This window comes from Bufo bufo, chromosome 3 (assembly GCF_905171765.1).
Source record: "Bufo bufo chromosome 3, aBufBuf1.1, whole genome shotgun sequence".
Taxonomy (NCBI): domain Eukaryota; kingdom Metazoa; phylum Chordata; class Amphibia; order Anura; family Bufonidae; genus Bufo; species Bufo bufo.
In genome coordinates, this window is record NC_053391.1 from 594,665,893 (window position 1) to 594,737,981 (window position 72,089).

Sequence of the window (72,089 nt, forward strand, 5' to 3'; positions counted from 1 at the left end):
GCTGTCCACCTTCCCCCCCTTATGTTGGCTATCCAGGGGTTAGGACTTTAATATAAAAGTCTTGGAAAACCCCTTTAAGAGAGCTAGCCCAAAGGCAATCATTGGTGTTTGAGCAAGGGGGACTCTCTTTGTAAGAACATTTTTTAGTCTGGAGCAAAATGGGTTTTAAAAAATGAAGAATTGAGAAGATGTATACCTACCTTGACACAAGGATGGTAAGAATTCAAAAAAAGTTAATAAAAGCCGAAGTCATTTATTCCTATTATTGCCCTCTACTTATCATTGATTTTTTCCCCCTGTTGGAGATTAATTAAAGCAACAGTTATAATCAAATTGTGAAACAGAACCAGCAAATTGCAATTAGCAGTCACATGCTGCAAAGCTTAATGCCAATTTTGAAAACCATATTAAAATAGCTTTATGTTGACTTCCTTTTAAAATGTGTATTGGAACTAAGGGGATGTACCATCAGGGTAATATACTCTGTTAGGGTGTATGGAGGTTGTAGAGGGTGGCACCCCTCCACTGTAAGCCAGGATGGAAAGGATCTCCCTAAGGGCATCCCCAGCTCTGGCAGACCTGGTTCGTCCATGCATTACATGGTTAGCCATATGTTAATGGCTGCAGAAGGAAAAGTATAAACCCAGAAATGGCTTTCTCTGCCCATAAAAGCTGATTATTGGACTTAGAAAAGCTGGACCCACGGTGATCAGCTAGGTGCTAAACCAGAAGCCTTAAGGAAAGTAAGTAGTATTTGGGTTAAATGAGCTGATTTGTATAATATGAAGATTAGGATACAGGGGGCATAGTCCTGTAGTAAACATATTCAGGAGATTATACATTGAATACGTTTGCAGATCTCTTAACATAATGGGTGATCTGGCAGAAGAAAAAAAAATAAACTAAAAAATAAAAAGCCTTGTGAGTTATTTTTTTAATTAAAATTTTTATTTGTGTTGTTTCGTTCTGTCATGAAATATCCCAGATAAGATTAACATCATTCAACAAAGATTACATCATAGGATGGAATTTAATACAAATTAAAAAAAATCAAACAAAACGGGTTTTATTTTTTTTTTTATAGAAAAAGCTTTCTATCTTTATTGCGGAAGAGTAGAAAGGGTTGGAAAATGAGAAAAAGGGTACAGTAAGACAATTATTTCACAAGAAAGATTAGTGTTGATGTTGGACATGTCTACTAGCCTACCATGCTGAAAATCAGTATTGCAAAATAAAAAAAAATATCTATTTTACATATACAAAATAGTACATATTCTTATTTTAATCCGTTTCGGTCTTGCTCTTCCTCCCCCTCCCCCAAACCCATCTGGCCAAAAATGTCTACCTGTTTGTCCCTTAAATTCTGAAATACTTTTTTAGGATACAAATTCAGGAATCAACAATGTACATACATAATTGGGAAACAACAAAGATATAATTTTGAATGGCTTTGACCTAAATAGTATAAATCATCCACTTGCCCACTACAATACTGATTTTATTGACTAGCTGCTAAACTTTGGCATTGTCCACATTTCACCATAAAATAGCAACATTTAAGTCACTATTTTCTATTCCACTGATTCCTCATGATTCGTGATCTTTGATCCATCTCTTAGTCTTCTACTAAATAGTGAACCCCCGAAGCATAAGGGAAGCACCTTATCTTGCTGTAACAAGCCATGATCTCTCCATCCATGCCTGTAGCATCTACTGTGTGTTTAGTTCAGCTTCAAGATTAAACTTGTGTCTTTATAGTTGTTTAGTTAGTGTGAGGTAGCTTAAACCTGGGAAGTTTTAGATTTTGACCTAAACTTCCTTCATTTCATATTGGAAACAAAGGGCAGGCGAACTTCAAATCCTGGAACTTTTTTTGTTTTGCTATCTACAGTATAATAAAAAAAAAAGTAAAAAGAACAAAGCTCAGATCAACTTGTACTTTCCAAAAAAGTTATTTTTATATCAGTTGATGTTACAAAATACAAACTTTTTTACAACAATAGCACCATTTCATTCAATGACACACAGTACTTCTGCTGGAATACACTGTGAGGGGGGAGGGTTGCTTTAAACTGCACTTTGTACATCGTTTAGGAGGGGGCCTTCAATCATGCCAGTTAGTGTCACACCTTCACCTGACCCATAGGTCTTACAGGAAGACAATAAATAAATAATACCATGATTTTATTCCGCAGTCTGCCCAGTTCTGGCCTTGCAATAGAAGATAAAATGTCCAAAATGTAAGCGCGTGGATGAATGGAAATTTGGGGTCGGTTCAGCCATTCAGTGCAGAAGTCCTAAAAGTGATTGGAAAGTACTCAGGTCCTTAGGGTTTTTATTTATTTTTTTATTTACTTTTTTGGTTTTTACAAGAAGCAAACTGGCCCAATGTCAACGCCAAATTCCTGATCAGCTCCACCAATATCCATAGGTGCAATGTCTACGATGGGCAGGCGGGAAGTTTTCTGTGTCCTGTATTCTATAACTGTCTTGCTCCATTTGCCAGTGTGTTTCTGAAATAAAATAAAAAGTTTAGGTTATTGAATGAGGAAATATATATCAATTTAAACAATTTACATAATATTCTAAAAGACTCAATCTACTCAGATGCTGAAAGGTACTCCAGCAATTTCTTTGACATTACTCCAAGAGGAGGTCCCTACCTCTACCAAATATATCATATATTCTATAATAAAGAGAAATATAGCTTCTATTTTCTATGGCTAGAAGATATATTTTGGTTTTGCTTATTATACATTTATATCAATTTTAGGGTTTATACTAGATTTGAAGTGATTCTAAATGTTTTATTTACCTTGCAGCCATCTTCCAAGGCACTGTATGTAAATCTGCTGTTGCCCTCAGCCCTGATCTCAACGTCATTGGATCCCTGGAGAAGGAGAGCCTTTTTCAGGTTGCCTGAAGCCTCATCCATGAAAGCAATGCTGTTCTTGCAGTGGTAGGTTATATTCTGTGATGCATCAGTGGAGAGCAGGCGCAGGAAGGTCATCTGAATGCTGGCAGTATTGGGTGCAGAGCTGTCATCACCATAGCTGAACTGCAGTTGCAAACACAAAATAAATGTAAGTTGGTGGGCAATCGAATTATAAGAACTAAGGTAGAACTTAACATTAATATAGTGAAAACAACTATTGCAGCTGACATGTTGCACATAAGAAAACATTTAGATAATACATTTTTTTGTGAATTTGGTATGTTTATGATGATATGATTATGCAAAAAGTACTTACTTGGAAGCCACCATTGACGGTCTCTCCAAACCAGATGTGCTTCTTGTCCTTGCTCTTGCTTGTCCACCAGTTCTTCTTGGGAATCCTGCTTGGGTTGGGGTATACACATGTTTCTCCAGTTTCCATGTTACAGAAGACTTTAATGGCATCTACAGTGCAACCCTGGTTGGGGTCAATCCAGTAGTCACCTGAAAAGAATGATCATGATATTTAAAGAGAGGTTTCTCTTTTGTGGCTTTTGACAATATTTTGGCAGCAATTATTTCTCACTGAGTTTGATCTAAGTTAACAACCCAGCTGAATTTACCTTAAGGGTACAACAGGCAACTGCCCAAGTCATTACATCCTTCTCAATTTTATAGTATACTCTGTTTGGGGCATAATATAATGAAGGCAGGTGAAAGGGATTTTGTAATGTCACAGAACACTATGAACCTGATTGCTCCCTTGTGTCTTGGGTAGTATCAAATCTTATCTCTTGCCAGAAACCTAACTGAACAGCCTCTGAAAAGCAAATAAGTCCCTTAAGGTGCCCATACACTTTCAATAGCTGTCAGGGGAAATTCTGATTTCTGCTGACATTCACATACACATACATATTTGAGCATTGAAATTCAACATGCCAGATCATTTTCTCCCCAATATCATCTTCAGAAAAGAGAGAGACTTTAGATTGTCAGCCACTCTAGCCCAAAACAGCAAGTTTGGCCAATATAATAATTTAATGTGTATGGGGACCTCTAGAAAGGAATGTTTTATATGTGTGCGGGTGGAAGTGTTACAAAAAGAATTAGAAAAGACTGGTTAGAATGCATCATCAACATACAAAGAGAAGGGATATATAATAAAACTAAACTTGAAGAGTCAGAAGAGATTATTTTTATACATACCGCTCTTCCAGTCAGGGTGGCACAGTTTCAGGTCACGGCAAGTACGAGCTGGGTTCTTCTTGCTTCCATCTGGGCTACGAATGCTCTCGATTTGGTTGTTCAATGATTTAAGAGTGGCATCGACCTCAACATCATGTTGGCGGAGATTGCTAGAGGCCTGGTCAGCACGCATGTAACGCATAGGATCAGGTCCCTTCTCAGGTTGAGATAGGCCAGCAAATGCTGACATGTCAATGCCAGGGCCGGGAGGACCAGGAGGACCAGGTGGACCAGGTTGACCAGGAGGACCCTATGAACATCAGCACAAGAGAGGGGAAATTATCACTATCAAACTTAAAACAACTACAGGTAGTTGTATATAGTTCACAAAAACATAAAATTCTATATATGCTTACAGCAGGACCAGTTTCACCACCACGACCACGTGGACCAGGAGGACCAATTGGACCAGGGATACCATTAGAGCCATCTTTTCCAGAAGGACCAACAGGGCCAGGAGGACCCTAAATAGGTTAAAAATAAAACAAATTAAGTGATATTCACTTGGACCATTCCCCTAATATATATTTTTTAATATACATTCAAAACTTACTCTTGGACCACCGGGGCCAGCAGGACCAGTAGCACCTTGATCACCAGAAGTACCCTAAAAGTAAAGAAAGGAAAGAAAAATGTAATATTAAATATCATATTGATAGTCATAATTATGATCCCAGTTCAAGATATGCCCATGCATCAGATATTCATTACCAAAGATCTGCTATCTGTCAAAGATTAGTAACAGCATATACTGTACTTACCAATGGGGTGCTTTGTAGTCTGTTACTAATCAGTATTTCAATGTGTTTTATTTAAATTTTGAGGCAAATTTTAGTTCAATTATTACTACATTATAGAAGTGTGACATTGCATGTATTACATTAATATGGGTATTGTTAGTTTTCTATGGCATGACAATATATTTGTAATGGGGTTTTGTCATTCCAGATATCTTCAGCAGTCTAAAGACTTACTGAACTGATATCCTAGTTTGTGTAAGCACATATGTGACTACCACTGACATGTAAATATTTCTCTCTGTCCTACTTACTGGAGGTCCGGGCAGACCCTGAAGACCAGTGAATCCTCTGTGTCCCTTCTGTCCTCTCTCTCCAGATTCACCAGCCTCTCCCTTGTCACCACGTGGCCCTTGAGGACCCTACAATAGAGAACAGTGTTAGAAAATCATCAATAAAAGTAACTTAACAAAAGGGGTCCAAAATTGTAATGTATTCATATTTAGGAAAACACCTTTTGCTATTTTTGCTCAAAATGTTAGATATTTTATTTTCTTGCTGTGCTTATAATACATGTAATTTCCTATATGATTTTTGACAAATAATTGTACTTACAGCTAGACCGCGAGCACCTGCAGGACCAGATGGACCCAAAGGACCTTGAGGACCCTAGAAATCAAAACACATATATGTATATAAATAAAAGGTATTCTAATGATAACTCATCCTATGTGGAGGATGTATATAATTATTGAAATCTTCATTGATTTTAGTCAAAGTAGCTATGGTTTTGTGTGGTTTGGCAGAAGTATATGAAGTATATGAGATTTGGATTATATTATTCATTTTGTTTCTCTTGCATTATTCATTTTTGCCTTATATATTTTCTCAACAGAAATAATAGAGGAGGTAGTGTTGAGTAATGGACCATAATGATGGTAGCATGTACATTTCAGTATTAATTTAGGAAAAAGTGCATGACCACCCTTCTATTAACAGTGCAATATGAGTTTAAGGTGGACTAACTAAATTGGAAGTAGGTGTAAAAATACTCTCCAAAGTGTTCTGCACATCATTCAATCATTAAAGCAACCCACCATTCAGGGGGGGGGGGGGGGAGAATAACATTAACTAGAGGACAAACGCAACACATGGCCCTCCTATTTATCTTTTCAATTGCAGATCTACAAATTCCCTAGTTTCTCTTCTGACAATCAAGATGGTCACAGTGCTTTTCAGCCCTGCTTGCTAATCTGAGGGCAGAATAAATTGTCTTGGACTACCAAATGCACACTGTGCAGATTGGATGGCAGAAGAGTAGCTTGCTAATTGGCGAATCTGCAGCAAAAAAAGGTCACTAGGTAAGTGTTCTGTTTCTTCCTCAGTCAGTGTGAATTTATTTTTTTGAACTGGAAGGTAGCTTTAAAGGATCTACAGTTTATCTATCCTATCCCTAACTCAATATGTGCAATTGACTAGCACTGCTGTACTCCTGATATGATCTGCTAAGTATATAACATGTTATTCTGAGAAAGAAAACCCATATTCATTTTGCCATTTGAAATCAATACTTACAGATTCTCCTCTGTCTCCTTGTTTTCCTGTTGGGCCGACTGGGCCAGGAGCACCAGGGGAACCAGGAGCACCAGGAGCACCAAGAGGGCCAGTCTCACCACGGTCACCCTGTAGGGATAATGAAAATGGTTTCGCATTATAGAACATTATATTAGATTACTACGGTAAGAGCAGTGAGACTATGGAGCTCTCTGCCTGAGGAGGTGGTGATGGGGAGTTCACTAAGAGAGTTCAAAATGGGCCTGGATGTATTTATTGAGTGTAATAATATTACAGGATATAGCTACTAGAGTTGTTGATCCAGGGAGTTATTCTGATTGCCTGATTGGAGTCGGGAAGGAATTTTTTCCCCTAAAGTGAGGAAAATTGGCTTCTACCTCACAGGGTTTTTTTGCCTTCCTCTGGATCAACTGGCAGGATAACAGGCTGAACTGGATGGATGGATGTCTTTTTTCAGCCTTATAAACTGTTACTATGTTACTACATTATGTGATGAATACTAATGTGTAGAAATATTTACTAGGTATGAAAATGTTGCTAAAGTTTAAAGTTTGGAATACTATCATTTTAAAACCAATGCAAATATACAAAATGTGAGATACAAAGTGGTCTATTGGGAACATAGTATGTATGTATAGTATACAGCAGCATTTATCATAAATGTCAACTAAATCAGAGTGGAAAGTAAGTGATGCAAGTTGAACCATACTGGCTATAATCTTACAATGAAGGAACTGCTGTGTAATAAAGCCGAAGACTTCTAAATCTTACCTTCACGCCAGCAGCACCATCACGGCCAGGAGGACCATCAGATCCAGGGTTACCCTAAAGAAAAATGATAGTTTTGCGTTCAGTGTTTTTTATTTTTATGTATATCAGTTTTATAGGTTTCCAAACTATTATGTTATTTTAATTTACTCCCGCTTAAGGCCAGCCTACTATTTAAAGTGTATGGAGGCATCCCGCCTATCCCCCAACAAAGGATGTTGGGGGAAAGAAGGAGCAGATAAGCAAAATTTCAACACCTGATCCTTTTGTCCTGGCTGGAGATAAGTCACCTCTATATGTGTCTGGCAGTTCTTCTCTCTTGCCACTGAGAAGAAATGCACGCTTGTCTAAATTGATCATCTATGTGTATGGCGGAGTCAGGAAGAGAAGCTGTTGGCCAAACAGCTATTGAAAATGTATTGGCAGGTTTAGTCCAAATGACTAGATCTCCACGTCACAGTGTTAGGTAGGCAGATGAAGAGATGTACTTGAATATATGTTCAGTTAGCCAGAATTATTTAGAATTTGTATGTATGTTTGCCAGCCTGAGCAGGTAAACCTGCCAATCATTTAGATTCCACACCAAGTGAAAAAAGTGGTTGTGGTTTTTGTGCATCACTTATCCAAAAATGATCAAACCATATATCTGTTACAGAATTGTATATCAATTGTATATCATTGCTGAATTTATATTATCAGCCTAACCCCCTACTATTTGTCATAATAGATTTATAACTGTTATTTAGAGTCAAAATTACGGTCATACTTCACGTCCAGGCTCTCCAGAAGGTCCAGTCAAACCAGGTGGGCCAACAGGGCCAGGGGGTCCACGGTCACCAGAACCTCCAGCGTTTCCTTGTTTTCCAGGCTCACCCTAAAGAACATTTAATGAACTACGTGAGCTTATGCAGAATAGAAGCCAACACAAGCCTATATAGTAAATTTACTACTTAACATGTGTCAATATTTTACAAAGTTGCCATTTGATGTTGGGTGAAAGCTATCCATTGTCAAAATAATGTATGTGTTCTGCGAATCTATGAATGTCTAATAAGCCATTCATATTAATGTTATGCATCTTCACATGTATAGTAATATGTCAAACACTTAAGTTAATAACAGTAGATTTTATCAGTTTAGATTAGGAACAGTGTTTCAGTTGACTATGGTTGGCCTTATTCCAGTGACTCCATGAAATCTATAAAGGTTTGGTTATGAATAACCTTAACTGAGACAGCAGGGCTATACTGTTCAAAGTTTTTAGCACATCATATAGGTTAGTATTTTATAATGTGCACATAAATGAAGAATAGTTAATATAGAATTGTGGATTTCCTAATAAAAATTTGTCAAAATTCTGGCGCAAGTTGCACCCAAAAAGTTCGACATGCCTCGCACCATTTTTTGCCTCATCTGATAAAAGGTGTAACTTATTGGGAAAGGGGCATGGCTTGTCAGAAAGGACATGGTTCATGATGTGCCAATGCATACCAAAATTGTGATTCAAAATTTTGGCGCAAAGTAACCCAACAAATATGAGGTATACACCTAAACTTGACAATCTAAAGATGTGCCAGATTGAAACTGTCTCAGTGAGTGAATAATGATACAGCAATATGAAATTATATAGTATAAACCAACAGCAAATGTCTCGGATAGCAATGTTTGGAAGTTTGTGTGATTTTGCTAATTTTCTTTTATTCCTATATTATATTCTTATGTAAAGGGAACCTATTGTCTTTCTTGATATGTCTTTTCTAAAAAGATAATTCTATTTTTTCATGGCATAACAATTCTGGAGCATCTTTTCAACTCAATGTTGTGCCATTCCTCTGTTATTCTAGCAATGAATGATTAAATTGACACCTAGGTGTTACAAATTGGGGATGTGTTCCCGCACAGTCAGACACTGTCCTATCAGTGCGGCCAATATTAGACTGTATGGGACACACCCTCTTGACAAGAGAAATTGTAAGACCCAGTTGTCATAGTATGTAGTCATATCTTTCTAGTAGGAATAAAGCGAAACAGCAAAAAGCAGAACTACAAGAAAAGATGTTTCCAAATTGTTACTTCATGGATAATACAATTATTTGCCAAAGCAGACATGTGAGGGGAGCTGAGGTGGCAAATAAGTGACAGTATATAGTCCTATATAATGCAGTATTTTTATACTACACGGTAAAAAGAAGCTAGACTGGCAGTATAAAGAAAAGTTGTATAACACTCTGAAGTGTCTTTACCGGGTACAGTAGAATACATTAGTCCTACAATATATTGCAGCACTTCGTAAAATGTATACTTACAGAGGGTCCAGGAAGACCAGGGAATCCTCTCTCACCACGCTGACCAGGCAATCCAACAATACCACGCTGTCCAGCCAAACCATTAGGACCTGGAGGACCATCAGGACCCTAAAAAGAAGAATAATTTTTATAACTACATTTTTAAAAAAAATAAAATTTTATTAATTCAGTTAGCTACCGGCACCTCACTAACACAATTTACACTGGTAAAAAACAGCACATTTGACAATACAGGGTTGTTTGATCTTCAAGAGACCCCATCACATTAAAAAACATAGTCCAATCTGCCAGCAGCATGTTATAGAGCAGGAGGAGCATTTTTGAAATATTCTGTATAACTTATAACTAATATTTTATTTATTCAAATATCTGCTTATTCTGGGCTTAGCAGTCCGGTGGGTGGTCGTAGGCAGGAAATCACAGCTTTCTATATGCATGCTCATACAAGTAAGGCTTCAAATTATGGATGAGTGAATCAATTAGTTAATCTGATTGAAGTCTCTTTGTTTGAAGAACTGTCCCTCTACAGACGATTCTACCCTGTGCCTGCAGATTCACATGGCTTTACATCTTGCACGGCCTTGATAATCTTGCGCATGCTCCGTTACTGTGAGTATCGTCGCAGGTGCAGATGATGTGCCTGCAAAAACGACTCAGCAATTGTGCATGTACTGCTAACATTCACTTAGCGGCACATGGAAATTCGTTGATGAGGATTTATAAGCATATCATCATCATCATGTGCCGATACTTGCTGTAACAGTGCATGTGGAAGATTTTCAAGGCAGTGGGAGATAAAGGGCCATCTTATGCTGCCGGCAGAAGGAGTGTGTAGAGCTATGGGGATGCTCCCTCACTAGTTTAAAGCCTATATTATACAGGCACATAGTCTGCCAGATCATCAGCGCTCGTTAACGATGATCTGACAGTGTAATACTGCCGCTCGTAGATTCTTTCAACAGGTTTAAAAATTATTGTTTGCCAGCAGCAGATCGTGCTGTCTAATCATGATCTGCTGCCGGCATACTAGTGATCGCTCCTCCCTATACTGTGAAGGAGATCGCTGCATGTGATAACAGCTTCTCCATTAATGAGCAGGCAATTGCCGGGAAGGAACTCTTCTCTCCCCAACAATCGCCTGCTAATCTGCAGGTCTAATACAACCTTACATTAGTTTGATCAAATTGATTTGTACAAATCGATTTGCTCATCCCTACTCCAAATCATTAACTGAGGGAGTTCTATTAAATTTTTTCTCATAAACTGTATATCAACCTGCACTGCTTATTTTAATATGGTGCTTGCAGATTTGACTGCATTTTCAACCTCATGGGTTCCTTTCAAGGTTTGGATAAGAGCATTACTAGGCCCACTACTTCTGATCATCATTGATATCACTAATTATAATAACAGAATTGTGTTCATAGATTCTGCCTGTATAAGTCCTGTTTCACACTGCTGGCTGGAGTTCTAGCAGGCTGTTCTGGCAGAGAACAGCCTGCCCAAGCTCTTCCAGATCATATGTACATAGGTATTTGTCCAGTCGAATCGCAGCTTATTTGCTGAGTAGCTGCCGGATCTCTGCCAGACCTCATTATAGTCAATGGGGCCACTGGGCATTCCGATAACATCCAGCAATGCCAGATCCAGAGAGATCCAGCAGGCTGCTCTCTGCCGGAACAGCCTGCCAGAACTCCTGCTGGCAATGTGAAAGAAGCCTAACTTCCCTAAACATATTAGACATCAGAACAATAATTGGCTTCACATAAGACCAAATGCTCAGTTTGACCTAACATTTAATTGACTTATTTTCAAATATATATGTATATACTCACAGAAGGACCATCTTCACCAGGCTCTCCCTTCTCACCAGGAGGACCAGCAGGACCCTGAAGACCTGGATCACCAGAACGGCCAGGAGGACCACCATCCCCACGAGTTCCCTTGGGTCCATCTTTTCCAGAAGCTCCAGGTGGACCAGGTGGACCAGGGTTTCCCTATGAAATATATTTAGCTGTTAGAAAATAGATCTACATATTTCTAGCACTAGAATGTCTTTTGGATACATAGCCAGTGTTTCAGTAAGTTAAAGGGGTTGTCCCATGAAAAACATTCTACATTAAAACCAGCAACTGGCTCTGAATACTGTTGTGATTGCATGTAATTAAAAAATTACTATAGCCACTGAGTTATTCAGTAACATCCATCTGTATAACGCCACCTGCTGTTTGTTCTTTTTCTTGTTCCTCTGTCCACCTCACTGGGGTTGACACACAAGCTCAGTTCCATTTTTCAACTGCCACCAGCCATATCTACTTTTAGAAGCTGTGACAGTTACATGGAGAGCAGCAGCAAAAATTACACGCCCCCAGAGCTGTCCTCCTGAGGAAAATCAGGCAGAGCAATGAATTGGGGGATCTCTAGAGCCATGTGAGGTACAGGGCTGGTTTTAGCTTTGTTAGAAAGAGATTGTCATGTACTATATGATGACTGGTTTTCATTTTTTATACCTATTAATCATGGGATAACCGCTTTAACTAAATGGTATCTTTTTAGAAAACTATATGATTATACCACCCAATTACATATAGGAGTTGAGACTGAAGTGATTTAGAGAACAAAAGAAACAATTATTTTATTCAAATTCAATAGTGGTAGGTTTAAAACAAAGTCAGTGTATATGTCACGCAACAAACCTGTATTATGTTTGGAGTACATCATCTATATACATACTGTTGTATAAGTCATAAGACAAGTAACTAAATGCAAGTTTCTTACATTGCCGCCAGGGGGACCAACTCTGCCTGCAGCACCTGGGAATCCAGTAGCACCCTAAAAAGAAGAAAACATGATTCAAAATTACAACCAATCTCTACAGCCTTACTTGTATTCACTTGGATTATATGATACCAGGAAATTCTGTTCATCCCAGCCCTGAAGAATATCTATCTTATCCATTACCTTGTCCCATTTACCCAACATGTGACATCATAACTATTATTATTTTCATTATTATGTAACTATGGTAGTCTTAAGTCACACTACCATATCATCTCTTTTGCAAATTTACAGCAATAAAACATAAAGCCATAGATCAACAAAATCTAGCTCACTGAACTATTGCACTATTGCTTTGAAGGTACTTTGTTGGTGTTCCTCAAGTATAACCTTGTGGAGCACCATATCTAACCTTCCCTGCAATACTCACTATTAGGAATGTATACTACAGCATTTCTTATTGCAGTGATGTTAAAAAAGGTGACTCCTGGTCTGGACTATAAATAGTTTAGTATAGTCATTAGAGAGATGAAATGTACTTACAGCGGGACCTTGGGCACCACGTGCTCCTTTAGGACCATTTACACCAGTTGGACCCTAGAATGACAAAAATATTGGCCATGTTACAATGTATTATTGTATTATATTGGTTCCATCAATCTTCTACCTAGTATAATTCAATAGATAAGAATGCTTGTAGATGCATATAAAGCCCAGTCTATATAAGAATGGATGTGAAATTTTTACTTCTAGTAATTGGACATGAGTATCCAAATCGTTAAAACTTGTGGTATGTTTTTAAGGATATGTATGCGTGTAATAGTGATTACTTTTCATTCACAGATACAATATGCCTATATGTAGCATGTTTTTGATATTAATGATTTATTTTCTCTTATCACAAACCTGTGGACCAGGAGCACCAGATGAACCTTGTGGACCAGGAGCACCAGCATCACCCTTCTGGCCAGATGTTCCCTGCTCACCCTTGATACCAGGTTGGCCATCAGCACCCTGCAACACAAAGGAGAAAGCATCTCAGAATATACAGTAGAAAGACAAAAGATGTCAGATTATCCTTCAAAACCTACAACTAATCATTAAAAATATGAATACAATGTGTAGATATCCCAAGGGGACCATCTTGAATTTTACACCAAGCGATTTAATTATATTAATTATATTAGTTAGGTCACTGTACTCCATAATCAATACATTTCCCACGCCATCTTATTATGTGAATATACCGATGGTCACAAAGGCTACTTATGCCATCCAAACAAATCCAACATCCAAATCCAATAAATCTACTAGAATTAATAGATAAGGATACTGGCTTGACTTTCCCCAATAACGGTCACTAGTACTGAATTTCCAAATGGATTTATAATTTCTTGCATATAGAATTGGTCAAAATATATGTAATAAATGTTTTTAAGTATTGTACTTACAGGTGGGCCAGCGAAACCAGCAGGACCAGGTGGACCAGTCTCACCACGATCACCCTATATAAGAGACAAATGTGTTATGAGTCTTTCAGTCTTTCAAATGCAGAAAATACAAGTAACGTATTAGAGTAATAATTCCACACTAAACCATTTTATAGTTAGCCTGTTTTCTAATACAAATGACTAATCATATGAGATAACTGGGCAAATGCTAATTGTTAATAAAGCCCAAAAATCTGACCCCAATCTAATAATAATAATCAATCGATGTTTTGTGAGGTCAACTGATGTGTGATAGATTATATTTACTGTGTAGATGAAACATACTACTATTCTATTCTTGCCAACAGTCCCAATTTTGTTCAACCACAAAAGAGACATACTTGTGTAAACACCTCCCAGTGATAGACATTTTGGGGGCTTTCCCAGGCATTTTAAGTACTCACAATGCCAATCTTAAAGGGTTTCTGTCATGAGAAATAACGTTATGTAGCTGACTGACATTAGCGATGTAACTAGGGTGTTGCTTCAGCGCCTAGAGGCTCGGTCAACTCACCCTTTGGCACGCCCATGTACACTTGATTGACTTTCGAGTTCCCCTCATAGTCCCGTAAATCCTGCACCGCCCGTTTAGTATTCGGCGCAGTGAGTGAAGGACGCAACCCTGCTGCTGGCTGCACTCACTGCGCCGAATACATAACGTTATTTCTTATGACAGAAACCCTTTAAATGTCCTGATTTTGACTTTTTAAATATTGGTAAGTATGCTACTCTATTACACATTTGTGCGTATGGATAAACTTTGACATCTTTTAAGGCATGCAATAAAGAAAGCATCAGAATACTAATGATGCAATATACAAAATGTACTTACAGGAGCACCACGGGCACCAACAACCCCAGATTGACCTGGAGGACCAGATTCTCCCTAAAGAAAAAGAAAAAAACAATTCATTTCTTCAGCCGGCCAAGTCTACAACAAAAGTAATAAATGCAAATAACTAATAACATAGGTTGTTTGACTTTGTTCTGTTTTTGGGTGCTTTGATATTATGTATGATAAGCTCATATTTAATAGAAGGATAGGATATTTTGAACCATATTGGGAAAAGAGACTCAAACTGCACTTCTAGTGATAAGATACATATACTTTTATATTACATAGTTACTTAGGTTGAAATAAGACAAATGTCCATCAATTTCAATCTTTAATGAATTGGGTGTATTGTGATGGGATACAAAATTCCATACCTAAGTCATCCACATGGATAGACATAGAAAAAAGATTACTAGACAAAAAGTCACACCAACTTGAACGTGCAACTTTTTGTGTAGCCCTCTTTTTTCTATGTCTATTAATGTTGATCATATGGACTACTATTTAGGTACTCCTTTATTATTGGTCTGTGTGCCCTCCTTTTTGCTTGCAGTAAATCAACTACATGGATCTTCAAGGGTCTTCAACTTTACCTGTTTTATATAGTACATAGCCCTTACAATTTAAGGGGTTGTGCCAAGTTTGCAAGTTATCCCCTATCCATGGATCGCTGGGGGTCTGACTGCTTTGACCCCCACTGATCCCTTCTGATGGAGCGGCAGGTAGAGCATGTGCTCTGCTATTCTATTCATTTTCTATGAAGCCACTGGAAATAGCTGAGCTCTGTCCTCAGCTATCTCTGGCAGTCCCTTAGAGAATGAATGGAGCAGCAGGGTGCATACTCGACCTGCCACTCCATCAGATTGGAGAAATGGAATCCTAGTTCTTTGGATTGTGGGGGTCCCAGCAGTTGGACCCCGAGTGATCAGTTAGTTATCCCATAGCTTGTGGATAGGGGATAACTTGCAAACTTGGCACAACCCCTTGAAATGGAAAGATGTATGTATGTATGTGATGCTAGCAATAGAATAAATTATTCCTTCTGAGCAGTTTTGGTCTTTTACTTTGAAGACATTAGAATGGTTTGCAAGAAGTTAGTTTTGAGAATACAGAATACAAATTAGTCAAAACTGATATTGTTGTTGCCAACCAATTTTTACATATTTTAATAAGGAATTCTGAATAAATGTAGGTGTCTCCCAAAAATGTAACACTCTCTCTGTCTCTCTATGTCTCTCTCTCTCTCTCTGGAGGACCTGGCACTGTGTAATGCATCATTTCGACTGTGGACTGCACGAGCTGCACTGAACACTTGCTCATGGATTCTCACACAGATTATAGCTGATTAGTGGGGATCCCAGCATTGGGACACCCTTTGGTCATCTTATCATTGAACATCTATCAAAAAGAAATTGTCCAACACAGGCAATACCTTTAAAAAAAAAATCTAATTTTGTGTCATTTTAATATTGTTTAGTTAAAATAGTATGAACGTTATTAACGTGTACCTTACTTTATAAGATGAAAAACTGGAAATGCACAGATAAAATAGCACATACCTTCTCGCCATTAGGACCAGAAGGACCAGGTGGACCAATTGGACCAGTCAAACCCTGCAAATAAAGCAAAATAAAACATTAGAGTTGTTCATGTGTAAAGTTCTAACCTTTCTTCCAACACTAGCACCAATGCAGAACCTCCCAATGAGACTTATGACTGCTATTTATAGTCATAAAAAAATCCATGTGTATTATATATAAAGAGGTCATCCTAGTTTTGTCAACTATAACCCAACATAATGATCTATAGTATATTTATCCAATAGACCCTAATATTGTGATGTTTTCTGTAATATTTCATTATTTTATACATAACATAGTAATAGCATACTATATCAACCCAGAGCCGAGCACAAAAACTTCATTGAAGCTCTACAGTACATAGCTGTAGGGCGCTGTCCCTCTCAACATTATCTGACCGCTGAGCTTAAGCAGAATAGAATTCTTTTGTACAATGCACTGTTCAGACTTGGACCCTACACTTACTTAACATGCCATTACCTCTTAATAAGTTGTCCTCTACAGTTTAGATACATAGAATACTCTTGAGACATGAGAATGATATAGTCCATTAGCTCTGTACAGTATACAGTGCTGAGGTAGGTGCGCTTTTATAATAAACAGATTGTAGTGATACTTTATACTTACTCTACCACCATCTTTTCCAGAAGCACCTTCTGGACCCTTCTCACCAGTGTCACCCTATTAGTAAAGATTAAGAATAGTTTAGTCATAAACCTAACATCATATATGACGATTAAACATTCACTAAGCACATGGCTGTATGAACCTATTTTGTCATTAAACAGGTTGTATCATGAAGCATATTCTACATTTTTAAAACCAGAACCTGGATCTAAATACTTTTGTAATTGCATGTAATTAAACATTTTGTAAAGCCAGTGAGCTATTCAATAGAAATTATCTGTATAGCGCCACCTGCTGTTTTTTTTTTCTTTTTTTATGTCCTGCTCACTGAGCTGGTCGAACGTGCTCAGCTTAAATCTTCATCTGCCACCAGCCATATGTTCCGTTAGAAGCTGTGGCTTTTTTACAGGTAGAATGTTGGCCTGAAAGTTTGATCCTTGTGAATGTATAAGTATTAACATATTAACAGTATTTGTTTAATATTGGTTTATAACTGGGCAGGTTCACATATGTGAATATTGCTGAATTATGTTAGTCAGATGTCTTCGAATGAAACTATATGGAGGGTAAAATTTATTTACTTACTCTGTCACCTTTAGGTCCAGGAATACCAGAAGTTCCTCTTTCACCGGGCATACCTTGAAGACCAGGTGGACCTTGAGCACCATTTGGACCTGTTGGGCCACCAGCACCCTACAAGGCATATAGGTGACACTTAACCAAATAGCTCAAACATGTTGAGTTGGACATACCCACTGCCATAAATGTGTAAATAGTATAGAAGTAGATCTTAAACTCATCCTACCTTAGGACCATCAGTACCAGGAGTACCGGGAAGACCACGAGGACCTTGGAGACCTTGAGGACCTGAAGAGCCACGTTCTCCTGGGAAACCACGTTCACCCTACAATGAAATGATAGCAATGATCAACTGATTTAATTCTAAAATAAAATCATCATCATTTTAGTTATTATTGGAAATGGTTGTAATTATAAATGAGATGTGGTTATGGAAATGTGTTGCCATCAAATCTATGTACTTGTTCATATACACTGTGTGTGTATATATATATACTGTATGCAGATGTGTTGTATGTCTATGTTAATTCTTAAGTCATTATAATGTGCTGAAGTAGAATGAACATAACATTAATGCAAATAATTAGTAATATGTCTTACTCTTGGACCAACAAGACCGGGAGTACCAGCTTCTCCTGGAACACCCTAGAAAATGGAAAAACAGAGGGTAAAAAGGATTTTTGCAAAGTACAAAATGAAGCTGCATTGGTAAATGGTAAACATGGTAAAGACTGGAAAAATCTCTTCATTATAGCTGAGCAAAACTAAACTGTGATTTGGAGTATTTAGGCCAGAAGATTGTTTTCAACAATTTACACATGCACTATCCTGCATCCACACATGTAATATCCTGCATCCACACATGTAATATCCTGCATCCACACATGTACTATCATGCATCCAGGATAGTACATGTTTTTTTTTTTTTTTCACTTTCAGTTATATTTGGCGATAATAGTTTTCATATAGATTTCATAGGTCATCTAGAAACTCATTTTACTCATACATATAAATTTTGGGTCAAACTTTCTTAGGGGCCAGTCATCACATATTGATGGTGGAATAGTGCTTTACATATGAAAGGGATAAGGACATCAGGGTTAATATGGGTGAAAACTATACTTTTGCACTTAGTGATATTTTGTTGAGGAACACGGTCATAATATTGCACTTGCTGTTATTTTCAACTCTCCTGGCATGTATATATTAGTAGGTACTTATATGAAATAAGAATTCTAGTGCATCTTTTCTGTTGGAAGTTAGAAGTGGGCCTCTGCACAGTCTGACATTGTCCAACCAGTGCTGACTGTATAGGGGCCGAAGCCTTCTACAAGGGAAATGCTAAAATCCAGATGTTAATTTATTCATATTTTGTAGGAGGAATAACAGAGAAACATCAAAATGCAGAGTTTAAAAAACAAACCAGAATAGTTTTTTTGTTGGGGAATACAAGTTTTAACTAAAGCGGACATTAACCAAGCATAGTACAAAGAGTATTACATGACTTTCAATTGTGAACACAGGATCAGCTGCTGGAATTTAAGACCAATTTATGACTTGGTTCTTATAGATACATTATGACTTGGTTCTTATAATAACCATCAATAAAAGTTGTCAGATTTTAATACTTCACTTTATGGACATTATATTTTATTTTATATTTAGTTTCCATTGCAATGTTAACAGTTTGGAACTACAATTAGGCTTCTTTAAAGGGATTGTCCTATCTGGGACAATTTTAGGCATATCGCTATCCCACCTCTGGGACCCGCTCTTTTCGCAAGGTCGGGCACCTAAGTAAATGAACAGCACACAGAGCAGGCATGGTGTTCTACCTATTCACTGCTATGGGACTATCAAAAATAACCAACCAAGTGCACTTTGCTACTTTTAGTAGTTCCATATGAGTGAACGAAGAGTAAGCCATGCAAACATGGCCATCCCTCCATTCACCACTTTGAGTCTTCCAATAATAACCAAGCCAGAGATCGGCTTTTTTTGGGAGTCCCATAGCAATGAGTAGAGGGTGCTGTGCATGCGTGGCTTGCTCTTCCTTGACTTCGGGACGTTCTTGAGAAAGGATTTGGTCCTGCACCTATCAGACATTAAAGGTGTATCCTAGTGATATTAGTGTCCAAGTTAGGAATACCTCTTTAGTAAAATACAGATTTCTGTAGAAATGCAAATTTTGCTCACCTGATCACCTGGTTTGCCACCTTCACCAGGAGGACCTGGAGAACCTGGAAGACCCTGGTAAATTAAAAAGTAACATTCATTGAGCATTAAAATAAATCTGTTAATGTTTATTGGAAAGCATGCATTAATTTCAAACCATAGAATATTTAGTAATGTATGCATCATACCTGGAAGCCAGATGGACCAGGAGGACCTTGTTCACCTCTCTCACCAGCAGGTCCCTACAATAGAAACAATATCATTAGTATCATGTGATTGAATCAAGTGTACACTAAGTATACTGTAGGCAATATATATGTAGTTCTTGATTGTCTTATGTTTTTATTGTGGACTATGGTACCCAATGTTTAATAATGATATATAGTGCTATGTTTTTTTTTAACATTTGCAATAATCCAGTCATAGACCAGCAAATTCAAAATTAATTTCTAGAAAGTGTAATCTCAGGTAATATCTGTGCAATCTCTGAATATTGTGAGACACATGCTCCTTCATCTTGCATATAGTCATATTTCTCACAATATATGAAATATGTGGATTCGGCATTCATATTCTGTGATTTTAGCTCCCTATTAAAAGTATAGCATGAGCACAATGTGAGTACCCTATAGAGGGAGGCTATGTGTCCACTATACATATATCACAGTTTGACAACCTGAGGTCAAGAAGAAAATCATGTCTTTTAAGACTATGCTAGACTGAAATGTTTACTTACAGCTGGACCACCTGGACCCTGAGCACCAGTTTCACCATCTTTTCCGGGCAGACCCTAAAACAAAGGATTTTTTTCAGATTAGCATTAATGGTTTATGAATATTAAAATATATTTTATAAAGTACTAAAAACTTCTGCCAGCTTACATTTTTACAGATTCTCTATTGATATACTGTATGAGGTTATGCCTAAATGTGCATGTGTTTGAATCATTGATATACTATAACATAATTATAATTACACATAATGGTTTACATTATAATATTTTGTGCAATCTGAAGATCATAGCTTTGTGTAATGCTACTTAAATACTGACAGCTGCCCACCCTTTCTAATGAGGTAAAAGATATGTGATTAGATATGCAGTCCTCTTAAAGGAGTTTTCCAACATTTTAATATTCATGGTCTATCTTCAGGAGAGGTCATCAATATCTGATCAGTGTTCAATTCCCAGCACCCCCACTGATCAACTGTTTGAAGAGGCCATGGTACTCCGGTGGGCGTTGAGGCCTCCTCACAGCATATCAAGCACAGAGCTGTACATTGTACAGCAGCTGTGCTTGGTATTGAAGCCCTGGCCCATTCACTTAAATGGGACTGAACTGCACCTAGGCCATGTGACCGGTAAATATGTGATTTCACTGGCCTAGGAAAAGGCTGCAGCACCCACTGGAGTACTGCGTCCTCTTCAAACAGCTGATCGGCGGGGGTCCTGGGAGTTCGACCCCACGGAACAGATATTGATGACCTATCCTGAGGACAGGCAATCAATATTAAAATCTCAGTCAACACCTTTAAGTAAGCATAAATACATACAATTATAGAACTAAATGAAAAATTATATATTCAAGATGTTTACATAGAACAGACGGCAAAATACTTACTCTTAGACCAGGAGCACCAAACAGTCCTTTCTCACCAGGCTTGCCAGCTTCACCCTATAATGAATGAAACAGGTGTAATTAATGGATAGCTGTACAGTGTAAAAAGCAAGTTAATATAATTCATACAACCATACATTGGGTAACCAAAAGTCCTCCTATTATGCAAAATCTAACTGAATGGTGTATGTGGCATGGGCACAATCTGAGAAGATTAGTACTGGCAGAATTTGGAAGAATACATAGTATTTTGGGTGGCAAAGATTTGTAAGGTGTGCACAGTTCAGTGTCTTGAATAAAGCGGAGAAGGTGCCACAGATATAATGTTTATGGGCATTGTTCCTGGCATTGTCTCCAAGGTTGCAACCTTCCAGAAACACCTGGACAGTCCATAAATATAGGAGACTTTTTTTTCCAGTGTCAGTGAAAAAAAAAAGATGTGTTCATAATTTGTTTTGTGGCTGGTGGATCTTGAGCAGGTTATTCTTTTGGGAATCATTATTTCACAATTCCCAGTTAATACTAGCAATCGGTTCTTATCAGTGTATTAAGCTATGGACATGTATTGCTTATAATCCTTTTCATTCATTATGGTTTTCCAGTTTGTCCACAAAAAATGTTGGTTCTCTGATTTTTGGATATTGTCACAAAAAAAGAAAATTCCCGGCTTATGCCATCATATCTGCCATTACCCTCTGGCCATTTCTTTCACTTGTTTCCTAATTTTGCAGTAACTCTGGAGAGGTGGATTTGTATAGAGGTCCACATAATGTAAAGGGAATAGGACCAGCATCTTCTCTTACAGTTTTTGATCATTTTCTTCTTTTAAAACCTAAGTTCCCCTTGGCACAACTATTGAATAGATTTATCCATATTTTATCCATTCTTCTAGATAGAGTATCTGTGATTTCTTCCATTGCTAGCCAGATTCACTGCAAAATTGGCAGGTAAATAGTAACTTACATTGGCACCCTTAGGTCCAGGGAAACCCATAACTCCAGGCTGACCACGGGTACCCTGAGGACCAGGAGGTCCGGGGCGACCATCTTCACCAGAAGCACCCTAAAAGAGATAAAAACAAGTGTTTATGATTGTACTATAATATACTGAATGTTTCATTTATTATAATAAATTACAAGTGGTCCCTCAAGTTACAAATGGCCTCAGAGTTCAATATTTTGATCTTACAATGGTCTGTCCTGGGCCACTGCATATAGAAACTAGACTCAACATACAATGCCTGAGACTCAGATCTGGCCAACAAACGTGGCTCCTTCACTAGTAAAACACCTCTATTGACTGTCTAGTAGCCCCTCTTTACAGAACAGTGTGGTACTACATGCCCTCTACTGCCCTCTGTGTTAGGATGAGCTGCTTCTTTGGATGTCAGGTGAGAGCGGCTCCGTATTATTTTTCTGGTACATTGTGTGCTATACAGGACATAGCAGCTACTCCTGGCTGTTTATATATAAGGACTTGTTTTATCTGTCTTAGATATCTGTCTGTTTCTCTTAAATCTTCATTTTCTTTTATTATTTGATGACCTTTTGGCATCTTGGAACCAATTACTGGTTTTCCAATATGGACCCAGGTTACAATTATTTCAACATAAAATGGTTTTCCGGGAACCAAATAATATTGTAACTTGAGGGACCACTATACTACTTTTGTCTCTTTCTCTATATGTACATAGCCTCAAAATTATCTAATATTTTTTATATATGAACAATGGACCACTGATACACACGTGAATCTTAATAACAAATATGAATGTTAAAGAAACTTACAGTTGCACCAACTTTTCCTTGAGGACCAGCATCACCAGGGCGACCAGTGAGACCCTGGGGGGAAAAAAATACTTGTTGAGAAACTTGAAGAACTCATTTTGAATTGAATCATTGACATCCTGTAGGTGGTCCTATCAGTGGTTGACAGCTCTCTATGTATGCACAGTGATACAGGGAAGGCAGTCAATTACTGAACAGGACCACCCACTGGACTCCTGAGTTCAGAAAGAGTGGTGGTTTACATGAATAAAATACAAGTTATGTTCAAAGGTTACAGGTTCCCTTTAATAAAGTTGGGCTTGTTCAGACATGGTTGGAAGAATAAAAGGTAATTTGGATACATATAAATTAGATTTATGTTTGGATTCCAGGTATTTTGCCAAGTATTAAATTCTTAGCAATACAAATCAAAATAAACTGACTGGGGCAGTTCCAGTCGTGGTCAGACTATGTAGTGTTTTGACCCATACCTGGAAAGTCCAAGCTCTATTAGAAGACTTTTTTATAATCCCCAGAGACCTAATGTTCTACTTTATCTCACTTACTCTAGCACCAGGGAGACCAGGTTCACCAGGACGGCCAGGATCTCCATTACCTCCCTTAGGACCACCAAGACCAGGGACACCACGATCACCAGGAGCACCCTAAAGGAAATAAATGCAATGATATTAATTTATGTAGTAAATACTATAGGCATTCTTAATATATTCAATATTTAGCTACAACTGTATTCATTAATTCTTTGCATTATTACTAACAAAAATTTATACATATTTTCCAATGAAATCACAAGTATAATACTGGTATGGCCACAACAAATTAATGTCTTTAATGTTTTTATTTAATGGGATCTTAAATAATAAGATATCAATGCCACTCACCTTTGGTCCAGCAAGACCATCTTGACCGGGGAAACCACGATTACCAGGAGCGCCCTGATGAAAAAAAAACATTGATATGGTCACCAATATCACTTATTAGTTATGAACAGCACCATGATATACCCATGTATCTTATGTAATCATGATGTGCAGTGTGTACAGGTTAAAGTATGTACAGAAATGATCCAATAATTAGGAGGATTTATATGGGTAAAGGAAGAAAGAAGGATGTATGGTATTTGTAAAGCACATACAGCAGAATGGCCCATAAGATTGCTGGAAAACTCGGCTTACAGTTATGCCTTTCACAGATACGTAAATGATTAGAGGTGTGGTCAGATTAGACACTGGGTCTTGCAACAAGAGGGTGTAAAAGTGCTTCCCCTGTAGCCCTATAAAAAGACTCTTAGATGCTACTTTTGGAAAGTGTACCTCTTGTTAAGAGATCACTGACACGCCTCTGCAATGCATTAGAAGACATTTTGCCCAGTTGACAGACTTTGAGTGGAGGACCATCACTAAACTGAGCGAAGCAGGATGGTTGTTTTGACAATTTTTCCATCATCTAGACTGTTCTGACCTAACTGTTAGGAGGTGTCGGGAGCAGTGGTTACGTGAGGGAACAAAGACATGGCAAACAGGCTCTGGATGGCCCAGACAGACCATGAGTAGAGAGGATCATTTGACCAGCCACACTCACAGCTCCCAAAGTTTTGTTGTCCACCATCCAGACACAGGTGGCACCTTCTTTACACACCCATGTTTCTGCCTGGACTATTTCAGGGTGTTTTATGATGCTCATTACAAGTTTCGCCATTAACGGCCAGCCACCTTTGCCTTTGTTTGCAGTGGTGTCATGAACGAAAAATCTGGACTGCTACAGTCTGGAAACGCATCATATTTAGAGACAAATATGGGATCTGCCGAGGTTTGGGTTACAATACGATATGTGTAAGACATCCTGCGGCCTAGGAATGTCTCTGCCAGATTGCAACAATTGCTTGGCCTGCCTGGTCACCAGATTTATCGCCAATCTAGCATTTATTGGAACCAGCTGGGGCACCTATTTCTGCAACCTACTAGTGTGCAGGATCTACAGGACCAGCTGCAACATCTGTTGGAATATGTGCCACAGGATACTATACGGAACCTGCATGCCTCCATGCCTAACTATAACTGTATGTTGTATCCAGGCTAGAGACGGGGGCGGCCCAACAGAGTCCAAGGGCCCCCTTACAAATGTACAGTATTTGCCAGTACATTCACACACATAAAGTTTCCTTTGATTCCAACATCTCCTTCTTGGTGCATTATTTTTTGTCAATGAGTACACTTGTCAGTCAAAACATTAAAACCCATTAAAATATTGTGTCGGTACCCCTTGTGTCACCAAAGCAGTTCTTCTCCATTGAGGCATGGACTGCACAAGAGCTCTGTAGGTGTAGTGTATGCACTGTACTTTATAAGGGGTGATGGTTGTTTTTACAATTGATGAACTAAGATTGAAGTTTCAAATAATATCTAGAGAAAGTAGATTTCTCAGCAAGAAGATTTTTCAAAAAAGGGTGTATAAAGTATGAGAATATATTCAGAGATATTTGAGTGAATTGGAAAAAGGCAGCAAACAGAATGGGGGGGGGGGGGGTATAGATGCTACAGAGAATGAGCAAATACAGGTGAGCTCAGAATAATACTGAACCTGTGATGTGCTTTATGAACTTAAATCGGTCAAGGAATTATGTAAGCGTGTTAACCTGCATGGGACCCTATTGCATGGTAGTTATCATTGATTCTTTTCATTTGGACATACAGGGATGTTTATAATTTCCTAATCTGAAGTTTGCAACTTACTCTTTCACCAGGTGGACCATTTGGACCAGCAGCGCCAGGCTCACCACGGGCACCTCTTTTGCCTTCTTCACCAGCTGGACCAGGAGCTCCCTGAGGACCTGAGGGTCCCTATGAAACATGATAATATCTATATTAGTATGTTGCATAAACCATAATACCTAGAGTCATGTTGCTTTCTTTTCAGAAGCTATAAAACGGACCAATAACTTGGAGTGGATTATATGACACATAATTTTTTCTACAATTTTTTGAAGAGATATCTCTTTGCCTGAGATCCGGCAGGGTCCAGCAAAAACGTTTCCGTTACAGATAATACAACTGCCTGCATCCGTTTGAACGGATCCGGTTGTATTACCTTTAACATTTATTTAACATTGCCAAAACGGATCCGTTTTGAACTTCATTGAAAGTCAATGGAGGACGGATCCGTTTTCTATTGTGGCAGATTGTGCCAGAGAAAACGGATCAGTCCCCATTGACTTGCATTGGGGGTCATGACGGATCCGTTTTGCTCTGCATCCCAGGACGGAAAGACAACTGCGGTTTTCTCTCCGTTCTGGGGACAGAACGGAATGCATTTTGGAGCATTCCGTTCCCTCCAGTTCAGTTTTGTCCCCATTGACAATGAATGGGGACAAAACTGAAGCGTTTTTTTTTCCGGTATTGAGCCTCAATACCGGAAAACTTTAACGCTAGTGTGAAACTAGCCTAAATGTCTAAATGACTCGAAAATGAGTAGTATTCTTTGTAATTTGGAAAGGATAGTTATACTCACTAGTAATCTACTGTAATCTACTGATTACTAACAATTAATGAATTCTACAGCATCTGATTATAACATATCACACATTGAGGAAATCACATTATAAATGTATGCAGGTCATTACTGCATGGTACTAGAGGTGTACTAGGAAGGCATTTTAATCAATACTTACAATTTCACCCTTGGGACCTTGTTCACCCTTGAAACCTACAACACCAGGTTCACCCTACAATGAAAACAAGGATCACATTAATAATGAATTGTCTTGGATAATTTGAATAAAACTAGATAATGTACTGGTTGTTGTACTACAAGTGTAACATTTACTGTAACTGCTGTCTATAGTTTACCTACATATACTACACAGAGTGCATATATCATATCATCAAAATACAGACTTCCGGCTGTTGTAGAGCATGGACACCTGAACTTCACTAGGTCTACCAGCTTATTTGTTATGTTGACTGATAGATCATACAGTCATATCATATAGGATTATTTCTTTCAGCCAATTTGGTTCATTTGAATGTCATCTACTAAATTATTAGTACAATCTAAAGATCTATTGGACGAGTGAGAAAAAAGTAGAAGTGAATTACCTGTTGACCTTTGGGACCAAGAGGGCCGGTGGCACCTTGTGGCCCAGGTGAACCACGTGGGCCAGGGAAACCAGGAGCGCCAGCAATACCGGGACCACCCTATGGGATGGAACAAACAATGAAAATAGTATTTGCTGATTGTAATTTCTACAGGACGACCTTATATAACACCTAATATATAACATTTAAATCAGGAGTATTATACATCTCATAGGACTCCATATCAATACTTAGTATTGGTTACTCCCCCCCCCCCACTCCTCCCCAATTTCCCAGTACACATGCATCAGACAATGCAAGACAATGCAAAATGCAATGACCCAGATTTCTGACAAATTTACCTTTTTATTAAGTGGAAGAAATTTTAATTAAAAAAATTGTAATAAAAATGTTCCCCTCCAGCTCACCTACTTTATCCAACCTCTATGTTGGAAATAGTGGCATAGGTGCTTAATAAATATTGTGTTCATTCAGAACAGCATATTTCTCAATGTATTTATACCAGACAACTGTCATAAATATATTGATAAATTTGCTTCCCTTATATTACAATTCTGGCTACCTGCAGCCACCCCTAGGGGGAGCTCAGTGCATTGGAATTTATACAGTTATCATTTCATGGATGGAAGATGAAATAATCTCTTTGCATTGAGCTACCACTAGTAGTCTGTCTGCAATGTTTTCCTGTCAGGGAGCTGAGGTAGCCACCCTGCTTCCCCTCCCCCGAGCCCCACTGCAGTTGTGTGGTTGGCCCCCACTTAACATACACCACTGATTATATTTTTTTACTTTTTTTATAGTATATACTGCATAAACAATTATTATAATTAAATATCATAATGATTGTAGAACTTTAATCTAATAATTTAATATTTCATAATATATAGCGTTTGTGTAACTTACACTTGAACCTTTAGCTCCGGGGATGCCATCAGTACCAGGGTTACCCTTAGAAGATAGAAGAATACAACTAATTAATACAGTACATTATATATAGTGATTGGTATGGGTATACCTACACATTTTCCTGGTAAATCACACTTACAGAAGCGCCAGAAGGTCCAGGGGATCCAGGTGTTCCAGACTCTCCCCGGGGACCTTGAGCACCCTCAGGACCACGAGCACCAGTGGGACCAGCTTCACCCTGGCAAAAAGAGATTGGGGATTATAATAACATATCTCCAAATTATATGGTTAGGATTATGATAATTTTTTTATTACTATAATATGCATCAAGATTCGTGCATTATAACTCCTCTACAACCTAATAGGAAGAACTTTCATTTTGGGTTATGTCTGCTTCAGAAATGCTTCCACCAAAAATAATAGTATATAGTATTTACTGTGATGAAGCTGATGGTGATGAGTATGATAATTTTATTATTATAGTATATATCAATATCCATGTATTTGTAATCTGCATCAGGAATGCTTCCCCGACCACCCCAAAAAAGAATATGTAGTATTTACTGTGGTGATGATGATGATGATTACGATAAAATTTTTATTATTATAATATGTATCAAGATTTGTGTATTGCAGTATAACTGCAATATAACCCATAAGAAAAAAATTGTCATTTTAGGATCTGCATCAGAAATGTCCCCAAAAGCAGTAAGTCTCTATGGTATTTGTTCTGATATGTTCTGTCTTATTAGTTATGGCATTGAGATGATTGCTCTTTATTACATTTTCGTGATAACAGATCTATATAGTTTGCAGCAATTTTTCCCAGAATATTTCATGTTTGTGATTTCTTGAAAATAAATTTGTGTGATGATTTTGCCATGTGGTTCGAACGAGAATTGTTTGTCGTGTCATACAACATAAAATATAATGTTAATATTAATACTGCCATTTTCTTGGTGCTATAAAATATAGGTAAGGCATAATATATTTGTATGGTAGTGATACAGAAAGACTGGGAGCTCTGGGTATTGAATGATGTGACATTTTTCACATCTGCCACCTAGTGGCTGGATGGATGTTTTGCACTTTTATAATAAAGTGTATGTTTGTGGTTTTTAGACTTATGGATTTTGGGGATTTGCATAGTATATTGTACAATAAACTTTGCCTCGCACATTTTTTTCTTAGTTATGGTTAAATTAATTTATCTGGATAGCAGATTGTTTTGGGGACCGTGGCAATGTTTCTATGGACATATTCCAAACTACTTGTCCTCTTTTCTAGGCCTAAGCTATAAACTGCATTTCTCTGGGGAAGCCCATTTGTTTATGGGACTAATATATGAACTGAATGCATACAATCAGAGCTGATTAGTGTGCATCCTAGGGCCAGTATTGTATCTATGTGTCTGTGTGCTTCTTTTCAGTATTCAGTATGTAGGGCCATTGTATTATTCATGGCCTGATGCATCCTTTCTTGTCTCCTTTTTACAAAGGGTCTTGTTTCTCAAAATTCCAGGCCGGACCCCTGTGCGTTCCTGTTGCTCAGGCAACTGCTGCAACCAAAACTCCCGGGAATAGACACTTCAGAGCAAAAATAACAGAGCTTAATATTGAGTTTTCCTTTGAAATCTTTAAGGGCCTGCATAAGTGTGTCCAGCCTCCTAGTACTTTTCTCTTGTCCTTAGTTTGAACTTCTCAAACGCCGACCCCCCCAACTCCATAATCCCTTTGGTCATTAGTCCAGTTAGGTGTAGGCTCAAGAAATGTTCATTAAAGACATCTTTGAACTATGAGGCACTTATCTTGTGACAAAAAGATGCCTTCGTTTAAGAGAATTTATGTAAATTACTCAAAAAAGTCAAGAGAATTTGTGATCTGCATTCATGATTGTGTCTTCTATCTTGCTTGTGGGTACCTGCCAGCACCTTCCTCTTTCAAGAAGCAAGGACCAGAGTTACTGGCAGCTCCTATTATTATGTGCAACCAGTTCTTCTGGTGCAAGGATCAGCTTGGAGCATGCTGGGAGTTGTAGTTTGCTGATCCCTGTTGTAATGTATAGTAAGAATTTTGGAGATACAGCAAGCTTTTGCAGTGGCCCCAACATATGTGGCCCACTGCCGCCCACTTTAGAATTATTATTTTGAGCCTAAATACTTTCTACGTTTTATTTCTGGTTTATTATCCTGACTTGTTTTTGATTTACCGGGGGGGGGGGGGGGGGGGGAGGGGGAGGAATCGGGGGGGCATTTTAAATAACTCGAAGTTACAAAGAGTATCAAATAAAAGCTTATAGTTTCAAACATGTAAGCGTTGTAATGGGCAACATTAGGACCCCTGGTGGTGAAAACCTGTATTACAATTCCTACTATCAAGTTCTACAGCAGTTCATATTAAAAGTAGGGCTCTATTGAATTAAATAAAATATGGAAGTCACCTTTCAATATTGCATGCTAATCTGTACTGTATCTGCTGAGTGGTCTCTGTAGCGTTTTTACAATATGTCTATCTTCCGTGCAGTTTTGCTGAATGTAATGGCACTGCGGCATACAGCACTTTATAACACATTTGTTGCTATTTGCAGCCCATGCCACATAGAAATCCACCAGTATCCACCACACCCCATGCACCCAGAAGCACTACCGATATTGGCCGATCACAGCCTTATATCTACTCCTCTATTTTGTGAATATGGCTGGACTATTGCACAAAACAAGCCCCTTTTACTTGTGTCACACCTATCTCCTCCTAGACTGTAAGCTTTGTTTGATTGTTTGTGTTGTTATGTTATGTTGGTGCTCTAAAAATAAAAATTTGTATTATTACTATTGTATGTGTACACCATTATTTTCAATATACAACCAGTGTAAAGATTTGATGGATTTGTTTGGAGTGGAGATCCTTTTTTTTATTAATATAGTTACTATAGTCACTATATGATATAGCACATGGTTTAACTGCCATGTTATCTAACATGTTGGTGTGAACTTCATATAGTTTATCAAATTTATAATACATTTCCAGCACACTGTATATTACTTCCATTATATGTCTAAGCAAGTCAAATCCCTACAGTCATATGAATAAGCTGATAACTTCATTGAGTGCAAGCTCCCGTGCTTCACTGTAGTTACTGATCCTATAGACAGCTCAGACCTGTAAACTTGTCTGCTTTATCACAAGTCTAATGCCTGACTGACTGGACCCTCTTGACAAACTGCTGTAAGTTGACACATACCTTAGAGCCAGGGGCACCAGGGAAACCAGGAGCTCCAGCTGGGCCAACAGGTCCCTGTAAACAAAAAGAGACTGTGAGCCATGGCAGTGAAAAGTCTCAGCATAGCCCTAAGTATTTTGACAGCTGTAGAGGAAATGAGAGCTCTGCTAGCAGAGTATACAAGGTAACCACACAGTATATACATTGTAGCTAAACACACAATCACAGGCAACTTTACTGCAAACACAATAAATCTATTTGATTTCAATTAGCAACTGATTTACTTTAAATGGCTAAAAAAAAGTTAAGGTATAATATCATATTACTCCTATGTTTGAAGGGATGCCATTTACTTATGCATCAAAAGGAATATGGGTGACTCCAACTGATACTGAATTATATTTCATCTGGGGCTTATTTAGGAAGCAAAAATCAATAAGAAATTGGTATTTATGTAAAACAAGCAAACTGATTGGATGACTTACAGGTGGGCCAGCAGGACCAGGAAGACCATCATTACCACGAGCACCCTGAAAGAAAAATATAGTCATATATTATATGTAGCAAAAATCATCATAATATGAATAATAATAATAATAATAATAATAATAATAATAATAATAAATTGCAAAGAAAATGTCATAATCATAAATATATCTAGTTCCAACCTATCCTGTAGAAATAGTTTGGAGAATGATCTTTGTCCCTAATGGAGGGCGCACTAGGGCCAATTTCATAGAACGTCAATGAACTGGATTGTGTCCTACACAAAGAACTTTGTACAAATTATTGCCATAGCCAGGATCAAATGGATGGCGGCTAAAGTATAGGAAGGCAGAAAACATAGATTTGCACGATATGCATTTTATATATCATCATATACCCTACATCTGTATACTATAATTCCATATGGACAGCCACATTCCTTATATTCTGTGGTCTAAAAAGCATAAATAGAGACATACCCCTAAATAAATGTGTTATCATAGCTTGGGCAATAAGACTGGGTAAATTTGCTGCCGTATATGGACTTTATTCTCGCAAATACCATGAATACAAGGGTGGTATTTCCTGGTCAAATTTATGATTAAAAAAAAGTTGGGAAAAACAGCTTGGGCAATTAGACAATAATGAAATGATTCACAATATTCTACAAAGCTGAACTGGCTCAATACTGCCACTCGGTGGTAAAAATATTGTACTGCATTCATTTGTTTTATGCAAATAATAGCATTTGATGAGAACTAAGCTTCTATAATGCCACCCAGTGGATGGAATGTGACATTGCACACGTTTCTGAACACCTGCATTAACAGAGGCATTTATGGGAGTAGAAAGAATGTGAAGGTCGTGTGACTTGTCTTCCCTTATAGCTGTACTTTGGACATTGCTACCATAGCGATGTGCCTTGATAGCATAATAAATCTAATGTGGAATACAATATTCTAATTTATTTGCCCTCTGAAGGTTATTCTATATTTTATTTTGCACCATACATTTTCTAGGTTAGAAGCTGCCAGAAACATTTAAAGTGATACACTCTTTTCGCATGACTCCCACGTACCAGCCCTGCGCTTTCTGCTTCCACTGTATTTAATCCACTGTGGGAATGGAGCAATTTAAAGGGGTTGTTCGAGTGTTTAATACTAATGACTGATTCTCAGAATAGGTCATCAATTTCAGATCATCAGGGGTTGAACTCTCAGCACTCACTTCCAATAAGCTGTTTAAGGAGATCATTGCGCTCGCAGCTTACCAAGCACAGTGCCATTCATTGGATAGTGTCTGTGCTTGGTATTGTAACTCAGCCCCATTCAAAAAAACGGACTGTGTTTGCCTAGGCCATGTTCCCTAGGAAGGCTACTTCAAACAACTGATAGGAGAGGTGCCAGGAGTTGGACCCCCACCAATACGATATTGATGACCTATCCTGAGGGTAGGCCATCAATATCAAAATCTCGGCCAACTGCTTTAATTACCTTGGTATTCTTACATCTACTGTGCACTCAAATAGATCATGTATGAACTGGACTGAGGATATGAATCCCCGGGACCTGGGAATCTGGTGTCTTTTGATAGGCAGTAAAAGATGGTAGCTAAAGCTCGCCATATATTACAGATACCTGTCAGGTGAATGCTCTCCTGACCTCCTCATTCACATACAAGCTCAACTTGGCCAAGCATGCATGTGTTGTGAATGGGGAGAGGGAGAAAGCTGCTGCATGACTGCTCTGGTAGACATCCAACTGCCCAATCCTTGCCTCCTCCAACGAAAGCAGTGCATTCGTTATTTTAAAATCTATGGCCAGATTAAGTTCAAATTTAGGACTATTACTGTATTAGAGGCTATTGTTTGAGACACATCTGAGCAATTTGTCTACTGTATCGATGGGTAATCTGCCAAGGAACACACATATACCTTATCACAAGGATTTGTCCTTCCTTGGACCCCTACACTTGCCCTTCCTGAGTGATTGGGTGATCACACAAGGATTTTCCCATCTGTTTGCAAATTTTGGAAAACTAGAAATCTTTCCAGCACTTGTTTAGTCATTTGAATAGATTACCATGATCGGGTCTGATCATGGCAATAAGACTCTACAATGAGTCAGGGTTATTACTGATCTCCTGCAACATGAACTGTGCTAGATACATCTTACCCAACGTGTCCAATTCATATTGTCATTTATACTATCATGAGTCTATCTTTTTCTATCTCCTTATGTACTATTTACAGCACTATGAAGTTGAAATTTCCTTCGGGATCAATAAAGTTGTATGTTATGTTACGTTATATTACAACTTTATAGTTTCATTCAACTACATTTAGGTAGAGAAGGAAATTCTAGACAGAGCTTTATGATTATGAAATTGAGTGTTAACTCTCAGGACTATTACAGGGTGGCTGGGAGCCAAAGTAAACTGTGAGGAGGAATGTTGGAGACAAGCCTAAACAGAGACCATCCATAGATATGCAGGCATCATCTGTTATTACTGCAGGGAATCAAGAATAATCACTGATCAGCTCCATTTCCTATAACCGCTTTCATATATGTACATAGATAAACCTCATCACACAACTGCGGTTTTACTGTGATATAAGTTAAGTTTGTACAATGATTTGTATCAATCCTGTATTAAGCTCGGAAGTTTACATAGAACTTTATAATCCATGTTTTTCTGTGAATGATGATCTGCCAGTCTGTACATGTAAGCGGCAGACTCAATGAAAATATAATCCTTATTCACACTCTTAATTGTTTTCTTTAGGCAAGTCATGTCAGGTTCCTCTGACAGATCGGCCTTCAAAGTGCAATCTAAGAAGAGATCCCAAAAACATATTTGAGACACTCTATCTACAATTACAGATGCTAAGATTCCTGGATACATGAGTATGAAGTAAATCTTGGTGTTTTCTTTAGGGCAATGGGGCACTAGGAAGCCAATATTTTGTGTTCAGGCCAAAGAGGTCATTAAAGGGCTTGTCCAAGAATTACATTTTTTAAATGGCTTGCAATGGTGTAAAATAATAAAATAAGCCAAACACAGATATCTAAATGGAATATTTTGGTTCCCATTGCAAAATCTATAAGACCTCTACCTATAATGTGTGTTGTATAACACTGGTGTCTTCTTATATGGCAGAAGGGTTTTGGACCCTGTCAGGCACCTTGGTCTCGTAGTGACTGACACCTCTGCCCCTGGACATACTCACCTTATCTATACCCCTCCCCGATCTCTTCTCATCTCTTTCCAGTCACCCCTTGGTCTCTAATTCCTGGTCCTGGTTTTTGACTCACAGGTAATGATCACTCAGCCAATCATTGGCCTCAGTGTTGACCAGTCTTGTCCAGTGATTGGATAAGCAGTAATTTCCCGTATGTTGTGAGGAACCATGAAGCAGAAACTGGCAGAGAATCAGGAAGTGTTGGAACGAGAGCTGTGGTTGATTGGTAAGGTGAGTATGAGTTATTTTACTATTTTACACTATTGTGAGCCTTTAAAAAAATGACTCAGCCGGACAACCTCTTAACGTGTATGTCTGTAAGGATGGTTTGACGTGTTTTGGTTTTATGTAGTTTTTAACGGTGGTGGTGGGGGGTATATCTAAGATTCTACTTCTCTCCTTGAATCTTCTCCTTGCTAATCCTTGCCATCAATATGTGATGGGTCTGTGATGATGGCTATAATATTAATAAGTGATTCCTGACATCTTCTGGTTTTCACACTAAATAGGCAATGAAACATATGAATATCCTCCAAAATAAAAAAATATTTAGATAGATTGAACACTTACAGCAGCACCAGAAGCTCCGGGACGTCCTCTCTCACCGGGGAGACCACGTGGACCCTAAAAGAAATGAAGATATGAGTCAACTGTGTACCAATATGGATAACTTTGGATATAAACAGAGAGCAAAGGATGAAGAATTCTTCTTTGGTTATAAACCTGCATGATCGTATGGCCTCATGGATTAGGATGTATCAAATCTGTTCTACCAAAATCCATATACAGTAATGTCACCCAGAGGTACAGTAACAGACCATTACTTCTGATTGTCTTGAGATTATTGGTAGAACCTTCTGACAATTCTTCCACTATCAGAGGGAACATAGTTTGCACAACCTGTGCAAACCTATAGTTCCCTTTGGGGATAATTTGAATGATCTACTGCTTTATGTTACTGCAATTGCTATCATTGTAAAGCTTTGGCAGCAACATCTCAAAAAGAGTAGAGGCAATCAAATAAAAAATATATAGCTAGTTTTAATAATTAAAAGATGAACTGAATTCACTGCTGCCATAAATTGTATCTGGCACTAAATCTTACTGATGGAAAAGAACCCAAATCTACAACTTATTCATTGCCAAAAGAAGCTACTTACCATTGGGCCAGGAGCGCCAGCCTCACCAGGAGAACCACCTTCACCCTATAGAAAGGAGAAAAGGTAAAAGCAAATAAGTAAATTATACATATCAAACATAAAAAGTATCATGGTATCAAAGAGAAGTGTAAAAATGAGACATTATATTCTAGAATTAAGTATATCATACATAACTTTTTTACATATAGAGCTTTTTCTTTTGATGAGCTGATCTTACTCTTAACTTATCACTGATTATATATGTTCTATAGTAAGCAATTTACATTATACTGGCTGATAGAACATAGTACAAATAAAAGTTGGAACTAAAGTCTACACTAACTGTACAGTACACACAATCAGCATTCTTTCAAAAACTGGACATTACCTTGGCACCAGCAGCACCAGATTCTCCCTTTGTGCCATCCAGACCAGGGTAACCCTTTAAGAAGAGATATAAGATGTTATTAAATGATAGATAGAAATGGGACAGTGAATAACTAGTTTCACAATCCATGTTTTATGGTGTATTTATGGTTATAATATTATGCAATGATTATATAGCTTAATACATACTCTGTGTCCTTTTACTCCTGGAAGTCCTGGGGTTCCAGGGAATCCACGAGCACCCTTAAAAAAATAAGATTGTGATTAGCACAATGTTCAAAGTTTAGAGACAATAATTGGATGTGACAACTATAATTGGGACTAGGGCATTCATTGTTCCTGCTGCGTATAGTTCTGATGTGGTAGACCTTGGCGGACTATAATGAATTCCCCACCTCATACAGTATGATATCCGCAAACAGTAGTTTCAGTGTTCCATAAGTAGGACATCATATGCAAACTTCTCATTCCATCAGCAAGATATGGCATCCTTCATTCAATGCCTCCCAAGTAGTTCAAGATGTGTCCCATACACACTGTCACTGTTCAGCCAGCAGGGTGTGAGGTCCAACAATCATTGTATAAATCTTCTATTAGAACTCCCAGTGGTCTTGTTAGAGCTCACCCATCTGGACCTTATGTTCTCCAGTCATAGGGTCAATGTTCCATCAGTAGTGTATGATGGTTTCCAGTAATGGTAGAAATATTCCACTCATCTTAGGAGTTGTTTTTCATTAACATTAATGTTATTCATCCTGTAGGACACTGCTTTTTTCCAATAACAGTATGATAGTTCCAGAGCTGATAACTTCCAATGCCCCATGATTAGGTTGTAAAGATTTTGTAATGTTAATATCCATGTTTCAACCATTGCATCTTCATATGGAGATATATTCCATTAAATTTAATAAGGTTTCAAGGTGTGGTTATAAATCTTCCCCTAATGGGTGCTGCAGTGGTTAATAAAGCCAGCGTTCCACCACCGATAGCCTCTATGACTGGATGCTGTGCAGGAGTAGTGTAATACACACAGTTGTAGACCTTTATATCTGCCTCTAGGTATACTTTATACTGTTAAGTGGTAGTGACAACATACTTTCCTATGTTCCCTGATAACTAATGGGACTAGGTCATGGTCAATCAATTATATGGACATTGTTGTGTGTAATTAAATGTGTGTAATATAATGTAATTATTGTCCAAAAGCTCTTACCTGTGGTCCTGGGGGTCCACGTTCACCAGATTTACCAGGTTTGCCAGCTTCACCCTAATAAAACAGCACTTTGGTTAAAGACTGGAGAGAGCAACCTACTCAGTTTTGACCCTGTCAGTCTATTAGTGTCTAACACTGCCTTTAATTTAAAAAAATGTTATATATTGTACTTTGTATTAGTACATGGCAGTAACATTTACCATTAGACAGCATTAACCCAGCTATTAACAATATTATGTCATATGTATGATACAGTGGCCCCTCAAGTTACAATGGCCTAAGGTTTCCATATTCCCAACATACAATGGTCTTTTCTGGGCCACTGTAACTCGAAAACAAGGTTAAAGGGAATCTGTCATGTGGATATTTGATTATAATCTAACTAATTATATACAATCATTAACTACTAAAAAGTGCCTTAGATGTATTCACTTACTGGTGTGACAGATGGTTACCTCATAATATACACACAAAGATGCCGCATGCTGATTTGAGTCCAGTGTGATGTCATTGAGTCCATCGTTTATTTAATTAAGAGGCTATAGCCACTCCCCTGCCCACCTGCTGCTGATTCATATGGAAAATAACTGTCAATCAGAAGCAAGTAGTCGGGGAGAGTTAGGAGCTCATGAATATTCAGGACTCATCATTATGAGCTGGAGCTTTTCAATACAAGATGTTGGCAGATTGACTTGGTCAATTAAAGAAAGTAACCCAGCATTTTGCTAAGAGAATCAGCCACTTATTTATGTTGCCCTTAGTTAGGACACCATAAAACTGGTGACAGGTTCCCTTTAACATAAAATCATGGTGACAGTTAAAATCTGCTGCTAGAAGATCCAACCAATCGGCATGGGTATTTCACTCACAGATCCAACCAATCCGTATTGGCATTTGACTGGTAAAACACCAATATTACTGAAGTGCATGTACTGAATGGATGTCTATCAGCACCTCTCTACAGTACAGTGCGGTACTAAATGTGATGTACTGCTCTTTACCTGTGGCCAGGATGAACTGCGCCTGACACCTACATCTGCTATGAGCAGGCATAGATTTGTTCTACAATTTGTGCGATTTATTAAAAAAGCTGGGAGAGGTGTAAAAAGATGTACATTTTAGCACAAACATAACACTTTTACTGGTGCAACTCTGTGTACAGGGGTGTGTGCAGCTCCTGCCCTAAAACTAGACAGAAATCGCTTAGCTTCTAGCAGTTATTTCTGACTTTTCTATATAAGATTTCTATATAAACTTCTATATAAGCTTTATACTGTCTGTATTAGTTATCTGCCTATTTGCCTTCAATCTTCACTTTTCCTATTTTGGGATGACATATTGCTGTCTTCAGATCCAATTGATAATTTTCATGGATTTATAGTCTCAAATTACAATAGTCATCCTGGAAGAAATGAAAATTGTAACTTGAGGGGCCACTTTTTAGTCTTCAGCCAACAAATATATGTCCAAAGTTTGGGACAATAAGATTTTTTTTCCACTGGTATTGATTATAAATATATAAATCTGATCCTTACATCATCACCAGGCTTTCCAGCGGGGCCAGGAGGACCACGGGGACCCATGGGGCCCTAGAAAACAAAGTAGAGTTACAATCAATGATGGTCTCAAACAAATCCAAAGATAATACTCCTCCTAGAGGCTAAATAGCATGTCTTGTTCTAGTTGTCTTTTCTAAAACACAGAATAGGGTTCTTTAAAATGGAAATATTTACATAGAAGACTTCCATCACCTATCCAAAAACAATGGGTTAACCCTCATTTAATTATAGAGGGTGGAGACATGCCTATTGTTTTTTTATTACCCACTGGCTAACTGATCCTTAGCCAACTCTCTACCTCTCAAGGATACATAAAGACCAAAGCAGTCAGTTATATAGCTGCTTTGATTTAGTCTATATGCCCACTCCCCACATTTTAGAGAAGCAGACATTCGATCTCTGTTTATGGTCTAAACCATTCTCCACCGGCAATTTAAATGTTCCATTAAGGAACGTCTACTAGACTCACAAACCTAGAAGAGATAACAACTCTTCCAGTGAATGCACCGCTTCATGTCTAGACATAGCCATAGCCATAGACGTAATATCTTTACACCCACATAAAAGCACCAAATGCAGAGTTCATCACTTTGATGGAGGTACTTCTGCAGAGAACAGCTAGGGGCTAGTAACAATATACTGAAATATCCACATTACTTACAGCAGCACCAGATTCACCAGGTTCACCGGGATTTCCTTGGAAACCTTGAGGTCCCTAAAATGTAAGCAATTAGAGTTAATGAAAAGAAGTTAATGAGCCTCTAGTTGACCAGACACATAGTAGTAGATACTTACAGGGGAGCCAGATGGTCCAGGAGGTCCTCTGGGTCCCATAGGGCCCTATAATATGAATAGAACATGAGTAAAATATGAATGGGATAGTTTAATGCCACCGTTAAGGCAATCAATGGTCCTCTTTATAGCAGGACAGTATGGAACTGTACACTTTTTGTGTGTACTAAGTAACACATCTATATTTATTTAAAGAGGCTTCTTAGAGGCTTTGAGCTGGAAGGCAGCCATGTTTACCAGCTCAAGATTTCATTTACTGCTTGCCAAGAGGGGCTGGAGAGCAGAAGTTTCCTGGAGGAATTCTTTGGGGATTTTATAAAGCAGTAGCTGTTGTTTGCATGTTTAAGCCTTCCAGTCCAAGACCAACTAAAGTCTAAACAATTACTGTGCTATGTCTTGTAGTTAGAAAAAAAAAAAATACCATAATTCTACAGCATTGTAAGACGTTTGCTGCATTTCTCCACTAGCTGACTCTATACATGTAGACATTTAAAGGGGTTCTTGCGTGTATAATATTGATGACCTATCCTAAAGATTGGTCATCTATATCAGGCTGGTGAAGTCTGACTCTTTGCACCACCGCAGATGAGATGTTTAAGGAGGCAGTGGCTCTGAAGTCTCCTGACAGCCTTCCAAGATCACAGCACCGTCCATTGGATAGCGTCAGTACTTGGTATTGCAGTTCACTTTCATTTGAATGGGCGTACGCTGTGCCTAGGCCATGAGACCGATGTAGGTGATGTCATAGACCTATAAAGAGACCGTGGCACTCACCAGAGCACCACAATCTCTTCAAACAGCTAATCGGCGGGGGTGCCAGGAGTCAGACCAATATGATATTGATGACCTATCCTGAGGATAGGACATGAATATCAAAATCTTGAACAACTCCTTTAAGCTAGACAAACATGGCAATGTATATTGCACCACAACAAGTCTCAGATAATTTGTACGACCAAAAACATTTGTGCGACTTGTTTGTGATTTGCTATCATGCGACTATTTGAGAGCTGTGGTTTGGCTGTAAAAAAAACTGCCAAATCTCGGAAAGGTCACAGGCAAGTCACATGTCACTTAGGCCTTATTCACATATCACTGTGAAGGTTCTCATTTATCCAGGTCATGGTATACCTGTAAAGAATAAATCAAGGCAATTGGACTTACTGTAGATTTCTTGAAAATGTTTCACTCGTTCTTCCAACGAGCTTTCTCGTTGAGAATTGAGAAAGCTCGTTGGAAGAACGAGTGAAACGTTTTCAAGAAATCTACAGTAAGTCCAGTTGCCTTGATTTATTCTTTACAGATTTATTCACATATCAGTATTTTGGTAAGTGATTTACATCAGTGACATAAGGTATAAGGGAAAGACCTGCTCCTGTTCTGTGTTTATAGCCACAACTGGTTTTGGCTCAAAATCACAGATGAAAATCACTGATCAAACACTGAATAAGACATTACATTGTGGTCCGTGGCAACAAAGTTGCTTCCGACTTGCAACCTGCATCTAAAAATCAAACAGTACTGAACTTTATGTGAAAATAGCTTCACGACCATGAGAGGTCACGTCACAACGCAACCCCCTTTAACAATTCTAAGATTGTGCCATCACAATACGACCTTGTGATATTCATGTCGCATGACGTTTTTCGCTGCGTAAGGGCTAGAAGTACACTGCTTTAGTCTGTAGGCGCACACAATTTTGGCTTAGACCCATTCAGTAGCCACAACCCCTTCCATGTGATATTATATTGTATGTCTAGATTTATAAGAGACAAAGCCCCATGTAGACCAGAGCCTATCTTGCTGCATTACTGTAAATGCATTGTCTTGCTGATACTGCCCTCTATGTGGCAGTGTAAACTATTACAAGTACAAGAGATGAACAGCCTTTCTTACCATTGGTCCTTGCATAACACCCATCTGTGCACCACCAGCTTTCTCGTCAAAACCTCCTGTCATCTGAGCAGCAAAGTTCTGTGAAATCAAATATTCTTATTAGTATTTAATTGCAGATTGAGTATTGATTGATTCATCGATACATCATTTGACATAAAACTTCCTGAGACCTATACTTGCCATGTTGAAAATCAGGCCATGTCCATTGTACATTTTTTGTGATGATCTTCTATTTTAAGACTTTTTAAACTTTCTGCCAAAGTTTTATTTTGTGTGATGTTATTTAAACCTTTCATACTGAGATTAAACGTAATCACACAATCGATGGACAATGTTTTCTCAAAAATCTGTCCCATGAAATGCTTTATATTGTTCAACATTTTCTCAGTTATAGTTCTCTATAATGTGTTGCAATCATTTATTATAACACCCTTGCATTTTAGTGCTCTACTATTTAGTTAGGATCAATGAGTCATAATTTTGAACTCATGACAGTGCCACCTAGTGGTAAGATCTGCAAAAGGTTCTCTACAGGTTTGCTAAACTTTGGAGTCTATAAGGAGGCCTAATTTCACCAGTTTGTTTCTAGACTTACATCCCTCATAAAAGGAAATGATATTGTTGATGGTGTTCTTTATCATGAAGGTTATTTGATAGTAGTGGAGCTTGAATGTTGCCAGTCAACACCTAGTCCCTTTAAGTGTTCATATTAAAGGGCTATCTATAATATAAAATAATCTCTGTGCTGAAAATTAAATATTAAATTACCATGCAATTTGCTTTTATATCTGACCCACAATCGGTGATCTTGTGGGTTGACCCTGTTTTATGGTCAACCATATAACATACTCTGAAGATGTTACATGACACATGCAAGTTGTGTGCATAAATAGCAAAGGATGCAACTACTCCATAGAGGAAGCTGTGTGAATGAGTAGAGCTAAGGCTGTCTATATAGTGTTGACCCCATTTTTAAGTAGAGTAAACGGCAAAGTTATTTTATAGTAAGAATTCAGTCCCAATAGGATATGATATATGCATATATGGTGGACTTGATCTCACTCTTTTGCATTACTGTTATAGATGTGATGCTATATTGTATGCATACTTCTAGTTACACATACAGATTTTTGTATGTGATTTTCTTCCCATACTGTTCTATTCTATATATGAGGGTTTTCCATTCATTCTGAATTTTTACATATAGATTCTGTCTTTGAGGTCACTTTTCAACAGGACAGAACTTCAGGATCTCTTCACGGGATTGCATCTTGACACTGAATATGAGAATCCATTAGTAGGCATGATTACTCTTCCTGAGCTGGGTATTAGAACATTTTTATTCTACCTTCAATATCAATGTAATAAAAAAAAATCCAAAATGGGTTAAGAATTTTTTAAAGAAACCTCAAAAAAATCCTCATCTTTTTCAATGTTATCATATGTGGTGTTGGAGATGGTATTCAGGTTCTACCCCTAGGATAGTAAGAAGGCATCTCTCTGCACATCTCTGATGTTGGACAATCATGTACTTGTACAGTGTCCAGCAAAATTGAAAAAAAAAAAAAACTTTCTTGGCAGAGAGGATATTTTGTGTCAAAGGAATGCAAACAAACTGAAGGATTACAAAGAGTGACTGTGTATGCGGTACTTGGTAACAGTGAGGCCTTTCAATGCTGTCAGCTTCATTTAGAGATGTAGAGCAAATGTGAGTCTGGGATGTGAACTCTACAGACTTGTGACAAAGGTTGGGCGTCAGTGCTGAGACTACTTACTCCGCCAAGGCCAGGGTTTCCAGGTGGGCCAGGGGGTCCTGGGTTTCCAGGAGTACCAGGTTCGCCATCTCTTCCACGGGGTCCGAGTGCACCCTTAAATGGAAACACAAGATAGGTACATTTATTACTTTCCTAACTACATGAAAAAGACACATTGATTGCAAATCATAGAAGATAATCTTGACATATACAAGGTGGACACATTATCTGCCAGATTCATACAATTCATCCTTTCTAGTTACATAAGGCAGAGACATTATTTACCAGTCATACAATGGGTACAGTGGGTGACATTAACGAGGATGAGGTCCCCCAAAATAGCAAATTAGACATTTTTGTTATTGCTAATAGACTGACCATATATAAGTGATGACTGGTTTCTGGGTTCTTAGCTATTTCACTACCTTCCATTCATTATATAATTCATTTTTAAAATATGTTTTACTTACTTTTTCGCCTTTGTCTCCGCGATCACCTCTTGGTCCTTGTTCACCAGCAGGTCCCTGATAATAATGAGCAATAAATGTATTAATATCACTCTGTCAAGTATCAAATATGATAGATTTAAAATCAATCACTTATTTTTAATAGGTTTTCTATACCTGTGGTCCTGGAGGTCCTTTTGGTCCTACTGCCTATTGGATGAAAGAAAGAGAGAAAAGATTATGCTATGTAAAATAAACAATTATTATACGCTCACATATAGGAAATGTGAAATTGCCATGAGAGAAAATAACTTAGTGGCTTTACCTATGCTTCTATGGAAATATCTATCTATTTATCTATCTAAATACATATCTGAAATGACAATGGACAATGGAAATATCTATCTATCTTGAAATGACAATGTGTTGTGCTGAATTAAAAGTTCAGTACATATTAGACACATTCAGCTTCACTACATCACTACGTGTGCAGATAGATAGATAGATAGATAGATAGATAGGCAGACAGAGATAGATAGATAGATAGATAGATAGGCAGATGGGCAGACAGAGATAAATAGATAGATAGATAATGAGATTGATTGATTGATAGATAGATAGATGAAAGAAAGATAGATAGATTGATAGATAATGAAATAAATAGATGATAGATAGATAGATACCAAAATGTCCACGGCACTTCCTTAGGTAAAAAAGTGTAATTTATTCACCAGTTCCAACGTTTCGGTCCACACACTGGAACCTTTCTCAAGTAGTGATCACTGCTTGAGAAAGGTTCCAGTGTGTGGACCGAAACGTTGCAACTGGTGAATAAATTACACTTTTTTACCTAAGGAAGTGCCGTGGACATTTTGGTATTTATATTTTTGGAGTAAGGATCGCTCATTAGCTGCTGGCACCCGATTACTGTATTCTCTACTGTGCTGTTCACACATTTTGGACTTTGTTGTGTAGGTAGATAGATAGATAGATAGATAGATAGCTAGATAGACAGATAACTCTATATACTTACATCTTTAATATCACCGGGTTCGCCTTTCTGACCCTAGAAAAATGAAACAGAAAGGACCAAATACTTTAGTGATACTAGATGGTGTTTAATAAGTCATATAGTAGTACTATTGTGTGAGTTATAGAATTTTTTTATTCAGCAACTCTATGTGTATTCTATTCTTATATGTTAATGACCTGAACATGCATTCATGTATATTTGTTACTATAAAAGTACAGTATAGTAGCACAAGACATATAATACTCAATATACTTCCTATATAACTGGAAGCACCTGTAATGAATGTCAAATTTTTTGTACATTACGATGCTCAGTAGAAGTATATTATAGATGTATATAGTCATTCTCATAAGAAATAGGAGTAACAATTTACCTTTACGCCACCTTGCCCTATTTATTGAAAGAAAAGTAGAAAAAGAAGGATAATAGTCAGCTGGTTGAAATTCCATGGACGATTTAGTGACATAAAATACACAAAACAGACTATGAATGAACATAGATCACAGAACAGGCAAACTTAAGACACATTGAAGGCCTTCTTCCAATGAAGAAGTTATGTGTTAAATCACGTGACATAGAACTTCCTCTACTCAGATCTGATTTGCTCCTTTGTCTCAGGTGGATCTGTTACAAGACTGTACATTTCTACTTCCAGTATCCTCAGAGCCAGCACAAGACAGTTACTACTTGTCTATGTGAAGAGCTATTATTTGGGAAGCTGGTTAGCAAATGTTGGCATTTTTTCACTTGAGCAGTAAAAATAGAGAGAGCGTCAAGAACTGATTAGTTACAGGAGAACCTAATAATGGACAAGGGTTAGAAGACGTTAATGTAGACTGCACATAGCACTGCTAATCTCCCAGCCTGCCTGACATCCTTGAGGACGCACCTCATTAGCCACAAGAGCTTGTGATCAAGCAGAAATGCTGTTTATGATTGCATTGCTAATAGTGCAGGACCAGTCATTAAAAAGGGAACCTCAGTGATGGTTTAAACTTCTGCCTTTTTGAAAATTAAATTATTGTTTGCATTCCATTTTTTAAGTGGAGCAAGAACAGGTTAATACGTCTTAAATTTATAGCTGCACATGGTCTGTTCAGCGGGAGCTTCCAAAATGACTGCCAAAAGAAACCGCAGGAGTGTAGACCTGTGGCTTCAACTCCAGGCACATAGCCGCCCCTCTCCTTGTGATGTCTGTAATTAAGTCGTATCAAGGCTTTGATCTCATGTGCATTACTGTACTATAAGACATGCTATATACCATCCAGACTTGCAAAAGATATATATATATATATGTTGAGCATATTTTAAGCATATATTTTCAAGGCAGAAATCAGAGGAGGTGCCCTTTTTAACAGCAGCAGGGACCTACGGTTGCCCATTCTGTTAGGGAATGGGGTGTTAGCCATAGGTTTGCACAAGTAATTTATTTATGAGACAGAAATAAATAAATTACGACCACTGGTGGTGGAGGTATGCTCAGTTGGGCAAATGGGGCAGCACTCTCCAAAGGGGATTTCAGCATTGGGGCAGTCTTTATTTTCCTCGCAGATTATCTCGTCGCACAGAATAGTCCCAGTGTCACAGACACAGATTTGGCAGGGTTCTGGTTTCCACACATCTTTGTCACTATATGTCTGCCCATCCTGTACGCAGCTCCCTGCATCCTCTGTGCCAGGGGGTAGTAAGTGCAAGCAAGGAAAGGGGCAGCAAAAAAAGAGAGGAAGCAGAAATAAAATAAAAATGCAAAACATCACATAATATTCATACACAGTCGTCATATATTGCAATGAGCTTGTATATATATATATATATATATATATATATACATGGGTGTGTATTGTATGTATATATACATATATGAAATATCGGGATAATAAAAGATTTATGATTACTTTATGAATTACTTTGCTTGATAAACTTGCTTTTATATTAGCAACAAATATTGCATACCACTAATGGTGTAGTGATACATTAGAAGGCTAGTCATTGTAATGAATGAAAGATGCAATGTTCAATATTACCAAATGGGGGCAGTGTTGAGCCAGACAGAAGAAGGTGACCTAAGTTCAGAAAATAATGGGGCTGCTTGGGGTAAGAGGGAGGAGACTGCCCTAGTGCAAAGTTTTCTGGCTCCAGTTATAGGAAGTTGTAATATAATGTTACGACATGAACTATGGCTCATTGTTATTAAGAGCAGGTTCCTCTAAGGTCATTCAGTGGAAAACTGTGTCAACTTGGTGTCCATGGAGATCTTATGTTTATAGTGTATTAAAAATGTAATTATTAGATTAAGCTGGAAATAAAATAAAAAAAGCATTAAGTAATGGCATACATTATATACAGGTGAAACTCGAAAAATTAGAATATCGTGCAAAAGTTCTTTTTTTTTCAGTAATGCAACTTAAAATTAGAATTTTGTGAAAAGGTTCAATATTCTAGGCTCAAAGTGTCACACTCTAGTCAGCTAATTAATCCATACCCCCTGAGCAAAGGGGACCTGAGATTGTGACTTTGGGGTTTCATAAACTATAAGCCATAATCATCCAAATTATAACAAATAAAGGCTTGAAATATCTCGCTTTGCATGTAATGAGTCTATCTCATATGTTAGTTTCACCTTTTAAGTTGCATTACTGAAATAAATTAGCTTTGCACGATATTCAAATTTTTCAAGTTTCACCTGTATACATGAATTAATTATAATGTGTGTATGTATATATATATATATATATATATATATATATACCAATGGGATGTAATGAAATAAATCCTGCAGAATTATGATGTATATGTGTATAACTGATATTAAAAGCAGCTAAAATAACTATTAAACAGTATAATATAACAAAGAAGGTATACTATAGGCCCTCTGCTCCTCATGATCTATGCTTCATTATGCTCAGGCTAGCTCCCTTTGGGTCCCATGCCTAGGCTTGGGTAGCCCAGAGGACCCTTAATGAATGGACCTTTCTGTAAAATACACAGAGGCTTCAATTCACATTTCACAGTCAGGGGCCAGTTTAAATAAATATGGGCAGCATTTCAACTCCATCTGGAAACCATTGCTGCCAATCCTCCTAGTGCAAATAAACTATCACAATAGTCCATTGGGGTCTTCAAATCAGGCCACTGTATATTGACATATCTTTAAAGCTCATCCGCATGCACAAAAGTCTTAGGTTTCCCCCCTTAAACAAGACCGTATTGAAATAAACTAGTTCCGTTTGGGCCTTCACTCACCTGAAGGGTTAAACAAGGCTACAAATATCTAGGAGGCCAACATACCAAAACTATGCAATTCTATATATTTGACACAGAAACCTTTGATACGACCAATTGTTGATTTATAGGCAAGGTAATGTATCTAATGTATCTATGCACATTTTCACTGGAACCTATTGAATCTTTCTGTCTGGCTTCTTCAAGATTTCCTGCACATTGCACATATTTCCCCTTCTGCAGATGACAGAACAGGGAGCTTTCCTTAAGGAATGAAAGAATGATTCCAACAGAAAAAAAATGGCAAAAACTCAAGGGAACATGCCTTTTCCATACTAGCAGTGCAATGGACTTACAATCTGTAGTATGCAAAGACTTAAAAGGCTCGTAAAGTTTTTTTTTTTGTACCATTGGAAACCTGCCCTAGCAAGTTCAAAAATTTCTGCTAAGAAATAAAGCTTCAAGCATTTATCTAGCCCAGTCTCTGTATTAGCCAGGTGCTTTCTCATATATTCCATTATTTTTGCCAGCTTGAACACTTTCTAAGTAAAACCTATCGCTTATTTTAGCATTTTGTATCTACAGATCTTACTATTTTATATCTACAGATATTACACTATTATAGACTATAGAAATAATGATATTTAGGATTGGCTTAAAAACAGTGGCTAAGTCAAGATAGTTTATGAGTTTTTTGGAATGAAATGCGTTGTGCTTTTCATCATTCACATGGCCTCTTAAGGGAAAGTTCTCTTTTTGTGATCCTCAAATTCTGGGAGAGATCAGTTACTGAAAAGAATGCTGCTTTTGTGCCTTCTGCGCTTAAGACTCTAACACCTTTCTACACCAGCTACGAGTCAGATTGATGGAACATCTCCAGCCTTGGGATTGCTTTAAAGATTTCAATGGGAGCTGCTAGTTAAGCCATTCTCTCACATATTCTTTAAAGTGACGACCCTCCACTTTAAGGCTACCGTAGTAGCTCTTTACTATGAATCAAGGTTAGCATTTGCAGCCCACAGTGGAAGCCCAGGAATTTCACTGTGTCTAGCAATATGTCATTAAGTCTCCAGCTATTGCTCTTTCAGCTGCTTCTCTTTGGCTGGAGCTTCTCAGTGTGACCTTATGTTTTTTAGGATTCATGATATTAGCTAAATAGGAATATTTGCAAGCTCTAAGTGAATAGAATGGATTGTACTAGCTCTATCACAGTATTGTAAACCTGCTGCTTAGTCCCATTCATTGCATAGTTATTCAGCACTATCTTTATGGCATGTGCCAAAGAAGTAGTGGAAGAAGCATGGATGCTGTGTGTCTGGTAAGGATGCAATAACCTTGAAATTCCAATGAATTGGAAATAATAATTGTCATATATGCATGTGAGACTGGATTAACCCTCTACCTGCTAACTAGAAAGCATCAAAGCTACTCTCAATTTTGCCATGCAAGTGCAATTGCAGGGAAAATACAAGTCTTAAAAAAATCAATAAAAAATTAAAAGTTGTCACTTACGGATGTCTTCCTCTTGGCATCTTACAACTGCTAATAATATCACTTGTGTGGCTGCGAACAGCACTAGTGTCCTTGAATCCACAAAGTTAAACATGTCTAAATATTAGACATGCAAAAGCTTTGTGGGAAGAAGTGAAGAAGAGAAGGGGAGGAGAGGAGGCTGACTGTCCCCAAAAGTTATCTTGTCTTCATGCAGCCGATTTCTTGGGAAAAGAAGGAGAATCCAGTACCAGGCCCCAGCAGAAACTTAGTACTATCTGCTCTGGGCCAAGGTACTGAAGTTATAGTCCTGACTGCCTTGAAGTCAACGTATATGCCCACATCTTAGTCCTCCCCTGCCCCCAGCAGTGCTGAAATCTGAGCCCCTCCACTCCTCTCTGCCTTCTCCACATCCCACCAGACCCCTCCTTCTCCTGCAGGGTCCCTTTGCTAGACCTGCCACACTCTGTCCCCCTGTCTCCCTCCCCTCACAGTGTCTCAGCCTCCCCTTCCCTGTGTCCTGCCTCCCCCATCACCTACACTCTTTCATTCCTCTGTCATGGAAAAAAAGTACCACTATTTAGAAAGTAGTGTAGAAAAAAAATCCCAGTTTGCTATAACAGGGCTCTTGAGTTTGCTGAAAAGTTTGCTGGGAAGTTCTGGTGCAGGAGAAACTTTAGTTGTGTGAGAGGTGATCTGGGGAGGTCTGGCAGGTTCTTATGGTTCTTGAGATTGTGAGGCTGTGGATGGCTCCAGCTTTGTCAGGTGGCTTTGGGATATAGCACTGCTCATAAACTCAGGGCGATGGATGGAGGATTTGGGATTTTCTCTGCTTCTTGGTTGCACTTACAGTTTTTTCTTTGATGCTTGCTAGAATCTTTAAGATGCATCTATCATGTTCCAACCTATTGCTGCCACTTTAAAATCACAGGTATTTTATGTTGTACAATTAGAGAAAGAACTTTGGGATAAAGAGTATTATTTTTATTACGGTACATAGTTTACAATCTGTCTATCTGGCTATCTATCCATCTAGCTATCTCATACCTATCTGCCTATCTTATATCTATCTATCTATCTAATATCTATTTTATTATCTATCTATCTATCTATCTATCTATCTATCTATCTATTAATCCAGCTATATATCCATCTGGCTATCTCATATTTATTTGGCTATATTCTTTCTATCTGGTAATCTAGCTAGTTATCTACCAATCTAATCCATATATGACCATGCATGGACTAGTATACAGCTAGTTCCACCTCATCTTACGGTTTATATGGATGCTACATTGTATAACTGCTGCAGAGTTTGTTTCACCTTCATTTGCTTCTTGTCCTTTTGTGTGGATGTTACACTGTATCACTGCTGAAGAATGCATTTCATATTTATTAGATTTTTATGCATTCACATGAATGGTACCTTTTATCAGTTAAGTTCAGTTTATTTGACCCTCGGTTGTCTCTTTAGATTTGTGTTATATAAGATCTGCACAATGCATGTATTCCCATTAATATGACATGGTGAATAGTTTATGTCATCTTTGATTCTTGACATAGAGATTACATTGTATCACTGCTGCATTGTCCTTTTCCTCTATATCTGACACTCTCCTCCTTACCTGGATGCTACATTGTATCACTGCTGTACATTTTGTTTCATCCCTATGGATATCACATTGTATGACTGCCTGCAGAATGCCTACAGCCTGATCACATAAGTGTGGCTGAATCATGAATGATCTTTCTATTACATCCTTTACATTCTAAAGCTGGGAACTGGTCTTCAGTGTGATGCTGGGGCTGGCCAGGTGGTCCTGCTGAATGAGATCTATGTTTGTCTGCTGTTCCCTTTTGGGCTCTAAGTGTTACAAGGGAGGGTCAGAAATTGAACTTTATGTTCCAGTTTAAAGTTGGATGTCCAATGAGACAATGGTTTACTTATGTGACAGGGACTAATCCTAAATTAGGAAATTAATCAATACTTAATGACTTAGCAGAGCGATTTACTGCAGATCTCAGCTTTGAGCTTGTATACAGCGCTTGCTTAGTGTTGTGTGCTTGAATAAACAGACTGCACTTCTCAAATGATTCCTATTTGCACCTGAATCACTTACTGTTGGTTTTAACTTCAAGTGGTAACAGCTATTTTCATAATGGTTACTTATAATTACCTTATCAATAAATTCTGGTCTCATATTATGTATTAAAAATAACATTATGTGTTTATTCAAATGTGTGCCATGCATCCTCTACACAATATACATTAAGCACTATCATTTAAAGGTGGAGTTAAGATGAACATTAGCATACTGGGTATCATCAAGGTGGTATATGTAACCAATAGCAATTTATTTCCTTAACACATTTCATTGGAGGAAGCACAACTCAAGGGTGTGCCCGCGAGGAACCAATAACAATAAGACTTGTCCAGCCAATCTACAGTAAAGCTGGATAATGGTGCTTCCAAGTCCTCAAGTCACTTCCAAGCCACTTTCGTCAAACTCTTTAATATAATTAAGGATTGTATGTATTTGGGTCAGTGTGTTATATAGATATATAACCTTTTCAATGGCAATCTTAATAAAATATCTGTAAAATGTGAACTTTTTTTTATGAATTTGGGTATTTTCAAAATCTTGGTAAAAGGTAATTGATCTACGATTAATAAAAACAAAAACACCAGTAAATTTAAAGTGTGACAGGGATGTTAAACATTTTTGTAGTATACTTTATTAGGGAAAGATGTTTCTTTGTACTAGAAGACAGGGCTTTCCATAGCAAAGCTGTAACTGAGGGGTTGCTAAGGAGAGTCTGTCTTCAGTCTTTAGTTCTACTGAATGCTGAAGACACTTGTGTGTAACATATTGAGGCTTCCAGCCAGTCTCTTGTCACTAGCCCAGACCCTGACTATGGGGATGTGCTCTAACTATCACTGCCTGTCACCCTGCCTATCTGACTTGTTGTTACACGTAGGCATCTTCAGGGCTAAGTAGAACGCTGAAGACAAATTCTACTTAGCAATGTTCAGTTAGAACATTAGCCCTATTTTCTAGTACAAAGAAACATATTTCCCTAATAAAGCATATAACAAAATGTTTAACACCCCTGTCCCTATACTCTAAATAAAATAGAGATACATACTAAGTTCTCCAGATTTCCTCCTCTGTTAAAGGGAACCTGTCACCGGTTTTTAACCATAAGAATCATCGGCATCCTGAGATAGCTCTCCCCCACCCTAATCATCCTATTTTATTTTTTTTTAAACACCTCCAAGTACTTCTTTTACAGTCCACTTTTGCTTTTTTCAAGTTATGTCAATTAAATGCTTACCTCATCACTTCCCATTCCTATCCCTACCTCCCGTTATAAGAGTGACAGAATCTAAAGTTCCTACCCTCCTCCCGAACTCACGTCCCAAATCCTGCGCATGTGCAGAACCAGTCGCCTCACTCACTGATGAAAAAAAAATCGAATTCGCGATTACGAAGTGCCGATATTCGCAATAAAAATTTGTGATTAGAATGTTAGCGATCAACACTATTACTGATCATATAATGTATACTGCGCAGCTGCGAGACTTGGAAGAGAAGGGGTAGAGATGAGCAATCGTAGAGGGTGTGTCTTATTAATTTGTGGGCGTGGCTGCACTCCAAGAGTCAGAGAACGCTGGACTCATCTCTAAAGCATGGAGGAGACAGGACTCATCTAAGGTGCATTTACATATATAGCGGGAACATTTATTTTAGGTTTTTCTCTGAACTGATAGTTCGTTCATAATTGATTTTAATATAATTATTAATGTATTAAAACGTATTTATAGAAAAGTGAGTGGATAAATAGGCTTAGAAAGTGATGACAGGTTTCCTTTAAGGTGTTAAAAGCCTTTCTAAGTCTGTTCTGAACCATATCTGTGCCAACCTGCCAGGGAAAGCTTGGCTACAACCAATTTGGAGTTTCACAGGCGTGTCACTGTACAGTATATCTAGACACAACTGAGAGAAGTATTGATGAACATTAGCAGTTTTAACTTTTGGAAAGTAAATTGATAGAAGACTCATTCCTGACCATTACTCACTCGTTAGCGGTATTTACATGCAGCTATGTATGGAATTAAACAATTCTAACTATGGTGGCACATTCCTGTTTACACCCGGGGCGATGTGCCGCATAGAAGATGCAATTGCTTGTTTGGCTGGTGATCGGTGGCTCCTTCACCCAGACAAGTTATTGGGAAGGAGTGTTTATACCAATGTCCAAAAGCTATAATTGTCCCTAAACTTTGCCCTTGTAAAAGGATGTTATTCCTGAACTGCAAATCTGCCTAGCAACAATATGTGGAAGCAAGGTACATTTTCCATTCAGGATTCTGCAAAGGTTATAGAATTCCTACAAACATGGAGTTTCATGAATAAATGAAATATAAACCCCTCAGTTTATAAAATGGTCACACACCAAAGATTTTGTGCCTCCATAAATAGGGCTATGGCTGCTCCTAGTAATGTATGGTCACCCTTTCAGTCTGGTCAAGGCTACATTAAATCGGGAGTGTCTAATTGGCTATTCATGCAAGATGACATGATGTCACATACCACTTCCTACTAGCTGCAGTCTGGCAAACTCTTCCAGGAATGTGCTCCAACAATACTGCACTGTGCACAGTTGATCCCCGGAGCCAGCCTCCTTCTAACCAGCAGCAGCAGCAGTTCTGCAGTGACCTCAATGGACTACGTGACTAAAAGTGTGAAGAACTGTTCTCATCTGATGTTACACCAATGGGGCAGAGCAAGCCATAATGTCAATGTCAGCTTTTAGTGCTATATAAAAGGTCTATCCAACAAAAATAGAAAAACATGGATCAAACATCCTCATTCTATGCATTGAATTAGAATCATCATCCCTTGGAGAAAGGTTTGAGATTTGTTTTACATGTACAAGGCTTATGACATATGCTTCCAGGGACAGAATTCCATATTCTTTTATCCTATAACTCTCCAGCTGTTGTAAAGCTACAACTCCCAGCATGCCCTGACATATTGTGGCTGCCAGGGCATGCTGTGAGTTGTAGTTTTACAACTGGTTGGACAACACTGGTCTAGACTGTTGTAAAGTATGTACTCCATATGCATTCCGTTTCCGTATTTCCGTTTAAAGATAGAACATGTCCTATTATTGCCCACAAATCACGTTCCGTGGCTCCATTTAAGTCAATGGGTCTGCCAAAAAACGGAACACATACGGAAATGCATCCGTATGTCTTCCGTTTCCATTCCGTTTTTTGCGGAACCATCTATTGAAAATGTTATGCCCAGCTCAATTTTATCTATGTAATTACTGTATACTGTATATGCCATACGGAAAAAATGGAACGGAAAAACGGAACAGAAACGGAAACACAACGGAACCAAAAAACGGAACAATGGATCCGTGAAAAACGGACCGCAAAACACTGAAAAAGCCATACGGTCGTATGCAGTAGGCCTTAGCATGTGGATATATCATTCATAGAGCATTCCTGCGAGGTGTGGAGGAGATCCCATAAATACTGGCAGATCTGGTCCATTTTTTTATTTATTTGCCATTACATATCCAGAGTAAAAAACATTTGCTGCTGCTACCTGAATAATATGTGCTTTATGCCTTTAATATCGTATACTTTATATGAAGGTCTTATATATGCTCCATTATGTACGTTAGTTATACTGTGTATGCTGTGTGTTGCCTTACATAAAGAGTGGTAGCCGTGCCCTTTCTAATACTGTGCAAGAGTAAGATATAGGGGAAAATTTATCAAAACTGGTGTAATGGAAAACTGGCATAGTTGCCCATAGCAACCAATCAGATTCTATCTTTTATTTTTCAGAGCTCCTTTGGAAAATGAATGGAGGCTTCTGATTGGTTGCTAGGGGCAACTAACCCACTTTTTCTTTACACCAGTTTTGATAAATTCCTCCCATTGCCCGAGAGACCATGATTGGTGTACACAGCATTGGCAGTGTGAGAACACATGGACATATGAAGTACTAAACTTACCACATGGGCCAATGGCTAATTGTCCTTTCACCTTTGAGGAGCTTGGGGAGCCTTGTCGAGTGTGGGCCCATGTAATTGCTTTACCCCTTTGACAAGTTAGATTCCATTAAAAGCCTCAGCCTGGGAGGATACTGTGATAGTCCTGGAAGCTGGTGCTAAGGGCGCACAGTCTCTTCAGCCACTTTCCACAGCAGTCCATGTTGCAACACTAGCCACACAATGTCTCATGTGGTGAAAGCCTGGCCTACATACGGTTCTCACCATATGGTCAGCAGCAGTGGCGGTTTGCACAGAGGCCCTGGACCAGAGACCATTGCCCAAGGTGCCCATCCACCGCATTCATCAGTGCTCCACTCACTCCTCAGGACTCAGCCTGGCATGTAAGGTTCCAGGGGGGCATGGAGTAGATGGAGGTGATAGTATCAGAAATGCACATTTTTATGTGTCATTTTGGCTTCTAGTTGCACAGACCTGTAGCTATCATATGCTATCCTCACATAGGGCAGCATATTAAGCTGATCGATCAAGTTCAACACAACTTCTGCACTGGAAGGTGGTGTTTTTTAGGGAATGGGTATGGGAGAGTGCTGCTAGGGAGTGATAGGGAATGGGGATCCAGGTTTGGGGAACAGCACAGGACCTATAGTTCATTTATTCTACAGGTCTTTGGGGGACTCTAATAGTGCATCTGTACCCTGTGGAGACCACCCTGCAGTATTCTAAGTTGTACTGTGTAATACTGGAGACCATGTTCCTCTTATGAAAAGAAATTGTTGCATTGGCCAAAACAGGGGCCAAGTCAGGAGCAGTGTTTGTCTTCAATATACTGACTGAAATTGCAGCACCCACTGCCTATACTGCGCAGGTATACACTGGACCTAGAGATACACACCCAAGGGGTCATTTATTAACTCTTATATGCCACTTTTGGCATATTAAGGTTGCCGATTTTGTTCCACAGCATTTTTGCTGCAACTTTTCCACACTCATGCCTCTGCATAACTTTGGTGCTTCCTCTAGCAGGGGGACTTAGGACCAGCCTGGAAAATACCAGTTCTAATCCCCCGCCCCCCCCCCCCCCCCCCCTCTTCCCCAGTGTTTAGTCAAAATTTTCACAAAATCCTTATACAGCTTAATATGACATATGATTATACATGATTATTATCCTTAATTTGTTGCAGACACACACAACACACACACATAACACACACCACGCATACGTCATCAACGTCAGATCGGTGGGAGTCCAACATCCAGCACCCTCACAATGTGCTGTTTGTGGCAGCTGCCAGCACTGAAAAGTATGCAATGGATGGAGCCGGATGCAGAAGGCTCCATCCACTGTGTAGTGGCCTTGCCAGGGTACCGCAAGGAGATGAGCTGTGATTTGTGGACAGTCGTGTGCATGGTGGGATGCCCTAAATCCATTGAAGCAAGAAGTAAAAAGGAAAGCATTACAGCCCATGGACAAGAGTGATGCTGTTTTTAGAAAAACATTTTAACTAGTGCTCTATAGGGGAAATCAGTGTACTTTTTGCCTCTGTTGGCCCTTGTGACAAGAAATGGAAAATGTTTTGAGTCCTAACAAGATCTTGAAAATGGGAAATATCCTACTGCCACACATCTTTAGTCTTGAGAGTCTAATAAAGTAAATCAATGGGTCAATCTTCTTCATTTAAATAATGTATTCATTTTATTAAATCAGATTTGAGAATATTCTGCCTACATTTCCATTGCATCTGTTAAACTAAACATATATACAAAAATGACACCATTAAAACTGAATTTACTATGAAAATCTGGCAAACTGAGAATGGAAACTTTCAGGGTGGAGTGTTAATTTCATTACGGTTTTAACTTCTTTTCTGGCTCTCGGCATTTGCTTCTGGAAATATTTTAATGTCCACATGTATGCATCTTTAATATGCTATGTAATATGAATATACAAAATGTCTAATCATAATATAATTGAGATTTTTTGAATAAAGTTGCAAACAGTCAGTATATTTCTTGGCATTATGTAGACAATCTAGTGTTTATGGCTGAGCACAGACAGTAAATTGTAAGCTACCGTATAGTTAGTAAAATATAAGAAACAATAATCTAATAATGTCTACCATGATATCCATGATTCAGTAGGGGGATATGTACCAGAAACAGTACAGGAATAGGATACCTTCTTGGCGCAAACACGACTTCAATGGATGTTTGTAAAAAAATAAATGGCATTGTTATGGGGGCATCTGTGTGGAATCTGACACAGATGCGGGGGGGGGGGGGATTTGTGGATGACACTGTTATGGGGGGCCAGGGGGATCTGTGGATGACACATATATAGCAGCATCTTGTTCAATATATGCGTCATCATCCACAGATCCCCCACATAACAGTGTCCCTGACAGTGACCCCCCAACAGGGGGTGGAGGCTGGCAACTATTGTAAGACCCCGCTGCGTTCCTTATGTAAAGTGTTGTTAAACTTGTGCCAAGTTGTACTACTAGTACTATCTAATCTATTACTAACTTACTTGGACAGGACTCCAGCTGATATTCACAGTTTTTCTTTTTCACACAATCACCATATTCACTGGGCGGGCAGGCAGGCTCTTCAAACATTCAAACTAGGCCGGCGGCAGCGTAACGTGACGTCACTCACGCCGCACGCGCCTGCTCCTCCCACTTTATTAATGAAGCAGGCCGAGCAGGCGCGTGACGTCGGAGTGAGTGAAGTTACGCGGCCAGCCGCCGGGAGACGGAGCACAGGAGCAGTGAGCAGTCGTATACGCAGATATATGTCATTGAAGCTGTCCGGGGCTGGCAGCCGGGGCTCAAGTGGCATGCGGCAGTACAGGAGGCGGAGCACAGGGGTGTGATTAGGGTGTGCCCAGGCACACCCGGCACACCCCGTGCGCACGCCTATGGTCAGAGATCTTCCGTTGCCTGGTCGGGGAATCTGGGCACTGCTGTTTGCTCGGGTAACTCCCCCTCTTCCTCCTCCTCCTCTCCCCTGTGTGGCCGCGTCCGTGTGATGGCTGCAGGTTGCTCACACATTACTGTCAGGCCCAGCCCATCACACGGACGTGGCCACACAGGGGGGAGGAGGAGGAGGAAGAGGGGCAGTTACCAGAGCAAACAGCAGCGCCCAGATCTGAAATTAATCCCACTCCTCTGATTCTGGCATATGAGATTAAGTACAAAAAACTAAATGGCTGCACACCGTTATATATACAAGCAATAGAGCTAAGAAATGGGGGTCATTCTAGATAAAAGTGGTACAATACTGACTATAAATGAGTAATGGAAGCTCTTAGCGCACATACGTGTCGGGCCCATCTACCAGGCGTCAAGGTGGCTTCCACAGATGGGTCCCTATCACTAAATATACTGCCTCACTTTGGACTTAAGCCTACAATATTCAGGGCAGTGTAGGAACCAGCTACAAACGTACTCTGCTCACAAGTCCCAGGTAGATGGGCGTGTTCATTCTAAAAGAGGTGCTACCCTCAATATATTGCAAGAAAATTTTGACTAGAACCTTCAGAATCACAGGTGCATATCCATGAAGCAAAGATAATTACAAAAAACAAAATGGCTGCACACCGTTATATATATACAAACAATAGAGCTAAGAAATGGGGGTCATTCTAGATAAAAGTGGTACAATACTCACTATAAATGAGTAATGGAAGCTCTTAGCGCACATACGTGTCGGGCCCATCTACCAGGCATCAAGGTGGCTTCCGCAGATGGGTCCCTATGACTAAATATACTGCCTCACTTTGGACTTACTTAAGCCTACAATATTCAGGGCAGTGTAGGAACCAGCTACAAACGTACTCTGCTCACAAGTCCCAGGTAGATGGGCGTGTTCATTCTAGAAGAGGTGCTACCCTCAATATATTGCAAGAAAATTTTGATTAGAACCTTCAGAATCACAGGTGCATATCCATGAAGCAAACATAATTACAAAAAACAAAATGGCTGCACACCGTTATATATGCAAACAATAGAGCTAAGAAATGGGGGGTAGATGGGCCCGACACGTATGTGCGCTAAGAGCTTCCAATACTCATTTATAGTCGGTATTGTACCACTTTTATCTAGAATGACCCCCATTTCTTAGCTCTATTGTTTGTATATATAACGGTGTGCAGGCATTTTGTTTTTTGTAATTATGTTTGCTTCATGGATATGCACCTGTGATTCTGAAGGTTCTAGTCTAAATTTTCTTGCAATATGAGATTAAGTGCTATCTCTGTAAATAAATTTACCTGGACCCTCCTGGCCAGTCAGAAGTTCTGAGAGGAGGCACCTACAAGAAGCCATTATGTGCCTGATGGAAGGGAATATCTTTATTTTAGAAAATATATCACATAGCTAATTATGCTTTTATTTTCAACCTATTTAGTGAGATATATTGAGTTTAATATGTCGTTTGTTTTTATCCAGCTGTTTGGTTACAGATATACAGTAATTGTTTTGGGATCCCCATCTATTGGGAGAATGAGGGTCCACTGATCCCTGTTGTGCTTGATAAAGTGGTTGATGGTGGCTCCATCAAGGAGAAGACCTAAGTGAAGTGAACATATCTCACCTCATTGATGTCTATGTAACTTATAGAAACAGCCAAAGTGGCCGAAAATGTAGGTTCTTCAAGTTAGTGGATGGCTCTAAGAGAGAAAAAATGAGAAAGTGATCTGCAGTGTCCCTAGCTCCAGTGGCTAAAATTGGTAAATTTTAAAAACTACTGCGAGGGGACTCCTGAAAAATATTTCCATTACTGATTACAAGAAGCTTTGTGTAAGGGTTGGTAATGCTTCTATAATTATTGTCCACTGCCAGATATGTCTACTGCTTCTCAAAGCATATTTGTTCAGTTTGAAATCAGTTTGCCTTTCCAGTTGTAAAACTGACAGGTCTTGTTGATGTGTTCTAGGGAGCCCCTGATCTGGGCTCAAGGAAGTTATTGAGAACCCTAGTTGTGAAACACTGCACTAAGGACTTCACAGTAATCTAATATTACAGCATGTGGATCAAACCTCACACTCCAACACCAGTTTACGCATTTTAGACACTTAGTCCTTAGTCATCAGTTATGACTAAGGATTAAGTGTCTGAAATGCGTAAACTGGTGTTGGTGTGTGAGGTTTGATCCACATGTTGTAATTTTGCTACCACGAATAAAGAGACAAGCTACATAACAATTACTTTGCAGTGCTGGAACTTCATTTATCATTGTTTTGCTACCAAAGCACTTACCTACCTGTTCCATGCACCAGGGGCTGATTAAATCTACTAAAGGTGATCTGGACTTTTACTATGAATGCCATTTTTATGCGTCTTAAAAGGGAAATTCAAAAAAATGTGCCCTGCTGGAGCCTAAAAAATTTTTAGGCCACGGGAGTACGGGCACTAAAAATTAGGCATTCATCTGACAGAAAAGAACAAGTGATTATGTGGCTTGAGGTACATTATGCAGTCAATGGATAAAAATTTTACTGTAGCCCACTGGAGTACAGGCCCCAAACATTAGGCATTCACCGTACAGAAAAGATCAAGTGATTATGTGGCTGGAGGTATATTAGATGGTCATTGGATAACAATTTTACTGCAGGCCAGTGGAGTACAGGCCCCAAACATTAGCCATTCACCGTACAGAAAAGAACAAGTGATTATGTGGCTGGAGGTATATTAGACTGTCATTGGATATACATTTTACTGTAGGCCTGTACAAATACATGTCAAATACATATGTTATTGTTTAAAAGAACTAAAAATATAAAATTGGATTAAAAACATGGTTAATGAAATCCCCCCTCTTGAATAAACCCCAAATGATAATAGGTGAAATTCGATAACACGTGGTCGTCACATGTGGTTTACTATAAGTACAGTGACTAAGTCACACCACACAAAAACAAAAGTTTTAGATTTTAGAAAAACTGACTTTTCTAAAATTAGATTAGTGGTATACGAGTCCCTATCAGATTGGAACAGTTTCAATGGAGTCCAGGAGAAATGGGACTACTTAAAATTGGCATTATTGAAGCCAACAGATAATTGCATTAGGCTAGTTAGTAAAAGCAAAAAAAGGAAGAGACCACTGTGGTACTCAGCAGAAGTGGCCAAAATCATAAAAAACAAAAAGAAGCATTTAGTAATTAGAAAAAAAAATAAAAACGAAGATGGCAGGGAAATTTATAAGATTAGGCAGAGAGAGGCCAAGCAAGTTATAAGAGCTTCGAAAGCACAGACAGAAGAGAAATTAGCTCAGTCAGTGAAAAAATGTGATAAGACATTCTTCGGATACATAAATGAAAAAAAGGAAACCAAAACAAGGAATTACCAAATTAAAAACAAAAAAAGGAAGGTATATGGAAGATAAAGAACTAGCTGTCTGCCTCAATGAATACTTCTGTTCAGTTTTTACAAAGGAAAATGAAGGAAAAGGACCTCAGTTAGGGAGGAAGACTAATGAATCTTTTGATGCATGTGTCTTTACAGAGGAAGAGGTTCTAAGTCAGCTGTCTAAAATTAATACAAATAAGTCACAGGGGCCTGATGGGATACACCTAAAGCTATTAAAAGAGCTTAGCGGTGAACTAGCAAAACCATTAACAGATTTATTTAACCAATCACTGGTAACAGGAGTCGTCCCAAAAGATTGGAAATTAGCAAATGTTGTGCCCATTCACATGAAAGGTAGTAGGGAATAATCAGACAACTATAGGCCAGTAAGCCTGACATCAATAGTGGGGAAATTAATGGAAACCATACTTAAGGAGGGGATTCTGGAACATCTAAAATCCCATGGATTGAAAGATGAAAAACAGCATGGGTTTAATTCAGGGAGATCATGTCAAACTAATCTTATAGATTTTTTTGATTGGGTGACTAAAATAATAGATGGCAGAGGTGCAGTAGACATAGCTTATCTAGACTTTAGTAAGGCTTTTGATACTGTCCCACATAGAAGGCTTATCAATAAATTGCAGTCTTTGAGCTTGGACTCCCATATTGTTGAATGGATTAGGCAGTGGCTGAGGGACAGACAACAGAGGGTTGTAGTCAATGGAGTATATTCAGACCATGGTCTTGTTACCAGTGGGGTACCTCAGGGATCTGTTCTGGGACCCATATTGTTTAATATCTTTATCAGCGAAATTGCAGAAGGCCTCGATGGTAAGGTGTATCTTTTTGCTGATGACACAAAGATTTGTAACAGGGTTGATGTTCCTGGAGGGATACACCAAATGGAAAAGGATTTAGGAAAACTAGAGGAATGGTCAAAAATATGGCAACTAAAATTTAATGTTGATAAGTGAAAGATAATGCACCTGGGGCGTAAAAACCCAAGAGCAGAATATAAAATCAGTGATACAGTCCTAACCTCAATATCTGAGGAAAGGGATTTAGGGGTCAATATTTCAGAAGACTTAAAGGTAGGCAGACAATGTCATAGAGCAGCAGGAAATGCTAGCACAATGCTTGGGTGTATAGGGAGAGTCATTAACAGTAGAAAGAGGGAGGTGCTCATGGGGCTCTACAGAGCACTAGTGAGACCTAATTTGGAGTATTGTGCACAGTACTGGAGACCATATCTCCAGAAGGATATCAATACTTTGGAGAGAGTTCAGAGAAGAGCTACTAAACTAGTACATGGATTGCAGGATAAAACTTACCAGGGAAGATTAAAGGACCTTAACATGTATAGCTTGGAAGAAAGACGAGACAGAGGGGATATGATATAAACTTTTAAATACATAAAGGGAATCAACAAGGTAAAAGAGGAGAAAATATTTAAAAGAAGAAAAACTGCTACAGGAGGACATAGTTTTAAATTAGAGGGGCAAAGGTTTGAAAGTAATATCAGGAAGTATTACTTTACTGAGAGAGTAGCGGATGCATGGAATAGCCTTCCTGCAGAAGTGGTAGCTGCAAATACAGTGAAGGAGTTTAAGCATGCATGGGATAGGCATAAGGCCATCCTTCATATAAGATAGGGCCAGGGGCTATTCATAGTATTCAGTATATTGGGCAGACTAGATGGGCCAAATGGTTCTTATCTGCCGACACATTCTATGTTTCTATGTGTTGAATTCCTCCGAGGCCCCAACAATTAGGCATTCACCGTACAGAAAAGATCAAGTGATTATGTGGCTGAAGGTATATTACTGTAGATGGTCATTGGATAACAATTTTACTGTTGGCTTGTTAGATTACATGCCACAAAAATTATGCATTCACTGTACAGAAAAGATCAAGTGATTATGTGGCTGGAGGTATATTAGACGGTCATTGGATATATATTTTACTGTTGGCCAGTACAAATACATGTCAAATACTTATGTTATTGTTTAAAAGAACTAAAAATATAAAATCGGATTAAAAACATGGCTAACGAAATCCCCCCTCTTGAATAAACCCCAAATGATAATATGTGAAATTCGATAACACGTGGTCGTGACAGGTGTTGATATCCTCCGAGGCCCCAACAATTAGGCATTCACCGTACAGAAAAGATCAAGTGATTATGTGGCTAAAGGTATAATAGATGGTCATTGGATAACAATTTTACTGCAGGCCAGTGGAGTACAGGCCCCAAACATTAGGCTTTCACCGTACAGAAAAGAACAAGTGATTATGTGGCTGGAGGTACATTATGCGGTCACAGTATAAAATTTTACTGTTGGCCAGTAAGATTACAGGCCCCAAAAATTATGCATTCACCGGACAGATAAGGCCTTTTATGCCGCTGTATTTACATAAGACAGGGACCATTCTTTGTTCTGGGTGGTGGCGGATATGTGTGTGCTGGCATGAGAAAATTAAATTACACGTGTTTGTCACAGGTGTTGAATTCCTCCGAAATCCATGCCTCATTCATTTTTAGAAATGTGAGGTAGTCCACACTGTCGTGAGCTAGGCGAGAGCGCTTATCGGTCATGATCCCCTCTGCAGAGCTGAACGTGCTTTCGGACAGGACACTCGACGAGGGGCAAGCCAAGAGTTCCATGGCAAATTGTGACAGCTCTGGCCATATGTCAAGCCTGCACACCCAGTAGTCCAGGGGTTCCTTGCTTCTCAGAGCGTCCACATCGGCCATTAACCCGATGTAGTCGGAAACCTCTTGGTCTAAGCTCTCGATAGGTTGGTTGCAAGAATGATCTCATATCCGAAGTGACCAACACATCTTCAAACCGCCCTCTTTTTGCAGGCGCGGTAGGATTGATACACGCACCTGTTTCACTGTGGGTGGAAATTCCTCTGCCAGTGCCCGCAACAGCAGAATGCAACATCACTCACAGCAAGGCCTAGAAATGCTGCATTCTGACAGCCCTCTGGGATGCTGGTAACATGTCTGCCATTTTGTGTTTGTACCGGGGGTCTAAGTACGTTGCCAACCAGTACTGGTCCTTGCCCTTTATGCTTTTTATCCGGGGGTCCCTCTTCAAACACTGGAGCATGAAGGCCCCCATTTGCAATAAATTGGAAGCGGTGGAGCGCCCTGGCTCCTGTTCATCACCCAGGAAAATGTCGTCCTCGGTCTCCTCCCCCCAGCCACGGACAACACCAGGGGTCCCCGAAAAGTTTAAAAACTTGCTCTTCTTGCTCCTCCTCCTCCCCCCAGTCACCATCCTCCTCTGACTTCTCTTCAGACTCCAGCTGACTTGTCTCAGATGGAGTAGCCCCCCTGGGAATTCACTCAGCATTGCGACTTCCTCATCTTCCAAGGTACAATGTCACTGATGGTGCCCTGGCTACGACTGACCAGTTTGGTGATCTCATCAAATGGCCGCAGAAGTCTGCATGCGTTGCGTATGAGCTGCCACTGGCGCGGTGAAAAGAAACCAAGCTCCCCAGAACCTGTCCTGCTGCAAAGTTTGTACAGATAGTCGTTAATGGCATGTTGCTGCTGGAGCAGCCTATCAAGCATATACAAGGTGGAGTTCCAGTGAGTCGGGCTGTCACAAATCAGATATCTGACGGGCAGGTGGTATCTCTCCCTCTGAACTCCCCTCCTCTTCCTCTCTTGTGGCACCCACGTGACATCCATCGACACGTCATCATCGTCACCTTCACCACCACTGACATTAGAGATCTTTGAGTAGGCAGCAACAGCAGGGACCTCTGTCCTTGGGCTGATCTGGGTACTGTCGTCAGACCGCTGGGTGGTGGCCGTTGCTACCTCCTCTTCCTCAACCAATGCCAAGAATGGCTGCGCATCGGTAAGGTCTGGGAATGGATGGGAAAATAATTCCTCTGACTCGAGTGGAGGGGCTATCTTGCTGGTGGTGGTGTCTTTGGGGGTGCACACAGCAGAGAGTGATGAGGGTGCAGATACAGAAGATGAGGAGGGTACAGAAGTGGAAGGCTGAGTGAGCCACTCAACCAACTCTGGTGTGTCCTTTGACGTAAGCGCACGCACCTTCTCCAACTTCCCACTTAGGCTCCGGGCTGGTGCACCTGCCCGACCCCTACCACCCCTGCGGAACGGCCTTCCTCTTCCTCTGCCTGTCATTTTCAAAATGACCCTGTGCCAAAGTCTCTAGAGAAGAGCAGTATTTGTGGAAGCAGGTATATCGCAGGCCTCAATCAATATTTGCTGGAAGCTGGTATATCAAACCCCTTATTCAATATTTGGTGGAAGCCGGTGTATCGCAGGCCTCAATCAATATTTGCTGGAAGCTGGTATATTAAACCCCTTAATTAATATTTGGTGGAAGCCGATGTATTGCAGTCCTCAATCAATATTTCGTGGAAGCAGGTGTATCACACCCCTCAATCAATATTTTGTGGAAGCCACTGTATCCCACCCCTTAATCAGTATTTTGTGGAAGCAGGTATATTGCATCCCTCAATCAGTATTTTGTGGAAGCAGGTATATCGCACCCCTTAGGGTACTTTCACACTAGCGTTATTCTTTTCCGGCATTGAGTTCCATCCTAGGGGCTCAATACCGGAAAAGAACTGGTCAGTTTTATCAATAATGCATTATGAATGGAGAGCAATCCGTTCAGGATGCATCAGGAGGTCTTCAGTTCAGCCTTTTTGCCTTTTCAGGACGGAGACAATACTGCAGCATTTTTCCTATTGAAATGCAACTGCTGCACAATACAAATGCACTTTAATATACTTTCTATGTTAGAAAGTATATTAAAGGTATATCACATCCCTCAATCATTTTTTTTTGGGGGGGGGGGCAACAGGTATATCACACCAGTTGCAATTAGTTATTCCAATAGCGTTTGTCCCTCTCTCTAGCTGCAGTATCGCAGCAGAACCACACATAACTGCTGCACAATACAAATGCACTATAATATACTTTCTATGTTAGAAAGTATATTATAAGTATATCACACCCCTCAGTATGTCACACCTATTGATAGCACACCTATACCAATCCTTAAAAGGACTTTTGTGGCCCTATTATCAAGCGTTTGGTGTCCCTAACAGTCTGTCTCTGCTCCACACAGCAACCTCTCCCTGCACTGGCAAAAACAGAATGTAAAATGGCTTTCAGATCGGGTTTATTTATAGGGTAGGGGGTGTGTCCATATGCTGAAACGTCTCAACTGGCTGTCCTGTCCCACTTGATGGATGTGTCATGGGTCAAAGTTCAGCACAATGCAAAAGAATATGGCGCCGGTGGATATCGCCATATTTTCGCATGTTCGGCTAACCGTGAACGAGCAAAGTTCGCCGCGAAACGACCGCCGGGCGAACTACAATGCCATCTCTAGTTAAAGGGTGAATACTAAGGAGGTGCCAGAATAACACCCTTATGGTTTGGCCCAAAGTCAAACCAGTAACTTGATACAGTGGTTTCACATTATCATTGATGCATCTTGATCCATATCAGCGAATCTGTAACAATATGTAATTAATGGACTTTACAAACATTGCTCTTAGGCATCAGCCAGCCTGTCTTACAGTACACTAAATTCGTATGGAACACAATTATGCATGCACATGGAGCTATGTCACGGGGTAGAGTGGCGGGTATAAGATAGGGCGGAGGTGCATCCCCTGAGCTGCCACCCGGTCCCCTGTCCCTAACTACTTGCACCACCCGCCCTTGGTGACGGGGCGCAACTAGAGACAGCAGGGAAGTGGACAGCCAATGAGAGGTAGCACTAGAGCGGACAGAAAGGTGGAACAAACAATGTACCACCAAAAACAGAAGGGCAAGGCGGGTCAACTAGCCGGGGTCAGTCCAGGAGGTCACGTCAGTACAAGAGAAGAGGCAAAGACAAAATCCAAAAGCAAGCCGAGGTCAAAATCCGAAAGGTAGGGTCAAGGTTCAGGGAGCAGGCAGCAGAGGTGTCAGGAAGCAGATCAAGGGTCAAATCCAAAGGTAAGCTAAATAACAATAATAATACACAGCCTAAGGGACCAAAATCACAGGCAACCTGTAGCCAGCAGGTTGCCTGTATTTATAGTGGGGAGTGAGGGTCATGTGACGTGGCCAGGTCACATGACCGACAGACAAACAAGTCGAGCACCGACTGATCAGCTCAGCGCTCAAGGCAGACCTAGGAGCAAGGATCCTCCCAGCTAGCAAAAGCCGCCCTGGGAACGAGGCTGAACACAGATCCTCGCTCCCGAAGCTAAGCAGCAGGTCTGCGGCTGATGGGAGACCGAGTGCGCCTTTGGCGCCCCATTACAGAGATAGGTTTGGATGTGAAGCAGGCTATAGGGGCTATATTTGGGATCTATGTGACTGGGAGTGTTATTTGTGGTATTTAATGCATTTTGCATGTTTGTAAAATTGTCCTAGAATGTTGGAAAAAGTGAATATGAATGTACGATCATCTAGCTGGATTAAAGTTCACCAGAACCAGTGTGAGATAATTGGTGCCCAGTGCCCACTCCATGGTTCCTTCACCAGTTCATTGATATGAAGACAATTCCCAGTATTGTGTACTGTACCTCCACCAATGAGCACCAAAGGACAGAATCAGCCCACACAGTGAGGACATTGTATTACAACAAATGGTTGTGTCATTGTGATTATGTAATTTTCCAAGTAAATGACCTATCACAGATTTTAATTTCTACAGCACAGCATTTTATATAAAATGAACAAATGTCAATGTATCTCTTACCATAGCCTCTCTACACAGCACAAAATGTCTTTGTTATGTTTAGCTTACATTTCAGTATTAAGATTTGCGCATTACAGATTGATTCCCTTGACATATTTTTTTTTTTAACTCGTTTTATTGAACAAGTAAAGTAAATGTAGCATACATTGAGATTGTCAGGTAAATAACAGGCGGAAAATGTTACCGTTATACATTATTACCCAGTACATAGCAGTAAGAAGGGGAAATGGATATGACATCCCATACAATTTTTGGAGTACAATGGTATTCAGTTATGTACATATACAACAGATTTATTTACAAGTGCATTAGCATAGATATACAGGGAGTGCAGAATTATTAGGCAAGTTGTATTTTTGAGGATTAATTTTATTATTGAACAACAACCATGTTCTCAATGAACTCAAAAAACTCATTAATATCAAAGCTGAATATTTTTGGAAGTAGTTTTTAGTTTGTTTTTATTTTTAGCTATTTTAGGGGGATATCTGTGTGTGCAGGTGACTATTACTGTGCATAATTATTAGGCAACTTAACAAAAAACAAATATATACCCATTTCAATTATTTATTTTTACCAGTGAAACCAATATAACATCTCAACATTCACAAATATACATTTCTGACATTCAAAAACAAAACAAAAACAAATCAGTGACCAATATAGCCACCTTTCTTTGCAAGGACACTCAAAAGCCTGCCATCCATGGATTCTGTCAGTGTTTTGATCTGTTCACCATCAACATTGCGTGCAGCAGCAACCACAGCCTCCCAGACACTGTTCAGAGAGGTGTACTGTTTTCCCTCCTTGTAAATCTCACATTTGATGATGGACCACAGGTTCTCAATGGGGTTCAGATCAGGTGAACAAGGAGGCCATGTCATTAGATTTTCTTCTTTTATACCCTTTCTTGCCAGCCACGCTGTGGAGTACTTGGACGCGTGTGATGGAGCATTGTCCTGCATGAAAATCATGTTTTTCTTGAAGGATGCAGACTTCTTCCTGTACCACTGCTTGAAGAAGGTGTCTTCCAGAAACTGGCAGTAGGACTGGGAGTTGAGCTTGACTCCATCCTCAACCCGAAAAGGCCCCACAAGCTCATCTTTGATGATACCAGCCCAAACCAGTACTCCACCTCCACCTTGCTGGCGTCTGATTCGGACTGGAGCTCTCTGCCCTTTACCAATCCAGCCACGGGCCCATCCATCTGGCCCATCAAGACTCACTCTCATTTCATCAGTCCATAAAACCTTAGAAAAATCAGTCTTGAGATATTTCTTGGCCCAGTCTTGACGTTTCAGCTTGTGTGTCTTGTTCAGTGGTGGTCGTCTTTCAGCCTTTCTTACCTTGGCCATGTCTCTGAGTATTGCACACCTTGTGCTTTTGGGCACTCCAGTGATGTTGCAGCTCTGAAATATGGCCAAACTGGTGGCAAGTGGCATCTTGGCAGCTGCACGCTTGACTTTTCTCAGTTCTTGGGCAGTTATTTTGCGCCTTGGTTTTTCCACACGCTTCTTGCGACCCTGTTGACTATTTTGAATGAAACGCTTGATTGTTCGATGATCACGCTTCAGAAGCTTTGCAATTTTAAGAGTGCTGCATCCCTCTGCAAGATATCTCACTATTTTTGACTTTTCTGAGCCTGTCAAGTCCTTCTTTTGACCCATTTTGCCAAAGGAAAGGAAGTTGCCTAATAATTATGCACACCTAATATAGGGTGTTGATGTCATTAGACCACACCCCTTCTCATTACAGAGATGCACATCACCTAATATGCTTAATTGGTAGTAGGCTTTCGAGCCTATACAGCTTGGAGTAAGACAACATGCATAAAGAGGATGATGTGGTCAAAATACTCATTTGCCTAATAATTCTGCACGCAGTGTACAAAGACATAGATAAAATGCCAAATTTCTATCCAGGTATACAGTAAAAGTTGTTACCCAAATATAGTGACTTAAGGTCTAAAAGGTAATTGGGCATGTAGGAAAGACATTGAATTTTGTGTAAAGGGAGAAGAACACCAAGGCCCCCATACTTTTTCAAACTTAGGTTCACATTTCCTATGTTTATACACAATACTTTCTTAGGGGATGATTGTGTTAATTAGACCTTTCCATTGAGAGATTGAAGGGATTCGATCTCCCATTCATCTTAGAACTATGGCTTTTCTTGCCAGAAATAATGTTTCCCAAAGGAAGATTTTAGTGTAGTGGGTATATATCTAATCATCTAGTACACCTAATAAACATAGCTTAGGGTCCTTTGGGACTGTTATGTGAATTAGTTCGGAAAGGAAATTGGTGACTTTCGACCAGAACGTCTCGATATAGGGGCAAGCCAATATGAGATGCCAGAAATCGGCGTTATCTTTGGCACATCTATGGCATCTAGTGTGGTTCAATCTCCCCATCTTATTTAACCTGACCGGGGAGAGATAGCTCTATTGAACAATACACACTTGTATGAATCTATTGTTTATTGCCGGGGAAGCATACATAGATGATTCCAAGACCTCACATATATCATCCTCTGTCAATTCAGGGATCAAACTTTGCCATCTATGTAACACAGGTAATTGAGTGGATTTGATTCGGGTGTTTATCAGGTGGGTGTATATAGAGGAAATGACTCCCCTGGGTCCCTGTGACTTTAGGACTCTGATAAGGGGAAATTTAGATATAGAGGGCACTCCCGGGAATTGAGCGTTGAGAGCATGTCTGAGCTGCAAGTAGTGGTAAAATGCATTGTGAGGTAGTTGGAGTTTAGTTTGGAGACAGGTAAATTACATAAGTACTTTGTTTTGATAAATGTCTCCTATATGGCGAATGTTGTGGTTTTCCCAAAAAAGAGCATCATAGTGGGAGCTCCTCTATTATGTCTATATAATAATGTATTTTCTTCCTGCCGTCCATACTTGGATAGCTCCATACTTGGATAGCTACTCTGTGAATGGGTAGTAGTTGGCGTGAAAATAATTAGGGTTTTTCTAACACCAGCCATAAGTATTGAATATTTAAATAGAATGCCAAGT

At 39.2% G+C, this 72,089-nt stretch overlaps 1 protein-coding gene across 1 annotated transcript; it reads right to left on the reverse strand.

Moving 5' to 3' along the window:
* Positions 1-1,866: 1,866 nt before the first annotated feature.
* On the reverse strand, positions 1,867-50,253 carry COL2A1 (collagen type II alpha 1 chain). The gene is made up of 53 exons (XM_040422298.1): positions 49,933-50,253; positions 45,572-45,588; positions 45,199-45,231; positions 44,343-44,375; positions 44,190-44,243; positions 43,741-43,833; positions 41,966-42,043; positions 40,073-40,117; positions 39,939-39,992; positions 39,254-39,307; positions 37,719-37,772; positions 36,695-36,748; positions 36,507-36,560; positions 36,140-36,184; positions 35,550-35,603; positions 31,738-31,782; positions 31,274-31,327; positions 28,173-28,271; positions 28,031-28,075; positions 27,128-27,226; positions 26,701-26,754; positions 25,766-25,873; positions 23,915-23,968; positions 23,579-23,677; positions 23,034-23,087; positions 22,210-22,308; positions 21,250-21,303; positions 20,367-20,420; positions 19,819-19,872; positions 19,652-19,705; positions 18,056-18,100; positions 17,682-17,780; positions 17,462-17,569; positions 16,877-16,930; positions 16,229-16,282; positions 14,667-14,720; positions 13,796-13,849; positions 13,251-13,358; positions 12,888-12,941; positions 12,345-12,398; positions 11,402-11,563; positions 9,567-9,674; positions 8,027-8,134; positions 7,264-7,317; positions 6,493-6,600; positions 5,533-5,586; positions 5,232-5,339; positions 4,734-4,787; positions 4,537-4,644; positions 4,142-4,430; positions 3,252-3,439; positions 2,816-3,058; positions 1,867-2,513 (listed from the first exon to the last, which is right to left on the reverse strand). Exons 1-53 carry the CDS (start codon positions 50,024-50,026, stop codon positions 2,367-2,369), a joined length of 4,257 nt encoding a protein of 1,418 aa, XP_040278232.1. The 5' UTR covers positions 50,027-50,253; the 3' UTR covers positions 1,867-2,366.
* Positions 50,254-72,089: the final 21,836 nt, after the last annotated feature.

Bases quoted from the DNA above. Each gene is read 5' to 3' on its own strand.
- COL2A1 (XM_040422298.1), bottom strand. From the start codon at position 50,026: ATGTTTAACTTTGTGGATTCAAGGACACTAGTGCTGTTCGCAGCCACA. The intron at 37,773-39,253 runs GTAAGGATCAGA...CTGTTTTATTAG, and splicing joins CTGGAAAGCCTGGTGATGAT to GGTGAAGCTGGCAAACCTGG. The intron at 12,942-13,250 runs GTTTGTGATAAG...TTGTCATTCTAG, and splicing joins CTGGTGCTCCTGGTCCACAG to GGTCCAACTGGTGTAAATGG.